The 72,089-nt window shown below is 41.6% G+C and overlaps 1 protein-coding gene across 2 annotated transcripts; it reads right to left on the reverse strand.

Moving 5' to 3' along the window:
* Window positions 1-1,499: 1,499 nt before the first annotated feature.
* Window positions 1,500-41,617, reverse strand: TES (testin LIM domain protein). 2 transcript variants are annotated; one of them, XM_062208812.1, is made up of 7 exons: window positions 41,446-41,617; window positions 18,298-18,383; window positions 9,528-9,780; window positions 8,361-8,696; window positions 7,389-7,604; window positions 6,833-6,991; window positions 1,619-2,892 (listed from the first exon to the last, which is right to left on the reverse strand). In XM_062208812.1, the coding sequence occupies exons 1-7, from the start codon at window positions 41,470-41,472 to the stop codon at window positions 2,704-2,706; spliced, it is 1,266 nt and encodes a 421-aa protein (XP_062064796.1). In that variant the 5' UTR covers window positions 41,473-41,617; the 3' UTR covers window positions 1,619-2,703. The 2 variants fall into 2 exon arrangements, with proteins under 2 accessions (XP_062064721.1, XP_062064796.1); XM_062208737.1 differs by lacking the exon at window positions 41,446-41,617 and adding an exon at window positions 20,453-20,551 and having other exon boundaries at window positions 1,500-6,991.
* Window positions 41,618-72,089: the final 30,472 nt, after the last annotated feature.

Consider the following 72,089-nt stretch of genomic DNA (forward strand, 5'->3'; position numbering starts at 1 on the left):
CCCAGAAATATTGGGCTAGGCTGGAGGACCTATAGAGTAGCTGACTCCACAGCCAGAGTTCTGTTCATTCCCACACAGCCAGGTCTGGGAAGGTAAGTTGTTCAATTTTGTAGACAGAATGCTGTAGAAAATGGGTCTGTTGCCATTTAAGATAAAGGCAAAAAAAAAAAGCAAGTATGTGATGGTTATAATGATTTATATTTGTAAGATTAGCACTTAAATGGTACACCTGGGGGCTGGCGTTTGGCATAGTGGCTAAGAACCACTGGGATGCCCACAGCCTGTTCTGGAGTGCCCAGCTTTCAGTCCCTGCTCTGCTCCGGCTTCCAGCTTCATGCTAATTCACATCCTGGGAGGCAACAAGTAATGGCTGAAGTACTTGGGTCCCTGCCACCCACCTGGGAGACCAGGATTGAGTTCCCAGCTCCTGATGTCAGCCTGACCTAATATTAACTTTGGCATGCATTTGGGGAGAGAACCAGCACATGGAAGAATTGTGTGTCTGTGTGCCTTTTAAACTAACAAGACAAAGTTTAAAAAAAAAAAATGTATGCACAATTAGATTACTTCTTTAAATAAGAAGACACATGTTCATGCTCCCAAAGATACCTTTCCACGGTTGGGGAAGGCACAGTGCAGAGGGAATCAATGTATGTATGCACACATGTGTGAGCGGATGAAACAGAGAAAAGGACTCTTGGCCAAGCAAACATGAGCTGTAAACACAAAACAAAAGCCAAAGCCCAAAGATCAAATTATTCTGGGTATGCATCAGAGAAAATGGCTATTCTCACTATGACAGAAATACTTCAGACTGAGTGCAAGGAAACCCTCATGGGATGCTAATATTAGTCAGAACAAATCTGCTATTGCCCATTTGCTTACTTTCTCACAATAGGTTGGCATGAGAAAATTAGGGCACTAGAACTGAAACTTGAATACTGGAGCTGGAGTTGTGTGTAGCTGGTGAAGTCCCCACCTGTGATGTTGGCATCCCATATAGCTGCCAGTTCATGTCCCGGCTGCTCCATTTCTGATCCAGCTCCCTGCTGATGGCCTGGGAGAAGCAGCAGAGAATGGTCTAAGTACTAGGCTCTTGCCACCCATGTGGGAGACAGGGATGATGCTCCTGGCTTCAGCCCAGCTCAGCCCCTGCTGCTGCGGTCGTCTAGGGAATCAGTGGATCAAAGATATTTCTCTTCCTTTCTCACTGCCTTTCAAATAAATTAATAAGTCTTTAAAAAAGTATCAGAGTATGACTTTTAATAAATACTAGTTGTATTAAAAGAGAATGGAAACAAATAAATGACTAAAACTTAAATAGGTTCACCTGAAAAAACAAAAGTTTCCCAAACTTCAATTAAAATGACACTTCTCACCACCCCACCCCCCCCAAATCCTGCATGAACTGGAAACAACTTAAAAGCTTATTATTATTTTATTTTAAAGTGTAAAGGTTCATAAAACATATCCCTTCTCTGTAATGAAGAAAGGTTTTTGTCTTGTCAGAAGCAGCCTTTTATCTGGGTAGTTTTTATCCTGGAAGACACCGCCCCCTGCTGAAACATGTGTTTAACTGCAGAGAACTTTTCACTTAAAAGGAGAAGAAAAAGACGAAAAATCATTAAAGTGAAAGAGGCTTTATTTTTAATAATAACATACATATCATTCATTCCTTTTAATTTTTATAGTGCACAGCTATATATGGAAGTATACAGAGAAAAGTAAACATTAGAAAATACCCAAGAATGGAAATATATAGGCAAAGAAGACATTTTATAGATTCATGAACAGGCTTAGAAGTATTACAAGAGAGTATCCATTTTATCTAGTGATAAAAATAAAAACTATGCAAAAAAAATCTATTCAAACCATGGCAGGCAAGTGCAATCAGTACAAGTTATAGTTTCCTGGGTATAAAAACTATACATGTTCTTTGGATTGAAAACAATATAAAATGAATGGCTTTTTATATCCAGGCCAAAATTCATCTAAAGAAGTAAAAAGTGTGGATACTGTTATGCCACATGTGATAAAATATTTAAGGCCACATATATATGGAGGTCATCAACGTACAAAGAGAATATTGAGAGGTAGGGTAAATAAAAAAATAGAGAAATGCAATAAAGAAAGTGCCACTTCTGCCTAAATCAGTAAATATCAAATGCGTAGACATTAAAATAGCAGCTCTATATACTACACGGCATTTCTACTTTCTTTGTCATTACAAAGTTCAATGAATACCATTCGGCAGAAAATGTAGAGTCTTGGCGTTAGGGCAAATTTAATTTCCTTTTCCTTTTATACATGAGGGGGAAAAGAGTATAGAACTAGGAACACTCACCTTTCCATCCAGAACACTAACTTTTAAGTATTTTACATATTCTGTGTTTGGAACAAGGGGGATACAGATATGGAGATCAATTAAACCCAGCTTCCAACTCACATTTCAGATTTGGAAAGCTAAGGAAAGACAAAAGTCTTTACCATTTCTAAAATCAAATGCTTCAAGCAGGTTTCAAAATTGAGCGGAAAAAAAAAATTGATAAGGAAAAACAGCAAAGAATGATATTGAACAAAATCTCCTGGTTTCCTTTACTGTTTCTTTTCCTTTTATTTTTTTTTTTTTCAAATTGCACTTTACAGTAGAAATGCATACCAACTTGGACAGATCATGGCTCAATACTGCTTGGTGCTCTTATTTTAAGACATCATCTTCTTGCACTCCACTGAACAGAAAACCATGCCCTCTACTGGCATGAACTTCTGCCCAATGAGACACTTGCTGCAACAGGAACACAGAAAGCACTGTGTGGAGGCATGCCAGCTGAAATCGTTGTAGGTTACCCGCTGCACTTCTGGGTCGATGGCATTGTGGCATCCCTGACACACCTGTTAAGTCATAATGGGAGTCAGAAGAGAAGGAGAGAGATCAGACTGTGATAGCAGCGTTCTCAGGACAAAAGGAACACGCTTCACAAATGATACATTAAAACCGAGAGTGACAACCTCAAAACTACATAACTGAGAGTGACCTTTTAATCTTTTCAGCCAATAACTGTTAATGCTGAACACAGTGAGAAATAATAGATGAAGGCCACACAGGTGATTTGATACATGCAAAACAGCCCCACCAAGCTACGTGTTTGGTTCTAGCATGTTCCAATAGATTTCATATTAGTAACTATAAAGAAGCTTATAAAATGATATTTTCTCATTCATTCAAATCTTTGAAGCAGTAATTTTACAAGTCTTACCTACGGCACATTATTAACACCACTGATTTCTAGACAGTAAATTAAAATCATGTTCAAAGTAATTAAGGATTCAATTAAAAATACTGATGGTGTTTGAGAATAATGAGTTTGCACTAAATAATGAGTTTGCCAATGAGTTGTTAATTGTCTTTTGTCATAAGATCAGTCATAATTTACATATAATATTATAGAACATTAACACTTACAATACCTGTGCCATTATATATTCAATATTTATGCAGACATATAACCTCATACATATACACATATGCATCCACAAACACACATCCACAAGTAATTTTCTTCTTAACCGCAATGGATAATAAATAAAGGAATAAAACTACCCAGTTGAAACCTCCAAAAACACTAGCAAGGCTATATGAGTTCTTGTGTATACATGGTCTGAGTGAATGTGATGATCTCCAGTGTTTATTTAGAATATTTTATAACAAGCGAATAAGCCAACAAGACTGTCCAGTATGAAGTGATAGTGCTCATCTTCAACACTCTTGGTCTCTCAATGTGGCTGTCAGAAACCACTGAGAGATGATGGGCGGGAATGAGTGGAAATGAGGCTTCCATACTTGAAAAGAGTTCAAAACGAAGCAGCTGCTCACAGCATCAGCAGGTGAAGGTGGGGAAGTGCATGGAGCCTTCCACACATATCCACTGCAGACTTGCCATATGCTTTCTCTATCTTTAGAACTACACTGCTTCTATTTACAAATGAAACCAGTCTTCCCTGATGAATAGGGGAGATGCTTTCTTTAAATGATCAATAAACTATTCCTGAATGCAACAAAAACAAGAATTATCAGCACAAGCACATTTCTACTTGGTGGGTGTACCATGCAAGCACATGTTTTTCACATGTATCTATTTCTAAAGCTTTCTTTATAGTTCACTTAGCACACTATCTTGTCATTTTCTATATTTCACATTCGTTCATTTTCCAGTATTTTTAACTTGCTTGTATAAATCAGAAGCATTTCACAGTCAATGCTTTATTCCTTTTCTTTTGTAGCCCTTGTAATACTATATATGAACCTTTTTACCATTATTTTCATTTTCAATTTACAAAAAAAAAGAACTCTGCTCAGTGACACACGGGATTAAGGAAATTATTTAGGTAGAAAAATACTAATGAACACGAAATGGTATCAGAGAATTTAGGGTTTGTGGTTCCATAGTAGTTTGACTGCCATTCATCCCAAAGTCCTACATATCATCCCAAGGGAAATCTACTGATCCTGAATGTTTCAAAAATCTCCAAGCTGCTCGGGCTGCTCCAAGGGTAGGGGCAAAGCAGAATCCATGAGGAGACAATGCTTGCTTCATCACTTGCTGCTTTAGCACTGGAATTCCTGTGTTCTTGAAACTGTATTTCAGAGTCCTTATTTCTTTCAATCTTACTTGCTTCTCTTATTTGTACGCAAGATGTGAAGTAGCTAACGATACTGTTGTAAGGAGCTCTGTGGCAGATGCTTCTGCCCAGCTGGGAGACCCAAATTGAGTTTCGTGCTCCCAGATTAGGCCCCCAGCCTGGCCCAGGGCCATTATGAGTATTTGGGGAATGAACCTGTGGAGGAGTGCTCTCTCTATGCTGCTCAAATAAAAAGATGAAAATAAAGACACACTATAACACTCTTTGTAGAGAAACTGTTGCAATAATATTCATAGCATCAGTTAAATAATGTGTCAGGTCACATGGGAATCTAACATTTTGTCCTCAGGTAAAAGGAAGGTTCACAATGATTCCAAACAAAAAATATTAGGAACTTTCTCAGTCACTCAAGATACTGAAGACATGGAAATGAAAGACAAGCTCTAACCTCCAGTTGCTTCCAGTCTAGTGGAGGAAAGAAGACAGATGAGTGATATTAACTGTCTGATACACACAGCCTAGCCAGGGAGTGGCGGCTGGGACTCAGGTGGAAATCAAGAGTGTTCTGGAAACAGTTAAGGCCAAATTGAGTCTGGAGGAATGTGTAGGCATAGTTGAGTCAAACAAGAATTGGTGGATGTATCAGTAAAACAATAGGTGGATACATTGGTCAAGCCAGTAAGAGTGAGCAAGAGACAAAGAGCAGTGTATAAACTACAAAATGCAGGTAACGTGATGCAGAAATGCATGATGGAGTTGGATAACTAGTATGGAAGGAGCAAGATGTATCAGAGGACTAATGACCACATTCTGAATTTCAGAAACAGCAGTTTCCATCACCATGGCAGGTGGCTTTTGAGCAAGACGACACTGGAAGTGAGGGGACCAAATTCTAAGCCACTGCAATATGAAAATGACAAAAACCAACAGCCAGTTATAGCTATGAGGATCTGAGACATACTGGTGAGGCAGTTCACAGAAAATGAAAGACTGGATGCCAACATTGTGTTATAGCAGGTGAAGCTGCTGCCTACAACACTGCCATCCCATATGAGTCCCAGTTCAAGTCTTAGCTGCTCCACTTCCAATCTAGCTCCTGGCTCATGTGCCTGGGAAAGCAGTGGAAGATCGCCCAAATGCTTGGGCCCTCGCCACTCATGTGTGAGACCCAAGTGGAACTCCAGGTACCTAGCTTCTGCTTGGCCCAGCCCTGGCCATTGCAGCCATTTAGGGAGAGAACAAGCAGATGGAAGATCTTTCTTTTTCTATGTGTTTCTCTCTCAATCTAACTAGGCCTTTCAAATAAAATAAAATAAAACTTAAAATAAATAATTGTATGTAGGACAACAGATAATGGCAGAAAATTGGCATTGACAATAAGTTTGTTACCTTATTTTCATGGTACCACACTTCTTGCACTATGTAAATATGTAATTGTATTCCTTAGCCAGGAGTCACTCCTACTTGATGGCCCACGGAGACTTTAACTAGCACGTTTTCCAGCATAAGAAGAAGTAACAGTCAATTCTGATACTCCTGGGCTTATAAACCATACCTTATATGGTCAACTTTACACTCTTTATCTATATTACCTATCTCTGAGCCATCACACAACAGTAGTTGTGTAAGCAGGGTAGAGACAGGAAAAAATTATACTCTCACATTAAGTACTTCAACGTGAGGCCCCGCATACAAATCTAAACATGCAGGCCAAATTCTGTCATACTAAATCAATTCAATGAGGGTTTAAGAATTAGGGACTGAACAAATTCCAAGTAGCAAAACAAAAGTCCCAGTGGGTGGTCTAGTACCATGAACACACACCACACACATTCAAACAGAGCTAAGGAATATAAACAGTCCCTGGACACCTTGATCTAAATGAAATCTGGTCTGCACCCATGAGAAGACATCAATCTCATTCCCATCAAGGATTATTTTTGTTAACTGAGGATTTTATTGCCCTGTGGCATTTATCATCTACACTGTAAACACATAACAGAACTCTTGAGTTAGCAGACAGTCTATGTATTGTTTATGAATTGCCTGGATTTTAGCATCCTAAGGTAGGAATCACACACCCTTCTTAAGGGTGTTCTCTGTTTGCTGTTTGTTAAGAGGCTTAGAGAGAGGCACAAATTCGAGTCTCAAAGCAGGCTGAGGTCAAGGAACCCCCCCGAATGCTTCTCACCACAGCGTGGTTCTTCACGTAGCAGGGCTTGCACACAGGCTTGTCATTGACCATCACGTATATTTCGCCAGCCAGGATGTTGTCACAGTCAAAGCAGCAGAAGTGTTTCAGATGCCAATTCTGGTTTTCTGCCTGGGTATACTCATTGCTGAATATCAGCTGGGGGAAGCAGGAAAAGAAGATGAACTAGGCATTTTCCTTCTTGCTTTGGATGACAAAGCTAGGTTCTTTACACAAGCGAGCCTTTAGCTGAACAAGGAAATCTACATCCTGTCTTGGGCCTTGAAGCTTCAACATGCTAATCTAAAGCTTGCGTGTTAAATTAATTGAAACTAAATTTAACATTAAATCCAAATCAGTAGTTTCTGGGCCCAGTTTTCCTTAGTCAATACAATTGACAGACACTAAAAAATGAATGAAATACATAGTTTTTTTCATTAAACTTCTTTGGATATAAATAAAGCAACTCATGCTTGGGTTAGTTGCTATTGCTTTTTGGGGAAAGGCCCATATGGAGGTCGGAGGAGCCAGCATGCGAGTGGCCCCGAGAACATACCTCATCACAGCCGGCACATCGGGGTTTCTCGCTGTCACAGTAGTGTCTGCCGCAGAACAGCTTCCCGTTCTTCCAGAAATAAATCATGTCGACCAGCAGTTCAGAGCAGGTGCTGCAGACAAAACACGCTGGGTGCCACAGTTTATCGTAGCCGGCCCTCTCAGCATAGATGGCGGGGTCGCCCTCCTTCATGCTCAGCTTGCAGCAATAGCAGAACTGCGAGGGAAGGCATCCAAGAGAGTCACCTAACAAGCCTAACACCCACTTCTCTCACCCTGGACTATGACAGCAGTGTTTCCTGAATTAGTCATTGACGTAGACGCTACTCATCATAATTTTCATCTTGATGTTACATACAGGCTCTCAAAATTCATGACGTTAGAGCTTGCTGGTACTTTTCTCAGGACCCAGCCTGACTGGCAGATTGCTAGCTGGGTCTTGATATTACAGTAAGCTTAGTTCTTTGCTCATCTGTGTCACAACTGTTTTCTACTTTCATCCTACTAAAAAAGGATTTACATTTCCCTCTCTAGGAGACCTAAAAAAAAAATGCTTGACAATACAGCCATGAAAATTTAATTCTGAATTTTGGGAATGAACTCACAAGCAAAACTGAATTAACCTAAGCGCACATTATTCTTATGTATGGGAAGTGATGAGCAATTAACACCAGAATTGTGTTTAGAAACAAATTCTAGACTCATATGTTGTATTCAAGCAGGATGCCAATGCCAACTACTGTGTATGCATCAAACTCACAACTATCCTTGGCAAAAGATACTCAGAAAATCTGGCTTCAGACAGAAGTGTCATACACGATGGCTTTCTCATGACTTAGGACAAAAGTCTAACTCAGGGTTAATGAACTTATTTCTCTTAGTCCTTCTGGAAACAGAAAAAGAGCCCTCCCATCCAAAAAGTTCAAAGACAGGGAAAGAAGCTGTAAAACATCAAACCAACCACGCCACTTACATACTGAGTTCCTTTGTACTCGGCAGATTTGTTCTCCATGGGCCCCATGGCTGCCGGGGTGCTTCTGTCCCCCGCGGGGATGTAGAGTTTGTCGGGGCTGGGACTACCCATCTCATAGGGAAGTTTCACATCTCCTACGCCCAGCGCCTCACTCTTGTATTTCTTCACAAACTGCTCCATCTCCTTCACCTCTTTGGGAGATAACTCATGGCACTTGGAAGGGTCCTGGTCATGTGCGGGGAGCTGCTTTGCCAGCTGCTTCTTTCGGTACTGTGCCCCTTCCGAGCCTGCCACTGGCTGTTTCTCCTTGGGCAGCATCTGCATGTACTGTCTGGCCTGAACCACAAGGAGACCAAGGTCAGCTGGGGAAGGCTCTGGCCATCAGACAGGACATCACTGTATCGCACACATCAGAAGCTACTTAGGGAAGAAGAGGCTTTACTCCATCTAATGGGCAGTACAAAGATCTCAGGGGAGAACATTCAAAAATGGTTATGCTAAGTGGATTTAGTTGGGTAAAAAAGAACACAATTCTCTCCATGACATTAATTTTTTTTCCAGCCTGTAAAATGATTTAGGTTACTACTATTCACTTGAGCTAAATGAACACAGGTGCCACTGAAAATAGAACACAAAGCAAACACAGTAACCACAGCCTGTGGACCAGCAGCATGTTCATCATATGACCAAAGTACCAAAAGACTCACTCCGATGATTTAACTAACCTTAAAAGACTTTTCCGTGTTTTCATCTAATAGCAGGATGAGCCTGACACAAAGCTGCATGCTTTTTGGCTCACACAGTAAAAGAAATATAGTGTGAGATGCTTTTCACAATTTTAATCAAGGGCAGAAACTCTCTTCTTTGGCTATCCATTACCATTTTAAAAGAATCTTCTCTAGTCTAAGATAGCATTACCAGATTGATGTTTTAAAAATCTTATTTTCATCTCATTATTAATAATGTTAGACTATTTCATAAAGAAGGCAAATAAATGTAAATAGTTGGAAAATTCTAGGCAGTATCTAGTCTAACTTTCAAAAGACTACAAAGGCATTCGATGCCAAAGTAATGAGAACCCCAAAGAGATAATACATGGAAAGAACTGCCCAAAATAAATAGTCCAGGAACTTCAATTGACAGACACCCCTTCTCCCTGTTATTTACCAATGCCTGGTTCTGGACAGGAGGAGCCCATTCATAGGTGACTGTGTTGATGGAGACATTCTTCTTGGCAGCAACTGGATTGGTCAGTATCATAACATTGCGTTTATACATGGGAATTCCATCCGTCTTTAGCTTTGCGATCAGAGTGGTATACTTGGTGTCTTCAAAAAGTCGCCCCACTTTTCTGTCCTCTTCATTGCTTAAGAGGACGTCATGTTCTTCTTGGCCACACTTGCAGTTACGACATATTTTTCTATCATTTTGGATAAGCAGGATAATTAGGATAATTATTAATTGTAACTCATCAATAATAATCATGTATGTTCATAAGTTTACAGGTCATAAAACACCTTTAAATGTATTCTATATAATGGAATGCAAAAGTAAGTCTTTTTTTCAGAGGGTGGGATGAGTATGCACCATATTTAAATGAGGAGACACAGAAACAGGGCTTGCTTTCTAAGTATTTGAAAAGTTAGGTCATGATTTAAAAGTGCATGCCCAATGGGGCAGGCCTGCAGGTAACCCCAAAAGGTACTCACTCTAAATAAATAAATGAATAGGGACCGTCACTGTAGCATAGAAGGTTAAGCCTCTGCCTGCAGTGCCAGCACCCCTATGGGCACCAGTTAGAGTCCTGGCTGCTGCACTTCTGACCTAGCTCCCTGCTAGTGTGCCTGGAAAGACAATGAAAGATGGCCCAAATCCTTGGGCCTCTGCACCCACATGAGAGATCCAGAGGAAGCTCCTGGCTCCTGGCTTCAGCCTGGCCTAGCCCCAGTCATTGCAGCCATTTGGGGAGTGAACCAGCAGATGAATCTTTCTCTCTCTCTCTCTCTCTCTCTCTCTCTCTCTCTCTCGTATGTATCTCTGTCTTTCAAATAAATACATAAGTCTTTGAAAAAAATCCAAATAAATAAATGATTAAATCCAACAAAAATCATCACAGCAAGAGGTTTCATATTTTATTTCACGTTAGCATTTCACTGCCTTTCTCCAAGTTGTTTTTTTAAGTGACAGACAAGGAGACTGATAAACTTTCCCATCAGAGATGCTCACCCCAGAAGTGGTTTTATTCCCTTGCCCATTTCTTTTCCTGTCCCTTTCCCCTGTTCTTTTCCTCTCCATTCCTTCCCTCTTCTCACACTGCCTTTCTCCTTTCCTCTTTCTCTTTCCTTCCTTGACTTCTCCACTTACTGCCCACCTACCATGTGCTCCATTGCGTATAGAGAGTGAAACGGTGTCTCGCCCCTAAGGACATCGAGTCCTTCTCCCCTCTGTCCAGCACCAGACATTGCAGAGTCCAACACTTGCTCATGCAGCATGCGTGAGTGCCCTCGTACCAAGCAATGGACTTGATACTAGCACGCAGGGATGGAAAAAATGGGTCCAGGTCTAAGCTTCTAGAACTTACTATTTGGTGGGGCGTCAGATGGAAAGTACAGGGTACCTTGAGAGGCTATAATTTTTGGTTGAAACTGGTGAGGAAAGGACTCCATGAGGTGATGTTTAGGTTGAGAGCTGAAGGATGTGTGAGACACAGGTGTGCAGAGTATGGGGGACGGGGGCCAAAAAAGACAAGAAAAGCGTCCCAGCCTCTGGGCAGGAAGAGGAGGACCTGCAGTGGCCCTGAGTTAGGAGAGATTGTTCCCTTAAAGCTCACAACCACAGAAGAGTGGCAGGACTCTAGTGAGGAGAGCACACGCGGCAGTGACAAGGCTGGAGAGGCAAGCAGGCCTGAGACCACGCAGGGACCGAACGGAAATGTAAAGAAACTCGATCTTCATTCTAAGAGCACCCAGGAGGCACTGAAGACTCTTCGGTAACGGAGTAACACGGTCAGAACTATAACAAAATATTGCAACACCCGCCACATGGAGAAGGGGCTAGGAGTAGAACAGAGGTACAAGTAGGGAAATCATTAATATGCTAACTATGCACCCAGTATACAGTGGTGTGGTCCCAAGTAACAGGTCCGATGGCCGCTTCACAAGTAGAACTTACACCATGGATGTTGCTTCTGTGGTCCAGGCTAAGATGTGTTCTGGCTGGGACTAAAGTATTTGACAGCAGAGATGAAAGGAAAAGAGCACATTTGAGATCTGCTTGAATGTTCAACTGACTGAACTTTGTGATGGATTTGATGTACGCATGGTCTATCAAAAAAGAAATCTGGGTTTTTAGTACTAGTGAATTGGGAGAAGGAATGTTAATTTTTTAAAGAAACAGATTTGGGGTATGAGACAAGAAAAGGATTCAGGTAATAACAGGATATGTGAGGGCTCTTTGAAAAGTTCACAGAAAATGCACAGTATGAAGAAACTATGCATGAATCTCAATTCTTTTGTACCAAAATAAACTTTACTTTTAATTTCACTTTTCCACAAACTTTTTGAAGCTCTGATCATATGGTTCCACTCTTATGTAAATAAGAGAGGTGTCTGTGTGGGGAGAGAGGTGGGGATGGTAAGAGAATACATTTGTGGACACTTCCAAAAGATAATGGAAAATTGAATTAAAAGGAGTTCAAGTGCAAAAAAGCTTGATATCCATGCGTAGTTTTATCATAATACACATTTCTCACAAACCTTCTTAAGAAGCCTCATATGAGTCTAGGTGAATTGTAACTAAAAATGTCCTACTATGCTTGAATATCATTTTTTTTTTTCCAAGTAGGGAAAGTCTATGGCTGATTCATTAAAATTTTAAAATCATGGCTATAGCATAAGCCTCATCTGCCTCCTCCCTCCAAGATGGAGAGCTGTGGGGACCCGCCTTGGTAAGGAGGCTCAGGAAGACTGGCACGGTGCTTTTGGTTGAGCTGTCACCACTGAAGCCGGGGGAGACTACTTTCCTTCCAGACCCCTAACCCCATGGATGCATTTCCTCAAGGATAAGGGCCAGCTACAATTCACCACACCAGATGGAAACCCCTATAAAACCAGGACTAAGCATCGAGAGCTGTCCATTGTGGAAAAGTGCACTATTTACCAATCACCTAGTTAAAAAAAAAAAAAACAATTGGAATAGTAGTCAGCAATAAAAAATAGAATTTAATTCTATCATTTGCAGAAAAATGGTTGGAACTGGAGGACTTCATGTTGAGGGAAATAGGCCAGACACAGACAGACAAATAGTGTATGTTCTCTCTTATATGTGGGGTTAAATTAAAAAAAAAAAAAAAAATCAAAAACGGAAATGTCTGTGTGTATCAGTCTTGCTGCAGTGTTTGGTCAAATTTTGCTTTAAATATTTGCAAACAAATGTTCAGAACCATATACTCCTATAGTTTTGATGATTTTGTTGGACTATTTTTAAACATTTTTTATGAGTGAAGTAGAACATCTTTTCCTTTGATTACTATATATAGCCCTTGCCTATTTCCTTGCTGAACTAAGGTCTTTGCTGAACTCTTTAGTTAGTGCAGCAAAAAGCCTTTGACAATAAGGTAAATTAAAAATAAGCCATCTCAAGAAAAAATAAAATGTTCAAAAAAATAAATATTTTTTTCTGGGGTTTCAGGTTGTAATGTCATACATTTGATTCCTCATATTTAAATTGGAAAATGTTATTCTTAGAAATCCTTTAATGAATGCTTAGAGTTGTTTGGAAGCTATTTCACAAATTTATTAAAAAGAAAACCTTGTTGAGAAATTGGGGAAGAAAAGAATGTTATCTTGGTATCCAAAAGTAGACATGAGAATAAGTGGAATATTGCCATATATATTTTTTTTGACAGGTAGAATTAGACAGTGAGAGAGATAGAGACAGAGAGAAAAGTCTTCCTTCCGTTGCTTCACCCCCCAAGTGGCCGCTACAGCTGGCGCACTGTGCTGATCTGAAGCCTGGAGCCAGGTGCTTCCTTCCGGTCTCCCATGTGGGTGCAGGGCCCAAGCACTTGGGCCATCCTCCACTGCCTTCCCGGGCCACAGCAAAGAGCTGGACTGGAAGAGGAGCAACAGGGACAGAATCCGGCGCCCCAACCGGGACTAGAACCCGGAGTGCCGGCCCCACAGACGGAGGATTAGCCTAGTGAGCCACAGTACCAGCCGCTATATATATTCTTTCAGCATGAAATAGCCCAGATTCCATTCTCCTAAGAAAAGGAAAGATCCTAAAAACGAATTTTACAGTACTTAAAACAGAAGTAGGGGGCCAGCATTGTGGTGTGGCAGGCTAAGTGGATGTTTAACACCAGCATCCCATATTAGAGAGCCAGTTTCAGCCCCAGTTGCTCTACTTCTGATCCAGCTCTCTGCTAATGTGCCTGGGAAGGCAGCAGAAAGTAGCCCAAGTGGTTGGGCCTCTGCCACCCATGCGGAAGACCAGGATGAAATTCTAAGCTCCTGGTTTTGGCCTGATCCAGCCCTAGATGTTGTGGGCCTTTGAAGAATGAACTAGTGGAAAACCTATCTCTCTGTCTCTCTCTCTCTCTCTCTCTCTCTCTCTCTCTCTCTCTCTCTTGCTCTTTCAAATAAATAAATACATAAATCTTACAGAAAAAAAAAACCTCTGCATTAGTGAGCAAGGTTTGTGTGTTACCTTTGATTCCTAACCAACTTGTGATGAAATATGTAGGCTATACTGGTTTCTGTTTACTACATTTATTAGAGCTACAACTGTTTGACTGCAGTTTTTCGGGAGTATATAAATCAGCTCCCAAACTTGGCACAGTTGCTACATCTCAAAATTTGCAAATTGTCCTAGACAGCAGTTCTCCCCAGAGTCTTCACAGGATACTAATAAAAGTTGCTGATCTAGAGGGAGGGGGATGAGAATGAAGTTAGTTCAAACAGTTGCTTTTATGAGTTTTTAAAAAGATACAAAGATGGAAGCCCTCTGGTGTCTGGGGATGATGGTTATTTGTGCTAAAATGTTATTTGTATAATAAATTTAGTGCCTAACACATATATAAACAAAACACTGAAGCATGACAAACCAAAGCTCTACACTCAACCTTGACATTACAACTTCAAGGTTCTTGAGGCTTGGGACAGAAGGAGGAGAGGGAGAGAGAGAAACTGTGGCCTTAGAAAAATCCAGAGATTTACATTTGAAAGCAGTTGAGGAATTAGCCTTCATCTTCCCCAAAGAGAAATGTTTTTATATAACTATTCATAAAAATTATCATTTTTCCAAGGCGAGTAGCAGGAACTGGAGTTCTCTGACATGTTGCCAGCATTTGTAGTGATTTAAAGGCATGGCCATGGCACTGCTACAAACCATAATTTAAAAGGGCTGGAGGTTGCCCTTTTATAACAGGGATATACATATATGGACTTGAGTGTGGGTCTCTGTTGTAGAATTCAACGCAACTATTAATCCATTTATGGTGGGGAATTCTTAGTTTTCAGCCAGCTCTAAACCAATCAAGAACTTTGAGGAGAGATATGCTATAATTAAGCAACACAATTTCTATAAAAATCCAACTGCTTTATTAGAAGGATTTAATGAAGTGAAGGCAAAACGATACCTCTGTCATTTATGTTATAAGTGATCTATGGATATTACCATGCATTGAATATGAGCTGGGTTATAAACTTCTAGAAATCTTGGGTTTGTGGCACATCTCTATTTCACAAATACTAGCGTGCTATCTCTAAATATTGCTTGACAGTGCATCGAGGAGATAAGATTTTATCTCGGAGGCATCAGCTTCCTTCCTCTAGTCTTACAATCACTGGCATACGCAGGAAGGGGAGAGCTGACAGTTAAAGAACTCCACTGAACTCGAGGACAACAACAACAATCACCACTTAGACGGTGTGGTGCAGTTACAAGTTCGTTAGTTGTGAGAATGGAAAACATGCTTTCTACTTTCTAATCTGCCAGGCAGAATGCTGGGTGATTAGGAAAGTGCCACCAAGCTTTGAATTCAGCTTCAGCTCCTGCCATTCATAAGCCATGACTCTGGGAATTATTTAACTCTGCCCAGTCTTTGACCTCTCATATACAAAATGGGTTGAGTGTTGGGAGGATTAAGTGTATCGGGTACATAAAGTTCTGGGATAAGTAGAATTGTAAGATGGCCCTTAAGATCCTCTCCCTCGTGTTTCTCCCATGACTGCACTGTACAGGCCAAATGGGAAATGATCAGCTTGCCTAATCTAATCATCTGAGTCCCTTAAAAAGCAATGTATTTTCTCTGGCTGGCAGAGAAAGAGGAAGTCAGAGAGACCTGAGGTGCACCACTGTTGGTTGTGAAGATGGAGGTGGCTGTTCAGTGAAGGGATGCGAGTGGTTTCTAGAAGCTGAGAGTAGTCCCCAGTGGACGGCCAGCAAGGAAACAGGAAAGGCTAAATGAGCACACGGGGAGAAGGCAGCCGTCCACAAGCTAGGACGAGAGGCCTCCCCAGAACCCTGCCGTGCTAGCACCTGATCTTACGGTTCCCTGCCTGCAGAATTGTGGGAAAATCAATCTCTGTTTAAGCCCAGGTCTGTGGTGTTTTGTGAGGACAGATGAGCAGACCAGTGTGAGGAGTAGGGAAGACTTCTCTCTGAGGTCAGGCCTGAGCTGGGAGTTCTTGTTTCCTGGGAGTGCGGGGCAGGGAATACACACAACAAGGCCCAGGACGTCAGGAATAGCACGTGTGGCAAGCAGAGAGTGCACAGGACGCTGTGAAGGGAAGCGAGAGAGGCTGGAAAAGCAAGCTGAGCCCAGATGCTGGGGTGTAACGGGAGAGACCAGCAGCTCTGTGTAAACGATTAAACCCTCTGGGGAGGCACTGAGGATCCTTAGGTTATCAGGGAGCATATCATAGCAGCCATGTTCGAGAGCCCATCCTTGTGGTTATGTGGAAAGAGACTGGAATAGAGATGGAGAATAATCTAATTCTGATTTCAGCAAGTGCCTGTGAAACTCAAAGGCTCTTGGAAGTCAGTGTACCAAGAAGCCCAAGAAGGAGGCTGAGTGGGACCCCAGGCCCTCCTCTGGCACCATTCTGTGGCCCTATACTAGACATGGATAATCTTCCTTACACTCGGGACAATGCGCTAGAATATTTCACTTAAAGACCATACCGAAAAATGCCTGCCTCTGGAGGTCAAAGGCCCTTGCCTCTGGTCTTCTATCAGTTATGGTGAAAAGTCAGGGAATTACTGTGTTCCAAGGGACAAAGGGATCTGGACTCAGGCCAAGAGGAGGAGGGCTCCACTAAAAACACACCCTCTGCACAGACTGTACCAACCCCAGCCAGAGTGCAGGCTGTATCCAGAGGCCTCGTCTCTTAGGCTCCTAGATTATCAGGCTACAGCCAGTTGATGCAAGGAATCTGTTTAACAAAACTAAAAAAAGTAATTTTCATAACATGGAGATCTGCTCTAATCCATTTTCATCTGAAAATTATCAGATTAGAGTGATGTATATTAGAAAAACAATATATGCCACACAAAAATAACTATAAACTAGCTCTCTGCTTTAGAGGAAAGGTGAAACATCTTAGGAATGAGCTTTAAAAATCAACTTATTAGCAGTTTTTGGAGTTGCACAGCTGAGTTTAAAAGATCAGTTGAAAAGCGTAAGGTAAACACTATGGCCAGCAGAGGGCACTGCAGCCCTCTGCAGAGGGAGTGTGAGGTTCAAGAGCACTCGGCTCATATTAGGAGTTCAGAGACTGTACTCCATAAAAACCATTTTGCGTTTAATGACTTTTATCTTTTTAGGACATGACAGGCGATTTGCCTAAGTAGCTGGAATGACCCTTGAAAAAGTAGCACAAGAAACATCTATATATGTCTTGCAATTAAAAAATTCCAAGAAAACGGGAAAATTTTAGCTCCCTAAAAATAAAGAACTTATCATTATTTCTGTTGCCTTCATTATTTAAAACAATTGTCTCTATCTCTGAAGTCAAATTGAATAGCTAGCTTTTAGAAGAGCCAAATACAGCAGTGTGCATTGGTTTACATTCTCCTTTAACTTCCGCTGTGCACAGCTGCACGGCTGGTGCCTCCACTTGTTCCCATTTCTTGTGGAAACCTGTAGGACACTGTCACAGGGCAGCTCTCATCCCAACATTGGATCACCACCACCTTTTTTTTTAAATCTTAAAAATAATACACTGATTCTAACACTGGGCAGACTTCTGAATAACCATTAAGGTCTTCAGAACTATTGATTAAGAACAAATACTGGTTTTCAGATTTGTGTGGTACATATATTACTTTAGAAAACATACAAACGTGACCTGTACAAAATTCACTTTTTTGACCTACTAATAGCTGTTTTGCATATACATATACTTCATTCAAGCCAAAAAGAAACATTTCTTCTTAAAACAAAAATCTAAGGCTTCTAAGTTTTTCAGTAGTAAATTTACAGCTGAAAATTTTAAAGAAACCTAAATTCAGCTTCGTTTCCTGACAACTTGGATTTGAGTGTTCCATTTAGCACTAAAACTTACTATTTATTGCAAACACAGGGCCAAGATGTGAGAAGTTATCAACGGCTGAGCATGATAACTAATACACTGTCCAGAGGAGCCCCTCGGTACCTTATCTGCCACTCAGAAAAGACACCTGCAGTATTCTAGACTCACAGGAAATCTCGAAGACGGCAAGTAAACCCAAAAACTCTAAACACAGTTATTATGGTCCATTCATGCCACCTTAATGATATAAAGATACTCCAGTTTTCCTTTTTTATTCATTTCTTAGAGAAGAAAATGACAGACCTGTGTATTGAAACCACACCTGAGCAACTGTGAGGGGCCCTTGCTAGGCAGCACTGCAGAGTACACATAACTAATGCTGTTAGTTTTCAGAACATTACCTCCAGAAGTGCAGTTCAAATCCTTCACATTTGTCTTTGCATTTTAAACAGGGTGCTCCAAATCCTTGCTCGTGACCTAAGCCCATCTGTTAAAGAAAAAATAACATGGATCTATTATTATGTTTCTTAAAAATCTAAAAAATTCAATAAATTGCATTTTTAATTCCACCTGCCACTCCTGTTGATATAACTTTCAAACAAATCTTTCATGAGGATCACACTGTTTAATCCATGAAGACACCCAAGTATGTAAGTGGCAGCTCCAAGTTCATAACATACTTTATATTGTTCTTGCTTCATATTATGACAAGCAAAGCATCAAGAGTACAAATGAACATACAGAAGACTGAAAACACTGTAAGTCAAAAAAAGTCATGAATTTCTGGCCACTACATGTCCTGGACACAATGGACAAAGAAGTACTCAAGCATGGGGCCATAGCTATGGCATAGCCAGTTAACGCCCTGGCCTGAGGCGCCGGCAGCCCATATGGCCACCGGTTCTAGTCCCAGCTGCTCCTCTTCTGATCTGGCTCTCTGCTGTGGCCTGGGAAAGCAGTAGAGGATGGCTAAAGTGCTTGGGCCCCTGCACCCACATTGGAGACCCGGAAAAAGCTCCTGGCTCCTGATCAGCGCAGCCGTTGTGGCCATCTGGGGAGTGAACCAGCGGATGGAAGACCCTCTCTGTCTCTACCTTTCTCTGTAACTCTGTCTTTCAAATAAATAAAAATAAAATCTTAAAAAAAAAAAAAAAGTACCCAGGCAAAGCTTAGAAAGCAAGTCTGGGCCTTGGTAACTTTCTGAGCCATGTCCTAACAAGCGGGGGGGAGCGGTCAGATGCAGGGAACTGATAAGACGGCCATGTACTTCACCCAACAGCTTAGACTGTAGTGAAAAAGTACAGCTGCCTTGGCATCCGGACATCAGCAAATCACCAGTGACCAGGTTATACCACATCTTAAATATCACATGGGGGACAGACAAATTAGTTATCCGCCAGCACCTGTAGTGGAATTCAAGCTGGACGAACAGCTCCTTTTCAACAGTCCCTACAGTAACTTTTCCAAGTCATGTTTGTCACTACGCTGGAGAGAACCTCCACTTTGACTATGACCCTATCGGAATAAGATCAAAGTCAGCGAACTCTAAAGGCTTCCATAGCCCTGGCAACTCATGACTAGAGCCTAGGGAGATTACTGACGCCATGAACAGGAGTGTCAAATTGTTAAGTCAGCAACAGGAGTCACTGTGTACTTACACCCCAGGTGGGATCTGTCCCTAATGTGTCATCTAAAGCCAAGTGATGCTATGACTGGTACTGAAACAGTATTTTTATACTTTGCGTTTCTGTGTGGGCACAGACTGATGAGGTCTTTGCTAATTATATACTGAATCGATCTTCTGTATATAAAGAGAATTGGAAATGAAAAAAAAAAAAAACAACCTGGTGTTAAAATGGAAATGGCATAGAAAATTAATTAATTTGAAAAAAAAATTATGTAGGATCTCTGTCTTTAATGTGCTGTACATTGCTATTTAATGCTATAATTAGTAATCCAATGGTAGTTTTTTCACTTGATGTTGCTATATGGGCAAAATGTTGAAATCTTTACCTAATATATACTAAACTGATCTTCTGTATACAAAGAGAATTGAAAATGAATCTTTACATGAATGGAAGGGGAAAGGGAGCGGGAAAGGGGAGGGTTGCGGGCGGGAGGGAAGCTATGGGAGGGGGGAAGCCATTGTAACCCATAAGCTATACTTTGGAAATTTATATTCATTAAATAAAAGTTTAATAAAAAAAAAAAAAACACATTGTGTGCTGTGGCACAGCAGACTAAGCTTCTGCCTGCGGCGCCAGCATCCCATATGGATGCTGGTTTGTGTCCCACCTGCTCCTCTTCTGATCCAGCTCTCTGCTATGGCCTGGGAAAGCAGTGGAAGATGGCCCCAGCGCTTGGCCCTCTGAACCCAGGTAGGAAACCTGGAAAAAGCTCCTGACTCCTGCTTTGGATCAGCTCAGCTACAGCCATTGAGGCCATTTGGAGAGTGAATCAGTGGATGGAAGACCTTTCTCTCTGTCTCCCTCTGTCTGTAACTCTCTCAAATAAATAAAATTAAATATTAAAAAACAAACAAACACAACAAAACACCTTGTAACCTGTTCCTTAAAGAGCAGTCCGGCAGGCCCTAGGGTTGAAGCGAAGCCCTTCTCTTTTCTGAAGGGGCCACATTCTCTGATGTAACCCAGGGCAGGTCCACACTAGGTGTCCCCAGCTGTGGAGGAGAACCCACGGTATTTTCAAGTCAGCCCATCTCAGGCATAGTCTCCGAAGTATAAAAATCAACACAGCATTAACTCATTAAGCATCATTACTTTTACAATGACCAATTTTCAAAGGAGCTGAAATTCTCTAAATTATATGCTTAACATCAACACTAAACTTTTTTTTTTCTTTCCAGAGATCAAATTGTTTCCTTGTCACTGAGGGTCACAGTACAAAAATAAAATGAATTAAAACACAAACAGGAATTGCTTATTTGAGTTTTCTAGTCTTCGGTAAAGATCATCATTAAGAGTCCTATCTGTTCAGCGAATCTACAAGAAGGTATTCGCTTGCAATGGCTTCTACCTTTCCATTCCAGGGGGTTAATGGTCCTGAATCCACCTGCTGTATGCACTGGTTCTACACTATAGTCTACATAAGTCCTGCTCAGCTTTGACCCCACATGACAAATCAGATAGGGTTATTAAGGCTGAGTCATATCACTAAGCTTTAATCAGTGGCTTTTAAACCATCTCACATGTGATTCTCAGCAATACGTATGTTTATCTCATGACACAGAACTTGCATACACACATACATAAACTATATGTGTGTATACAATCCTAAGATTGACTACTGGCTTTGATAGTACGTCTACCTAAGTGTGCTTCCAACTATCTTTTAAATGGCCATCTAAGCAAATTCTTGCTTTTGAATCTGGATCACCTTGTCTGGGCAATGCTGGGCGTAAAAAGGCTGCAGACACACTGACACAACACCACCTCATTCTCTGTTTCTGAGTGCGACCCGAAAGTTCAGCCAACATAACCAGAACCTCATTAATCAGCAGAGTTTTTCCAGCCATTCCTCCGCGGTTCTCACCACTGACTTACAAGTCAACCCTGCAAAGGAGCAAGTTCTTTCCTATTCTTATTGATCTTCTTGAAACAGTTAACAGAGTGATCAGAACTGGTGACTTTCAGGAATATCTGCTCTCTTAAAGTACCCCACACAGTCTGGGCAGGATGAGCCACTGCTTTGTGTAAGTGGCATTAAGGGATCAGGAAACTCAAATCCAGGGAACAGAGATGCTCTGCTCCTGCTTGCAAGTCAATGGCAAACTAGACCCAAACTCTGCTGTGTGTGGCTGCTGCTCCACCATCCTGCACAGTGGCAACGGCCTCCCAAAGAGAAGCACCAGCTCGCCTCTGCCCAAGGGAAAGGATGAAACATCCACAAAGCCTCTGACAACATCTCTATGGCAGATGACTTCATGAAGGGGAGATCTGAATCGGGGAGGTTGGGAAGGCTTTCTTGGACAAGGGCTGCTTGAATTGATATTGAAAGAACAAGCAGCTTCCAACTCGGCCAAGAAGAAAGGGAAACGCATTCAAGGCAGAAAGCACAGCACATGCAAAGGCCAGAGGCACAAGAGCAAGAGGGAAGAGCCACAGTCATCTTGGAGCACTTGGGGGGGCCACAGGGCCAGCCTCGTAGCAGGCAGTTTGATTTCGTTCCTCTTCCGTAGGAAGAAAGAAGACCTCCTGAAGTGTTCGATATCATGTCTTGGGCCACCAGGTTCAACAGAGGAGAAGACAGCCCCACAGATTAGATGAACCGGTAGGGAGGAAACGCTAGAAGCTGCATGTGTGAAGAGGAGAGCGCTGGGAGCACGCTCTGCCAGGCAAGCCGCGGGAAAAAGTCCCACTGTGGCTCTGCAGGCTGCCCTGGAGTGCCCAGAAAGCACTGCTTCGGGTTCAACCCTCAAGTCCTGCCATCCTCCATACGGGCTTCACTTGCATACAAGCTCTCTCCAGCAGGGTCTGGGTCTTCCTGGAGAGAAGGCTCCCTGCCCCCCTTTCCAAACATGTACACGTTCATTTGCCCACATGCTGGGACATACGCAGTGAGGGGACTTTGAAACTCCACAGACAGAGCACAAGGATAACAGAAAAAGAGAGGGGGAGAGAGAGAGAGAGAGAAAGGGAGAGGGAGAGAGGGAGGGAGAGAGGGAGAGAGGAGAGGGAGAAAGGGAGAGGGGGAGAGAGGAGAGGGAGAAAGGGAGAGGGGGAGAGAGGAGAGGGAGAGGGGGAGAGAGGAGAGGGAGAGGGGGAGAGAGGAGAGGGAGAGGAATGAGGGCAAGGGCACGGCAACATGCCACACTCTCCGACTACAGTTCCCCAGAAGCAGTCGTAATTCAGAACAAGCACGCAGACTAAACACAAACCCGAAGGCACCTACTTTTCAAAACCACCATGAGCAGCCAAAGCATTTAGAGAGAATTTCAGACAATGAACTTGCTTTCCCAGGGGGATTTCAATAAGAGAAACTGTTTTATAGCCACTCAACTTAAACCTTACTGACAGCCAGCACTGAGGGTCTCTAAAGGATGCCACATGATTGGGCAGGGACTTCCATACTCTCACCTTCTGACCAACCTCTGTTAGGACAGAAAAGCAAATAGCACTCAAACAAGCGAGTCCCTGTTAGTGGATGTGCCTGGTTCCAGACTGAATTAGACTCTGGAATGCAGTTACCAAATCCAATTTATATCTGAGATTGCACGGTAGCAGACACACTTCTGTAAGTGTGAGGCCAGTTTCTCTGCTTCTGTTTCCATCCCTGCTGAGCCATCTAGTCATCGGCTAGTCCCCCCTTCCTATGTCAAACACAGCTCAGATGGAGGAAAACATTCTGATGCTACTAGGTAGGAAGAGGAGTTTCAGGGCCAGGACTGCCCCAGGCAGTGTCACAAGGCCTATCCCCAGACCCTTCGGGGCAGGGTCCCAGGAGCTGGGGCTCCCCAACTCTTTATAGTTCCAGTCAGGGTGCCAGAACGGCACTTGTCCCAGGAGCTCTGCCAATTCCTCTCTCTCTTTCACTGTGTTCAGGACTCCCTCATGTCCAGGATCCAGAACTCCTCACAAGACCTCGGCCATTCTCTACTTTCAGCACAGAGCACGCGCTCTGCTTTGGCCCCTCTTCTTTCCTCCGGAGTCACACTATCGCGCTTGGACATCCATGTCTTGTCGGCCACTTTCCATCTGGGTGTCTGGGCTCGTGCATTCTTGGTGAGGAATGAGAAGGAGCGTGTTCTTCTGTGGTATCCAGGGTTCTCGCAGGGACAGGTGGAGAAGAAAGGGAGCCCGGAAAGTGGTAGCAACTCCCCAGTGAAAGCAAATGGCAAATTGTTTAGAAAGGGAAATCCAGACCCTAGGACTAGAACACACACAGGATGCATGTGCTTGTATGTAACGCTGCTGTGATGAGAAATGGCTCATCTAGGAATGGAGATGAGCAAAAATCACACACTTAGAGCTCCAGGAGAACTAACAAAACAGAGAACTGTGAGAAGGTAGACGGGTCACAAAGGAGAGTCAGAGACACTGTGATCTGGTCCCAGAATGCCACCATGAGTCCAGTGACTTCGGAAGTCAGAATTCTCTGGGCTCCAGCTAGATAATGCAGGAAGTGAACTAGTTCAACCCCCAAGATAATTTCTAATTCTAAAACTGTGATTGCAAATCAGGTGTCAGATTCATTTTATCTTAGTTTAGCTATTATTTCATATAGTCATGTGCTCAAAGTTTAATTAATATAGAAATAGAAAATATTTATTGGAAAAGCCTATAAGTTAGAATCATTTGGAATTCATTTGGAGAAAGAATATATAAAGTATGCACAGGAAACAAAAGACAAGTAGTGAGAGATGAACCTTAGTTCTGTGCAAGTAATTATTTCAACTGCAAATGTGATCTGGTATTCCCTCAAGAGTCAACACTTGGTGCCTAAAAACACATGTTTCTTATAAGCTCACAAGTCCCAAAGCTGTCTCCTCCATGTAATTTTAGTAACACATTCTGGCCAGCATCAATACAAGGATATGACAGATTAATTTTTCTTCTTCAGCGTCCAAGAAAACAGGTCCTTTGGATTGACTATATTCGGAGAAATTACAGTCAGGCTTTGAGAATACCTATCAAGGTTCCCCAGAAAATTAAGAATGATTCTATAGTAGTTGGGGCTGGCGCCGTGGCTCACTTGGTTAATCCTCCGCCTGCGGCACTGGTATCCCATATGGGCACCAGGTTCTAGACTCGGCTGCCCTTCTTCCAGTCCAGCTCTCTGCTGTGGCCCAGGAGGGCAGTGGAGGATGGCCCAAGTGCTTGGGCTCCTGCACCCGCATGGGAGACCAGGAGGAGATCCTGGCTTCAGATCGGCGTAGCTCCAGCTGTAGTGGCCATTTGAGGGGTGTACCAACAGAAGGAAGACCTTTCTCTATGTCTCTCTCTCTCTCTCACTGTCTAACTCTGTCAAGTAAATAAAAAAGAAAGAAAAAATGAGTATAATATTTGTACCACAACACCAGCAACAGACAAATAGGACTTTTAAAATGTCCTAGCTACAGGCTCCAGAAACTGAATTTATATTCCTATAACCTGTGCCTCCAAACACCCCTATTTTGCCCCTTTTGCTTATCTGAGAGTAAGAAATGGGAATGGAATCAATTTCTCCATATTCATCATTTCAAGCAACCAGATAGGCTGGCAACATTTCAGGTGACCCTCTGACCCAGAAAAGGGTATTGCATGTCAGATACTTTAACAGAAAAGGAAAAAAGAATATGGAACATCTGGTTTTTCAAACACGATCTGAGTTGAGTTTGAGACAATTTGGGTCTGGAAGATATTATGCAGTATTCAGGGTGAGATCATCTGATTCAAGCAGTTTTTATAACCAAATTTCCCTCTGGAGCAAGGAATCATATGTGGTTACTAAACAAGCAAGGGTAGTTAAGACGTCTTTAATCATTTTGGAATGAAGTTGACCAAGGTAGATTACACGAAATATATGAAGATAATTCAAAGTCTGTGGTAAAATGGAACTGAAAGGTACATTTATTTTGGTTCATTTTTAAAATTCATGCTTTTTGCAGGGTCTTCAAAAAGATCATGGAAAATATATATATTTTCTATGAAAAATTATGTATGGGCTCTGAATTTTTGTACCCAAATAAGTTAAACTTATTTTTTAATTCCACTTTTTCCAATTTTTTTTAATTGGGGGGAGGGCAAGCAGGAAGGGAAGGAGGTTGGGTGAGAGAGAGATCTCCTATCTCCTTGTTCACTCACATACTGTTCACAACAGCCAGTTAGGCCAGGCTGAAACTAGGAGCTGGAAACTCATCAGAAGGGTGGCAGAGATCCAACTCCTTGAGCCATCCTCTGCTGCCACCCGGGGTGCACGTAAGCGAGAAGCTGGAATCAGCAGTGGAGCCAGCCAGGATTCAAACCCAAGCACTCTAATGTGGGATGTAGCCTCCAAAGCAGTATTTTAAATGCTATACCATTCGCAACCTCCATGAACTTTGTAAAGTACCTTTGCCAATTCTCCCTCTCTGGGCTTCTGTGTGTGTGCGTGTGTGTGTGTTCATGTGTACATTTATCTATCACTCACACATGCATGTATATTCTTAAAACCCCTTTGAAAAGTATTTTAGGTCTTGCTGACACAGGTGAACATCTTGGACAAGGGAACTATGTTTCTAAAAAAAACTCCTCTCAGCACATAATTCTCTTAGAAACCCCACCCATCAACATCTTTTGATTAATCTGTAACAAAAGATTCTAAATTGTTTGAAATTTGTAGTTTGTGTCATTTCCCAATCTTTTGCACTACCCAAAGGGGGAAGGGGGTTGCAAGAGGATAGTTTACACAGAAAACCAAACTTAAGTGTGGAGAGAAGCACTCTTCAACTTTTATAGCTTGCCAATTTTCTTAGAAAAGAATATAAATAATTTATTATGGTTAAGAGCTATAATTAATCATTCCTAACAAACTGTTAAATTTCTTTTTCTTCATTCATAATAATAAAAACTTCCATCGCTCACTGGAATACATGAGAGGAAGATGAAGATAGAGTATCACCCCCTGACCTGGTGACCCATGCAGGGCCCAGAGGCCCCCTGATCCTGCTTGTTATGCTCCAAGCCCTGCTGTCTCTGTTCTGAAAACACCACCCATCCCCTTATTCCAGTGATTACATTCAAACTCTCATCATGTCAGTAGGAGGGGACCACAGTCTCCTAACTTAGGTAAGAACACAAAAAATGACATCGTATTATTGTCCCTCAAATTATTTTAGTAAAACTAAAGTTGATCATGAATTCCCCTTGTTAGATGCTTTTAATGAGCTCAGTGAATTCCATTTTCCCAGCATGGCAGAGAAGGTACTTAGAATCTTGCCGTCAACTCTCCCCCCCTGCCACTCTCTACTGTTAGCACAGTCTTCAATCTGCCTGGGTCTCTGGGCCCCTCTCCAGCTGCCCAACCCTACCCTCCACTGGGCCAACAGACCTAATTCTAAGGGCAGTTATTCTGATGCCTTTCTTGACCTCTCCCCAAAGAAGTTCTGGATTCCCAAGGGTCTAGCTACACAGTCTACTATTGAGTCCTTCTTTACTACACTGTGATTGTTTGCATATCAATGGAACCCCATTGCATTGTATGTGAGATGTATAGCAATGCTGGAAAGTTTGATTTATTTAAATTACTTTAATTCTCAAAAGATCTTTAACAGCATCGTTACCCCCAAGGAACTTCACTGCTTTTCATTAAGACTCTGACAGGGGCTGTGTGAGGAGCTGCAGCCGATGTGGACTGAGCGCTTATGTTTCCAAGGATGGTTCTAAGTGTCCTGTGTGTATTGTCTCATTGTATTCTCCTAACAACCCTGTCAGATATTCTCCTAACAACCCCATCAGAGTCTGCTGTTTCCACACAGAGGAAGAAACTGGAGCATGGAGTTGTTACCTTGCCCCAGGTCAAATGAAGTCCAAGATGTCTGTTCTTAACCACCAGTATCTAAACATAGGACATGACCTGGAAAGACCCTGAGTTAAATATTGTTTGCTAAATCATCCTGAATAAACAGAATTATCAATATAAGACCAAGGAATGCCAGCTCCAGAACAGAATCATCAATTAAGGTCTTCGGTTGTCAGGGCTACCAGCCAAAAGAAGCAAACAGGGACACAACTCTTCACTGCAGATTCTAGAATTCATTTCTGCAGCCCTACAAGCATCTCTATTCTGAAATCCACCATGAGCAGTTTATTATGTAAATAATCACATACAGACTATTCTGTCAGGAAAGAAAAGGAAACTGGTGGTCCATTGGCCTAAATATTTTATAACAGACGATATTCTGGAGGCACATTCTGGGTCAATCTTGCTGCAACGTTATCAACCTGAAGTAGATAACACCTACCCAATCTGCCCCTGCCTTTCTTAAGTCAGTACCAGAAAGTTAGTGACAGAGAGGCCACCACTGAGGCCCTTTGTCTACAAGGATCTGAGATTTAATCAGGTTGCCCCAGATCACCTAAGATATCTATTAATGGCAACAGGTGAAGAAGAGCAGACGCAGATCCTGTTGATTTTCTAGAAGACAATGATGAATTTTAGTCTTGTTAGGACATCTTGAAATTATATATAATTATACTTAAAAAAATGAGTACTGTGGGTTGGGATGGGGGGGTAGTAAAAATACCTTAGCCATCATTTGTTAAGATGCCATATTACCTGCTAGCCCCATATATCCATCATCTCATGTAAGCCTCAACAGCTCATGGAGAAGGTATTATCCCTATTTCACAAACAAGGAAACAAACTTAGAGATTAAGTAATCTGCCTTATTACCCAGCAAGCAAGTGCAGAGCTGAGATTTCTTTTTCTTTTTTTTTTTTAAGATCTATTTACACCAAAACTGATGAGCTGAAAATAACAGAACATCTATCTCATAGTTCCTATAGGTCAGGCAGGGATCTGGAATGGCTTATCAGGAAGGGCTGGCTCAGGACCTCTAAATTTGCAACTTAGGATGTGAAGGCTGCAGTCATCGCCAGGCCCAACTAAAGGGAGACTTATTTGAAGCTCTCCTAAGGGCCTCTCTACATGGGCGCCTTATGATATGGTGGCCAGTTTTCTCCACAGAAGTGAGTGATCCCAGAGAGTCTGAGTACCCAAGTACAAGCAACAGTGCTTAACCTTGGAAGTGACACCAACACTTCTCTCATATTTCATTGTTCGGCAGCAACTGACCAAGTCCAGCCTGCACAGAAGGGGAGGGAACTAACCAGGGGTTTGAATATTACTAGGAGGGAAGATGCCTGGGGACCACCCTAGGGCTGCCTACTACCTCCTCTTTTCTGTTGCTTTTAAATTCAAAGATTTGTGAGTAGTCAGACACATTACCAATGGAGGGAGGTATACCAGGTGCTTATCTATCACGTTGCTTATATTTTCCACTTCAAATACGTAAATGTTTCTTTACCCAAACAGGCATCTTAAAACACAATTTTGTTTGTTATGTGTAAACCCTCTCATTTCTCTCCATTTTTTAGTTGTTCACTTGGTAAGGACCAGGAAACTGTCTTCCAGAATACAGGGTAGATTATGCTTTTAGATGCTACGTCTCATCCTCTTTCTCAACATATACACACTTACACACACTTGTATACACACATAATATACACACGTACGTAATAACATGTATTCATGTTATAGAATAGCCACAAACCAGACCACAAAATATCATATAAAATACCAGGCCTGATTAGCAAGATATTGCCAGAAACACACTGAAAATTTTCAGAATCTCTGATGCACTGTAGTCCTTCCTAAAGAACACAGAAAAAAAAAATGGAAAAAGATTTACATAAACTTGATTCTATCATTTAAGTCCATCTGGAGCTGAATTAAGTAAAAGAAAAACACATACAAGTATACAGCACTGCTTTGTGATATCAGGATACAAATGACTTGACTCATATTAGGTAGCATTTGTAGGTGCAGCTCCTAACTTTACTGGACTACTTATCTATTCAAAATCTAACACATCCTCACAATACGATTAGGGATAAAATATCAAGGTTTTCTTTTTTTTGAATGTCTGCAACTACTTTTGGGAAGCAAATGGCCAAATGAAGTACATTCTGTTTACTCAATTGATGCTGGTTCCTTATATACATTTCTCAAACTATGATAAAATTATATTTACATGATTACATAAAGGAAGTCACTTGAAATGTTCACCAGGAGAATATCTATTCTATGAACTACACTCATAAAAGGCCTCCTCTGAAATCTGTTACGCTGGGGGAAAAAAAGGAGGTTATAAAGATGCCACAATTAATAGGCTATAATTGTGACTGAAACTGCTTCTTAATTAGGGCCGATTCCAGGAAGGTTTCTGCAATGGCATGTGCGTGCACAGAGCCCTCACAGCCTCCCATTTATTAGCTCCAAAAGGAATTCTTAAACTCTGACTCCAAAGGTAGCTGTAGCAGTTCCTTAAAGGAATTTGCATTGTGGCAAACATTCCTAATTTGGTCCTGTGTCACTTACCTCCACAGCTGGGTCTAATGAGTGGATTCCACAGACAGCTGCACAGGGAGAGGACTTTATTAAGACTCCGTACCCTAAAACTTAAACACTGCCATCACTCTTGCCAAGCCTTGGGGCTACACTATAATTTCTTCCAGAGTAACCCCCTTATAACACATTGACGAGAGCACGGGAGGGTGGCTGCACAAGGAAATGATTTACTGCCACTACTTCCCTCCTACTTGGAGCACAAGCAGGAAAAGAGGCTAAGGGCAGGTGTGTTTTCTCACTGGAGAGAAGGGAATGCCTTGTGGCACTGGCTGAGACAGCTAGTAGGGGAGCCTGACCATGAGGAGCAGGAGCCTTTGAAACAATCTGGAGAGTACAGCTCAAAGGAAAAGAAGGCATACAAAACAGAAAACACTATGCAAACAGACAGTCCTCTCTTCCTCCACTGCCAGGACTGGCTTTTAGAGGCACTGAGAACAAGAGCACAGACTTACAGCAGGCATGGAAATTAGGGAAGGAGGGCAGAGATGCAGAAGCCTGCTGACAGCTCCTTAAACTTGCTTACTTATTGTGTGCCTAGGTTCAACACACCTTCCCTTACCCTGGGAAAACTGAACGATGTTTGTAGAGTGTGCTACATAAAACCTAAGAGCCCTAACTCATTTCTGAGCCATCCTTGACTGATGATCTATTAGGGGAGTTTGCACCCCTTCTTGTTTTAGATTTAGACGACAGCATGAGGATGTCCCCACTAGAGAAGGCACACAGCTGTCATTATAGAGTTGTCCAAGTGGTTCAGGGGAAGGAAACAAATTTAAAAGCATACAAACAACAACTATTTACAAGCAGGATTACATGTGGATTTAATTTTCTTTTATCTGATGAAACCACAAGCAGAAAAATCAAAATTAGATTCTTCTAGATGAGCAAAAAGGACCCACTTGCCAGTCATCAGCGGTATTCGAGAAGCTACGGTACACTGATTCTGGAATTTTTTTCACATGTAGAGGGGGCCATGAGAGTAATTCAGAGTGAGCACAGCCTTCTCCTTGCACAGCTTTCACTGTGGGAGGCTAAGGAGACCGACACCCAGCTCGGGGCAGCTGCAACTCGCTGCCTACCAAACCACCCTTAAACACAGTGGTGGACAACAAAACCATTTATTCTGTAGTTACTGATGGTGATATTCTGCTCACGCTTCTGTAGTTTGGTATCTGGCCTGTGTTCTCCAAATGCTTCCCTATTGGTACTAAGGTCTAGCGAACTAAATAAAATAAATAAAACTGATAGATAGCATTACTATTTTTTTTTTTTTTTGACAGGCAGAGTTAGACAGTGAGAGAGAGAGACAGAGAGAAAGGTCTTCCTTCCGTTGGTTCACCCCCCAAATGGCCACTACGGCCAGCGCGCTGCACCGATCCAAAGCCAAGAGCCAGGTGCAGAATCCGGCGCCCCAACCGGGATTAGAACCCAGGGTGCCGGTGCCGCAGGTGGAGGATCAGCCAAGTGAACCGTGGCACCTGCCAATAGCATTACTATTAACAACGATGGAGTAATTGCTACGTCAGGCATTGTTCTAGGTATTTACCCATCTCATTTCATCTAACCTGACTAATCCAATCAAGAGGTATTGTCCATGTTCCACAGATTAGCTGCCTGCAGCCAAGAAGGCTAAGAAACTTGTCCAAATGACTGGGCAAATACCAAAGCTGCCTTTCAAACCTCCATCTGGAAACGTCACGATCTGCCTTTAAACTCCCTGTTCCACCAGAGTGGGCAACAGTGGTCATCTGGCTTAACTGCATTGTCCTCTGCAATGCATTAAGTGCATTGACTCCACGAGAAAAGTGCCTCTGAATAACATCTCTATTCTTTTATCTGTGACATCTTTTTAAAAATGTGGAGTTAAGCCACCCAGATGTGTGTTGCCCTCTCTGTTCCTTTAAATTCTGCCTATTTCTCTCAGGATAACTTTATCCCATTACTAATGGCTGGGCACAACACACATCATCATTTAAATATCTGTGTAATCTATTTTCAATTTGTTGCAGTATGCAAAAGGTCAGATTTGGTAAGTCCCCTTCAAACTCTAGGGGACTTGCCATTTTCCACAACAGTAAGTTCCTACATCTCTTCATGCAACATGGAGGTCACATGGCCTGGTTGGAATGAATCTGGAGAGGGCTGGATCTCAAAGCTAACAATTCAGTCACTAGACTGAAAAGTACACCCTCTGAAAATCAAGAACAGGATTCTTCTGCAAGATCAATTGTCCTTCATAGTTTCTCCGAAGTGCCAAACAGTCCCTTGCTTTGAAATACCAGTAGTCTGTGGTGCTGTACAGAATACCATCTCAGAACAGACCCTTGATACATGAAAAATCTTCACAAAAGTATCTTCAGGTGCCCACATTATCCCACCAGAACACATGCGTCGATGAAGTAATGGCCCAGTTCACTATTCCCATGTATTACTACTGATAGCCACAATTTGCCATAACCTCATAACTGCTAGTCTCCTTGACTTTGGGCTGAGACATGTGGCTGCCCTGTCAAAATAAAAGGCTGACAGGGTGTATGCTCCACTTTCATGCTTCAGGTACCCAGGGATTTGAGGAGGATGAAAGATTAGGCACCAGTGTGGACCAGTGTGGTCCCAACCTATGCTCCGAGCCCAGCCCAGCCTGCACCAGCCAGACTCCATGGTGAAATTTCTTCCTCTATCTTAGCAGATGACACAATGGATAAAATAATAATCAAAGCAAGGATGGAGAAGTAGATGCTCAGCAGCGCACTAGACAGCCGTACTAACTCAGTGACATGCTTCTTCAATCCAAACCTGCACACTGGGAAAATGACAAATCACAGCCGCTCATCTACTTTGGCTTTGCCGTTAGAAAAGTCAAAACTGAAGATGTAATTGGTGTGAATGCTGGCACGGGTTTACTGCCTTTTCACAGTCACATACCTTTGGTTCATGCTATTTATTCTTCATGGAAGGCCTTTTTTGCCTTGTGAAATCTTACTCGATGGGAGTTATTTCCTCAATAAAATACTCTCAGCCCATCCCTTTAATTACTTTTGATTCTCACACTCTGAAATAGTTACCTGTATTCCTACTATGGCAGTGCTATTCAAAACAGGTGGCAGCCTGCAGACTGCTAGTCACCAGTCCGTGATGACATACATAAAGAAACTGAGAGTAAGCAACCAGAACTGTTAAGCACTTAGCAAATGAATTTTATGTCTGCAACATTCAATAATTTTAATTGGATCTGTATTTATCTTGTCATAGGAATTAATTTTATTGTTTTTAAAAATAGCTGCCCAATTTTTTTTGCATGACAGATTTTTCTAAAAAAATATGGGAAGCTTGGTGTGTTTAATTGGGACAAAAATACTAATATGAGATGTTAATAGGGGAAATGGGTAAGGGGTATATGGGAACTCCTTACATTACCATCTCACAATTTCTGTTTTGTAAATTTAAATCTATATGTACTTACTTCATTCAGTCCAGCATTGTTGTTCATTTACATATCTGTCTTGCCTGCAAGTTTTCTTTCTTTCTCTCCCTTTTCTTCTTTTTTTTGACTAACCAAAGCTGACATCACAGTGTTTTGGAGGATACAGGTTCAATAGGTGATGTGATACTAGTAAAAATGAAGTTTAGATTCTGTATTGTACTTTTTAGATTCTTTGCGAATAACCAAGGGTGACTTTTGTGCAACCCTCAGTTATTTTTATCATAGGCCAGTATGCCATAAAGGAAGAAGCCAGGTACTTTATTTCTGATTTTGTGACTCATCCTATCAAGGCCATCATGGTGTTAACATGAAATCATAAAAAAACGCCAATCCACCTACCATCTGCATGATTGCTTTGCAATGAAACGCGACTTTATCATCAGTTAAAGCCAAGGGCAAGTTCACTGCGGCTAAAGACCTATTGACAGACTCAGTCCCTGATATGCATGCTCAGCTTTCTGTCCTCTCTTTTTTTCATGCTAGTTTCACTGTGCCATGGGCATGGGCAGTTTTCATGGTGGTCAGGATGTCACTATCATAAACAAAGGCCAAGTCATTCACGGTTTGCGAGTGAGTCAGCACTTGAGATTGAACATATTTACACAGGAGTAGCCTTCCAGCAGTGCAGCAGATGAGAGCTCAGTGATTCCCACCAGATACGCCTGCTCAAATCCAGGCAGCCCCCCAGTCTTTGCAGACCACCCATCAGAGGAACTGCAGTTCTAAACTGCACTCTTGTCCTTTTGGGACTATGACCAAAGGAAAAGCAGTGAAACTTAGAAAATGTGTCACAGGTACCCTTATCTTTCTAATTCCCAATTGTTTGAGCAGGAAGGTTAGATAGGGTACTCAGGAAAAAAATGATGAAACTACAATAAATTTGTATGTGGGATAGTCAAAGACTGTAGTTGGGTAGTTGAAAGGCATAATTTCTGAATTTAATCATCTAACAGTACTTGGGACAAACTTTAGTACTTGGGTATTTACACAAAGAACCCTGGTGAAGTTATTAATTATCAAATTATTTTTCTTTAAAATCTTTAAAATCTTTGAGGTTTTGAAACCTGTTTTTAATTTGGTTAGTCCTCAGTTTCTCTGTTTTCCTCTCCTTGAAAAAGTTGATTTCACAATTCATAATTATAGAAATTTCCCAAACATCAACACCTTGTAAAAAGCAAAATAATTTCCTGTATGATCTGCATATTAATGATCTAATACACAGATTTTTAAAAATCATGACTTCAGTTACCATGGTAGTAGTTACCAAACAAATGCTGGCAATGATTGCAAACAGGAAATCCAAGAATGACTCCTGTATGCGGCATCTCTAGTAAGGGAAAACACTTGGTTTGTGTACTTTATAGGTGTAGGTAATTATAAGTCATATCCGTTTATGATTTTTTGCACATTTCTAACACATAAAAGCTGTCTTCTCATTTCTTTTCTATTTGCCATTATTTAAGATAAATGAAATAAGTATACCTAAATAAAAAGTTCGCACAACCAGGAGCCAAGCCCAGAAATCACCACCAAAGCTACCTACTGTCAGTGTTAGAAATCTAGTACACAGGTGACCTCAGAGCTCACGGCAGGCATAATGCCAGCATGCTTGCTTCCAAACATTTACTTTGTGATTCATTTTGTCTCACACACAATAATGTAATTTTTGTGACACAAGTGTAAGTGCTGGCATCCCATCTGGGCACCAGCTCGAGACCTGGCTGCTCCACTTCAGATCCAGCTCTCTGCTATGGCCTGGAAAAGCAGTAGAAGATGGACCAATTCCTTGGGCCCCTGCACCCGCATGGGAGACCTGGAAGAAGCTCCTGGCTCCTGGCTCTGGATCGACTAAGCTTCCGCCGTTGCAGCTATTTGGGGAGTGAACCTGCAGATGGAAGACCTGCCTCTGTAGCTCTGCCTTTCAAATAAATAAATTTTTTAAAGCCTCTTTTTTTTTTAATTTAAAAAACTTTACTTATTATTTGAAAGGCAGAGAGAAAAAGAAAGCTTCCATCATTTGGTTCACTCTCCAGATGCCCACAATGGCCTGGGGGCTGTTGTCAGGAGCAAGGTACTGAGTCCAGGTCTCCCACATAGGTGGCAGGGTTCCAGTACTTGAGCTGTCACCACTGGAATCCAGGCGTTCTGGTATGGGATGCAGTCATTCCAACTAGCGTCCCAACAGGAAGTGAAAGGCTAGCCCCAGATAGCCCTCTCATCAATTCCATTACACACTGATCTTCCGTGGTGTTTATTTCTTGCTCACAATGCTAGGCATCACTCTGGAACTGCATGACAACCTCAAGAGAAAGCTGATCATTTTGGTGCTTGCTACTGCTTCTCAACAACTTTTCTTATATAAAGGATGAGAAATTAAAATAAATAGTTCTCCTAGTAGTTAAGAGTTTAATTTTTTTAAGCTGCTGGCTTCTTGGCTAGCTGGTCTGCCATCCCATGGCACTTTTGAGTATTCTGTTCCTAGGGGGATGAAGTTTAATCTATCCAGGTACTGAGGCAGGCTTTCTATCAACTATGGAGTTCAGCAGCAGAACAAACTCTTCTGAAGCCTAGCCATGATTGTCACTCTCACAGTTCCATATGTCCCTGGAAGAACTTCCAAGACAGAGGTGCAAGGCTTGGTCACTATCACTCAGTACCATATTAAATACTTGGGAGGCAGCATCACCGCTGGCTCCCAAAATAAGTTGAGAAGTTGGAAGAATCCTAGAAGATAGAGTCCAGAATATTACTGAAGCTTACGCAACTTCTTCACTTGTAAAGTCTCCCAGAAATTCCTTTGCACAATACTTTCACTTTTTTTTTAAAAAAAGACTTCGTCACTTCCCAAAAAGGGTGGCAACTTACATCAAAAGGTATATATACAACATGGAAAACCTATAAATACTGAAAACCATTAGATTGGTACTTTATTAGACTATAAACCACTTCCTCAAATACAATTTGTTTAAACAAATGAAAATGAAATACACCTTACTTTTTCTTTTTTATAATGTGTTATTAATTCAATATACATTGACTTGAGCAAGACAGGCTAGCTGGGAAAAGAGGAGGGACTATGCAGATTATAGTTCATAGTAAGGTTCTCTAGTTTTAGATTAAGCTAACTGAATTTCAGCTTCTTAATCTGGAGAATGGGGCCAAGGTCTACTTGCTAAGATTGTTTTGAATAGCAAATGAAGTATGCAAATAGATATGAGGACATCTCTCAAGCTCACAGTCCAGATAAGAAGATAAAACAACAATGGACACTGAAATCTAAAGGTGATGAGTGATGAGTGCCCTAAGAAATAACATGCTTTCAGGGCCAGCGCTGTGGTAAAGTGGGTAAAGCCACCGCCTGAAGTGCCCACAACACATATGGACACCTGTTCAAGTCCTGGCTGCTCTACTTCTGACCTAGCTCTCTGCTATGGCCTGGGAAAGCAGTAGAAGATGCCCCAAGTGCTTGGGCCCCTGTGCCCGTGGGGGAAGACACAGAAGGAGCTCCTAGCTCCTTTGCAGTCATCTGGGGAGTGAACCAGAGGATGGAAGACCTCTCTTTCTCTCTGCCTCTGCCTCTCTGTAACTCTGCCTTTCAAATAAATAAATCAATCTTTTAAAAAAGAAAAAGAAAGAACATGCTTTGGATATTTAGGAAAAAAAATTTTCCACCCAGATGGGACAAGAAGAAAGATTTCCTAGAGGAGGTGCACGGTGCTAGAGTGGCCCTTGAAGAATGAGTAGGATTGAGTGTCATAGATGGAGTTTGTACACTGCACAAAGTCAGCTGGCCGGGTGATGGTACATGAGTAACAGTCAGCAGAGGTAAAAGTCTCCATTTCTACTGCATAAGATAGCACAGAAGAGCAAAATCAACAGAACACCTACCACAATTTCCTTCAAAGTAATATTCAGGGCAAGTAAGAGAAAGCATTTTCCTTAAACAATGTAAGGAACCACACCCCAGGTTAGAAGGGTAAGAGTCTAGCTGAGGACCACTGCACATTTTTCTCTATTTGTTCTGAAAGAGAAACGGCCTCTAACGCCAAGCCCTAGCTATGTCTTGTCCTTCCTTTACCCCCAGTCTTGCTTATGATGCACAGTAAAAATTGCTTCAATGATGCGTGCAGGCAAAAATAGCATTGAGCAGTAAATCCCACACTGACCATGGGCCCACCTAAGAGAAAGGCTCATTCTTATTTCTAATGGAAATGATTTTTGTGGTTCAGTACTTTTTCTAATTGCAACCACTTGGTTTCACTATGCTTTTTTGGCTGATGACAGAAGCTTTTAAAACAGATTTAGATACAGACACAGTAGAATTTTAATGACCTACAACCTTTAGAATGCATCTCATTTCTTAAAAGTAGAATTAAATAAGGAAATAAAGGAATACTAAGAAAAGTGTTCAAGACGTTAAGATGTATAAAAAGAGAGGGGCTAGAAAGGAGGCAAAGTGAATAAAGTAAAATCAAAGCCCTGAAGCAATTCTGGGCAGTGTAAGCGAAATTACTGGAGTTCTCCTTGTCTCTGGTATGCTTTTAAAGAAAAAGAAGTGATTCTCACGGGAGAGTACCACAGAAAGGAAAGAGGAAGACAGCTGGCCGAGGGCCATGACTTACCATTCACCACAAAATGAGACTCTGTTTCTGCCTCTCAAAGCCCATTGTTTTTCCCAAGCAGACAAGGACTCTCACAAAGTCAATTACAACAAGAAACTTAAGACTTAAGGAAGAGGACTTGGATGAGAAGCTCAGAAGACAGCACAAGGACATACGAGTCAAATGCTGTTCTAAAATATTATTAAAACAGAAACTCTGTAAAACCAAACTATCTCCCACATCCTAGCAACAGCTCACTCAAGTCAAACAAAACAAAATATAGCAAAATCTAATTATAAAATCCCCCTTATTTGTGACTGTGGGATTTAACTGGTAATAAATCCAAATTTGCGCAAAGGGTGTTGATCAAGTTTTCTAAATCTCCTTTTCTAAATCAAGAATCATAATAGAATCATCCACCCAGGCCACTGTGTCTTTATCACAGCTCTTTTAATTCTTTCTACACAAAATGTTAATGGAAAAAATAACTGTTCTTCTGCATGGAGAAAATTCCTTATGAAATCAACAATGCAAGGATTTTAGAAGGGAAAAAAATGCCACACACTGTAAAACAGAAATCAAGTTTAGTTTCATGTAAATGGTTGTGTCTTTGTTTCCTTCCTGTTCCAATTTCCAACCTGCTTTTTCTTTGTTTTTTCTGGGGGGGTGGTTTATTTATTTATTTGAAAGTCAGAGTTACAGAAAGAGACAGAGAGATTTTGCATCTGCTGATTCACCCCCCAAATGGCTGCAATGGCTGGAGCTGGGTCAGAGGGAAGCCAGGAGCTTCTTCTGGGTCTCCCACACTGGTGCAGGGACCCAAGCACTTGGGCCATCTTCCACTGCTTTCCTTCCCGAGAGCACTAGCAGGGAGCTGGAGCGGAAGCAGAGCAGCCAGGAAGCAGAGCGCCTGCACCCATATGGGATGCCAGCACTGCAGAAGGCAGATTCACCCTCGGAGCCACAATGGCAGCCCCAAACTGCTTTTCTTAAGTTTCTTCAAACTATTATTACTTTTCTTGTGTACTCCGATCGAAAAGAAAAGAGACCTGAAACCATCTAGGTGTCAAAGAAGAGTGAGAAAGTGCTGCTAGGAAACCAGAGATACTCTCGCATTGTTTCCATCTTTGGGTGTCTTAGAAAGCAATGTCCTAAGGAAATACACCTTTCTTTTGGACATTATAGCTATAACTGTGAAATACATTCCTGAGCTCTCCATACTCTTTTGTACTGGGAAAGTTTACCCTTTTGTACTGGGAGACTTCTTGCCCAACTCACAGAATGTCAAGTCTGTCAAGGTTCCTTCAAAGGCAGGAGGGACACAGAAGCCAATGGGCAAGTGTAGGGTCCTTTTGCTAACTTCCAATTTAATGGTTGGATCACCATCAGTGACAAGGTAGTGAAACAGGGATTTGTCAACGGCATGCAATTATCTGTAAAAGCTGTAAATTTAGGGAATCGGTTTTCTTGGCGGGGTGGGGGTAGAGGGAGAAAGATTCAGAGGTTGATTCTGGTCGGAAAGAACATTTTAAAGTAAAGAGGGGATGGAGGATAAAAATTAGACCATAAGTAAAGGGCACTGTTTATTATAACTCACACTGGGAACTTTAAGGAAACTATTTATAAATAAATGTCTGGATTTTTCCAAAATTCTTGACTTTGGACCTTTTCCCTCAAAATTATTACTCCTTGTCTCCAAGTTTGAAAAACTTTTAGATGCTCATTTTTTTTTCTTTTCGAATAGGCTTTATTTATTAAAGTAGCAAAATTGGGAAAAAAAAATACAAAGCTCTCACAGATTTCCTATCCCCAACATGCACAACCGCTCACACTATCAAAATCCCACATCAGAGTGGTAATTCATGACAATCTTTGATAAAGCACATTAACATATATTATCCCCAAAGCCCACACTTTATACTAGGATCCCCTCATGTGTTGTACATTCTACAGGTTTTGACAAACATATAGTGGAGTTTATCCACCATTATGGTATCATACAGAAGGGTGACATTGCCTTACAAATCCTCTGTGCTCCACCTATCTATGTCTTCCCCTCCCCTAAAGAATGCTGACTTTTACAAAGTAGTTTTTCAATCAATGCTTGAAAGCGAAGGTAATACCGTCTACATTCTATACAAGTATAACACCGCTGACCGACTTGAAAACAAAACGAGAGCGGTGTTCACCAACAGACAGCTAACTAAGCAGCAACCAAAAGTGCTTTCCTAGTGGCAGGCAAGAGTAACCAAAATATGATTATTGTTTAAAATAAAAAAAGAGAGAGAAACCCAGCAAGAGGAGAGGAGAATGCAATGTTGCTACTTTCCTAGGTTAGGTTTTCCTGTCTTGAATTCCCTTTGGAGCGCGGATTTTAGTCGTAAGGAACCAGGAAACTCCTCTCTGCAAGCTTTCACTGGCCAGAGGCTTCCTAACACTTCGCATTCGTGCACGTGTTCTGAAATAATCCCCCACCTGCGTGTAAGTGCTCAAGTCCGGACCTGTGACTTTACGAGATAATAAACCGGGGACCTTTCGCGGTCAGGAGGTGATGTTTTCTCCATTTCTTCTCTCTCTGCAAAAACTTCCTTCCCTAGCTGATAAGGGCACCGGGCTCGCCTAAAATTGACCGCAGAACGTTACACTCGACTGTGACATCAGCGTTCCTTCTGAGTCACAGTCTGGTCCCCACCCCTTCCTCCCAGGCGACGCGGGGGCTCCCCGGATTCGGGGAGCGGCCGCTGTGGGGCTGGGGGTCCCCGCGTCCAGAGCAGCCGGGCTGGGAAGCCGTGCGGGCGCCGAGGGCCGTCGGGCAGAAGGCTCGCTCTCTGAGGGAGGCAGCGCCCTCGCCCCCAGTCATCACTTCGGGAGTTATCGGCAGCGCGCGTGCGAGGGCAGAGCCTTCCATCAGCACTCACGCCAGGGCGCCGCGGGCGGCTGGCTGGACGCCGCGGCCGCGCCCCTGAACCCCAAGAACCAAGCTGAACTTCCTCAGACAGGAAGAACACGTGTCACGGGGTCGCCGATCTCCTTCTCCCCTTAGGGGGGCACGGGGGGCTGCACAAACATCTCCAAGAAAAGTTTCCAACACCTCCCGCCGCCGAGACGCGGGGGACCCCCAAGGGCAACGACCCGCGCCCCCCCCAATCCCCACGCTCCGCCGCCTCTGGCTCTCGGGAGAGCCCGGCCGCCCGGCACTTCGTCGTCGCCCCGGAACCCCGGGACGGGTACTCGGACCCCGGAGACCCGGAGACCCGGAGCCCGGCGGCCCGCGCGCCCCAACCTGTCCGGGCAGCCGGCGGGCGACACCGCCGCGCAGGTGAAGTGGCCCGCAGTCCGCCGCCGCGGCCCCATACCTTCTTCATCTTGGCGTCCAGGTCCATGTTTGTGGGTCAAGAGGGGGCGTCCTCCTCCTGTCCGGGATCTCACGTCCAGGCTCAGGTGGCCTCCGCTCCGCCCCCGGCACTGCGGGATCGGCCGGGACTCCGGCGCCGCCGCCGCCGCAGCCACTCGCCCGGCGCCGTCGAACTTCCGCCGCCCAGTCCGCCGCAGGCAGCCTGCGGCGTGGAACCGGGAACAAAGAGGCCCGAGGAGCCAATGGCAGGCGGGCAGCGCCGGGCCGCCGCCAATCAGCGAGCGCCGCACGCACCTTCGCGGCCCGAGCGCGGCGCAGGCAAGGTGAGGGGCGGGGCCGCGTCCGGGGCGGCGCCCTGCGGGGCGCCCGGTGACCCGGACCCGGTGTGCGTGCGTGCTCTGCAGGTCTGCGGAGCCGCCGGTGCACAAGTGGTGGCCAGCCTGCCGGTAGCCGGAAGCGGGAGCAGAGCCCCTTCCATTTTGACGGCTTGTACCTGTGTGTTTGCCCGTGGCCTTGGGAATCGGGTTACCGCACGCTGATTGCTTGGTTTATTTTCAAGGCAAAGATGAAAAAAAAACAAGCAAACAACCAACAAACCATGAGAACGTGTGAAGATCCTTAGGGTTTGCGGTTTGGGACTTCTTGTGGAAGTGTAGAGATACTCTTCTAGGAAAAAAGCGTTTCTCCAGAGTTCCAGACACTGGCGAGGACACGAACACGCCCATTGCGACTCAAGTTCGTTTTCTTGGTTTCTGAGCGTGAGCACCTGAGGCGCAGGGGGTGGCATTCCCCGCCCCTGCCCTGTGAGAGGGTGCGGGACGGCCCTCGTGTCTGGACGTGGATGGAGCAGTAGCTCTGGGTCACTCACGGAAGCCATGGCAATGAGTAACGGACAGGCTCCCGGGGCTTCTGCAGTCTGAGCACTTCCTCCTGCAGGGACCTGCCGCACGCCATAGCCTGTCGGGCCTCGCCAGCACTCCTGAGTCTTTATAAACAACTTCTCCAGGATGTTTTGGGGGACAGAAACACCGTATTTTGACTAAGAAAACGAGCAATTTTCTTCCGTTTGTATTAACAGAAAAAAGTGTCTTCCTAATCCATCACCTACTTTTAAAAAGTAAAAAACCAAAAACAAATCTCAAACAATGTGGATATTTGGCTCCAGATGTATCTTCACTTTACCCTGCAAAATTGGTTTTTAGTTAATTCTTTGAACCCTTTGCTTCCTTGGTTGTTAACACCGTTCAACGGAGTATTGATTTATAATGCGCCTGTGTTTCTTATCCTATTAAAAACCAAAAATGGAATCACTCAGTTGAAGTAAAACTTTCATATCTCATTTTCCTAAATCATTTTAAGAGGTTTGGGCCCTTGCAACGTTTGCCAGGTGTAAACTCTCATGAAGATGAAGCCTAGCTATATAACAAGACAATTTTTTCCCCCAGGGAGCTTAACAAATGGAAAATGTCCAGTAAAGCAGTTTAAATAAGGCATCAAACAAATGTTACATAGAATCGGTCCCTCATTCAGAGGGAGAGCAGAGGTGACACTCAGAAAACCATCTGGGAACATTTTACTTTTCCCCTCTTTTCTTCTTCCGGCTCTCTCAGCATCATTTGCTGTGTGGATATCATTGGCAAGGATGCAAGCTGAAATTAAGGAATTTCTATCTGGAACCCTTACTGTGCCAATGATAGAGAAAGAATTATAGAATTGAATGTATTAGTTATAGGAGATAAAACTGAGGCAGATAGGATAATTAGGTTGCAAGTTCTTGTTCAGTTATTCAAGTGTTTAGCTACAGAGGTACTGAGGAGGAAGAACTAGACCAGCATGGTGAATAGACATGGATGACGATATGGAAATGAATAGAAGGTAGCACTCGGGTTTCTTGCCCAATCACCTTTGTAGATGGTCCAGGAACAGGGAAAATACAGGATGAGGAGCAGGATTTATTTAGTTGTGCTTTGCTTTGAGAGTGGTAGTAGAGATAAAGGGTGTGGTTTTGAATGTATTGGGTTTGAGATTGGAATATTGAAGCCAAGTATCCAAATATAGATGTTAGAGAAGAAACCTGGAATGAAGCTTTAGGAGTCAACATACTATGTGGATAAATAATTCAGTTATGGATGGAGATAAAATCAGCCTGGGAGACAATCAAATAAAAGAGAAGAATATCGAAGACAGTAATTGGGCAAAGCTGAGCCAAAGAAGCCCAATAAGAAGAGGAAGGTCAAAGGTTAAAAAAAAGAAGGAAAAAAATAGAAGGCATGTTCCAACAAGCAAGGGAGGAAATTCAAATAGAAATTAGTCAACACTTTGGAAGTTGGGCTGAGTGAAGGGCTTTTCAGCTTAGAGCCAATAAGATCTGTGGCTCTGACCTGGGCATCCTTCGACTCCAGGGCAGGTCCATTTCCAGTGATCCAACTCTTGGCAGAGCTGCCAGGGCTCTTCACAAGCTGACTTCTGCTGAACCCACTGCAGCTGAGGGTATGGTCAAGTAGGGTCAGCAACATTGCAGGCAGAACTGTAAATTTCTTGTTAGAGATGCCCCCTGCCTTTACCTGGCCAGCTCTCCTCCCAGGCCAGCCAAGTAATGAAAGTCAACAGAGTGCCTTCCCCTAGGAGGTTCAACCTCCCTTAGGATATACCCCATGTGAAGAGATAGATAGGTCTGGGCCTCTTAACTTACAAGGCCTAAAGCCCCCCAGATTATTATCAAGCCCCTTCTATCAGGTTCTATTTGCCTCTCAATCAGAAAACTTAATTGTAGCTTAGACAGCACCTTTCTTAGCTCCTCTAATAATGACTCTGTCCTTTGTTCTAGACCCTGTCTAGAGTACTTGGGCCTCATTCCTTTGTAATCATAACCTCTACTCTACCACCAATGGCTCTACTCCCAACCTGTGTGTACTGATGGTCCTCTTCCCCACTTAATGCTGTTTAATTGTTCAAACCTGGTAAATGCCACTCTTAGGATCATTGGTTACTATCCTCACTCTGTCTTTTATGACCTTGTCTAAATATGATCAGAGTCGGCAACCTTGGAAGGCTTCCATAGCCTTGGCAACTCATGACGAGAGCCTAGGGTGGTTACTGGCGCCATAAACTAGAGTGTCAATTTGTTGGGTCAACAACAGGAGCCACTGTGTACTTGCTCCTCATGTGGGATCTCTGTCCTTAATGTGCTATTCATTGTGATTTAATGCTATAACTAGTACTCAAACAGTATGTTTCACTTTGTGTTTCTATGTGGGTGCAAACTGTTGAAATCTTTATACTAAATTGATCTTCTGTATATAAAGAGAATAGAAAATGAATCTTGATGCAAATGGAAGGGGAGAGGGAGCGGGAGAGGGGAGGGTTGCGGGTGGGAGGGAAGTTATGGGAGGGGGAAGCCATTGTAATCCATAAGGTGTACACTGGAAATTTATATTCATTAAATAAAAGTAAAAAAAAAAAAAGAAATTAGTCAACACTACTGAAATGCAGAGAAGAGACAATGCACACTGAATTTAACGAAAAGGAGGTCATCAGTGACTTTAGGAAGTGCATTTTTGGTAGAGTTATGGAGACCAATATTATTTTAAAATTCTCCCTTTGTCCCTACCATGCTTTCATCAGTGTTTGACTTGGCTCCTGCACAAAACTCATGGAAACATAAGGCAAGTAAATGGGTGATGTTTCAGTTGAGAGGGAATCAATATACTGGATAATACCAAGGAATGTTTGTAAGATCTTTATCCTTAGAAAAGTAAACAGAAATACCAGGTTTTACACACATGCACACATTCTTAAAAAGTTGTTTGCATGGGCCAAACAAAATGTTTGAAAGACCGAGCAACAGAGAAAGAGAGGTCTAAGCCAACTGAAGTTGAGCTCAAAACTTATGGGAGTTTTCAAAATGCCTCCAAAGAAATCTACCCATTTTAGATATTATTAAAAAAATATAAGCAAGGAAGAGCTTGGTGGATAACAGCAGGAAATTAATATTGAGAAACTGCTGAACATTTCAAAAAATTTACATCTCAAAAACCCCACTTGTATAAATTGCTATATATGTTTCTTATTTTACAAGGAATAGGATGAATAATACATGAGACAAGTTTTTAAAAAACAGGAAGATTTTAGCTAAAGCTCACAAGAAATATGGTAAGAATCAAAGTAATGATACAAAGTAAGATTGTACCAATGATATCAAAGTGGTAGAAAATATTGGACTTGATTGATTTTTGGAAGACAGAGAAAATAGGAATCTATTAAGATTCTATTTCTCTGTCTCTTAGGAACTAAGAGTGATCAATATATTGGATGTAATGCACAACTTCAGAAGGAAATAGAAGAAAAGTTAGGAAGTTTGAAAAAGATAAGAACTTAAAAAAAATTTTTTTTGACAGGCAGAGTTAGACAGTGAGAGAGAGACAGAGAGAAAGGTCTTCCTTCCATTGGTCCCCCACCTCCCCCACCCCCCACCCCCAACCCCATACCCCCACCCACCCCCCGCCAAATGGCTGCTACAGTCATCGTGCTGCGCCTATCCCAAGCCAGGAGCCAGGTGCTTCCTCCTGGTCTCCCATGTGGGTGCAGGGCCCAAGCACTTGGGCCATCCTCCACTGCCCTCCCTCCCAGGCCACAGCAGAGAACTGGACTGGAAAAGGAGCAACCGGGACAGAACCGGCGCCCCAGTAGGGACTAGAACCCAGAGTACTGGCGCCACAGGCAGAGGATTAGCCTAGTCAGCTGTGACACCAGCCAAGAACTTTAATTTTATATGCATTAATTTTACAAGGTGAATTAGATCTGAGTCTGGTGATCAGAATAAACATCAGAGCTGAAGATATAAATGATTTCATAGACACAGGCACATATACACACATATATAAACATATGTACATATAAACAGAGTAAACATACTCTCATCATCAGAGAAATAATTATTATACACTTTTCTATGTTAGATGAGGTAAAATTCCAAGATTAAAGATGAGTACCCCTGACTCCTCAATTATTAACGTGATCCCAAGAGGTCTCTTTAGAGATGTTAATCATTTATTAACACCTGTCATAGGAACTTCTGTGTGAGTCTGATATGGCTATTATTACTCATTAGCAGCTTGTATAAGTTTACAGGTTGTTTGGGTGACTGGCATTGTGACTCAGTGAATTACACCACAGTTTAGGGTATCTGTATTCCACATCAGAGTGCCAAGGTTCAAGTCCTGCCCCCACTTCGAGTCTAGCTTCTGCCTGATGCATACACTGGGAGGCAGCAGATGAGAATCCAGTATCTGGGTCCCTGCCATGTATGTCAAAGACCTGGCTAGAGTTCCTGGCTCCTGGCCCTAGTCTGCCCCAGTTCTGGCTGTTGCAGGCATTTGGGGAATAAATTAGCATATGAAAAAACTCTCTCTCTATGTTGCTCAATCTTTCAGACAGCTAAAAACAAACAAACTTTTAAAAGGAAGATTGCAGATTGCAGGTTGTTCTATAGGGATTTTTTGTTTTTTTAAAGAAAGTGGGAACATAGGGGTAGGGCATTTGGCACAGTGGCTGGAAGGACTATATCGCATTTTAGAGTGCCTGTGTTCTGATCTCAGCTCTGCTCCTGATTCCAGCTTCCTGCTGACGAGCACCCTGCTTGGTAAACGAACTAGCAGATGGGAAGTTCTCTCTCTCTCTCTCTCCATCCCAGATAAATGAATGAATGAATGAATGAATAGGGGCTTGCACAGCAGGTTAACGCCCTGGCCTGAATTGCCAGCATCCCATAAGGGCACCGGTTCTAGTCCTGGCTGCTCCTCTTCTGATCCAGCTCTCTGCTATGGCCTGGGAAAGCAGTGGAAGATGGCCCAAGTCCTTGGGCCCCTGCACCCACATGGGAGACCTGGAAGAAGTTCCTGGCTCCTGGCTTTGGATCAAAATGGAGTAAGACAGGGCAAAAAAGACAATGGAAACTGGAAGTCTAGAAGAATGCCATCCAACATAACTGCCACTAACTGCTTGCAATAATTCAAATTTTAATTAATTAAATTAATTAAAATTTAAAATTTGGTTTCTCAGTCACAGTAGCCTCACTGCAAATGCTCAGTAGCCATGGAGAAGAATATTGACAGGAAATCCCAATATCATTGCTGTATTTGTTAACACTTTTTTAAAAATGGGAACATAGAGCTTTCTTGAGTTAGACAAAATTTTCTGAAGTCTGGAAAATTAATATCATGTTGAAAAAATTTAGAACAAACATTGCATGAAATTTAGTGAATCACCAAAGTCAAACTCCAAAGTTATCCAAAGAAGAAAGGAGAAAAAGGAATGTACTAGCATCTATACAGATAATGAAAGAACATCCAAAACATGGGTTCACAAAACAGAGCAAAGCCATAAGCTATTGTCTTTAAGCAAGAAAATATATTAAAATGTTAATATATGTAAATTATCACCCAGATCAGAAGTAGAAAAACTCAGACAGGAAGTGACAGAACTCAGGAAAGAATTGGAAATGAAGAAAACAATACTACATAAATGAAGACTAAAATGAATGAAAAAAAAAGAGCAAAGCACTGATAATGCCTAAGAGAACAGAAGGTAAAATGAAAAGAAGAAATGTAGTAAAATAAAAACAAAATAGTGTAGAGAAAATGAAACATTGAAAATAGACAAAAAAAGATCAAATATATGGAGATAGGAGTCCCTAAAGAGCAAATACCAAACTGCACGAATAAATTCTTTTTTTTTTTGACAGGCAGAGTTAGACAGTGAGAGAGACAGACAGAAAGGTCTTCCTTCCATTGGTTCACCCCCCGCAAGTGGCTGCTACAGCTGGCGCGCTGTGCCGATCCAAAGCCAGGAGCCAGGTGCTTCCCCTGGTCTCCCATGCAGGTGCAGAGCCCAAGCACTTGGGCCATCCTCCACTGCCTTCCTGGGCCACAGCAGAGAGCTGGACTGGAAGAGGAGCAACTGGGACAGAACCGGTGCCCCAACCGGGACTAGAACTCGGGGTGCCAGTGCTGCAGGCAGAGGATTAGCCTAGTGAGCCGTGACACCGGCCACGAATAAATTCTAAAACCTACAATTCAAGAAAAACATTCTGAATTTAGAAATTAATGACTTAAAACGGGATATTAAGAGATCATATTGAATACTTGAGAATATCAAGTCAGAGTAACCAACACCAAGACATATTCTAGTAAAATTACTGAAATTTGAAGACTAAGAGAAAAATAAACTTTTGGTACCAAGATTTTATTTATTTATTATTTTATTTTGGAAAGCAGAGAAACAGAGAGAGACACACATGGAGAAGTATCTTCCATTCATTGGTTCACTCCCAAATTCCCACAATAATCAAAGCTGGGTTAGGCCAAAGCCAGGAATCTGGAACTTTATCTAGGTCTTCCATGTGAGTGACAGGGATCCAGGTACATGGGCCATCAGAGGCCTCCCAGGATGTGCATTAGCAGGAAGCTGGATCAGAAGCTTGGCGCCAAGGACTCACAGGCACTCTGATGCAACATACAGGCATCCCAAGTTGTGACTTACTGGTAGCGTCAAACATCAGCCCCAGCGAACCTGAGATTTTAAACAAAGCATATGACTTATAAAAGAATCATAAATATATTATCATCAGACTTAATCTCTAGCAATTCTCCAGATCAGAAGGAAATGGAGTAACATTCAAGAAATTTACTGTGAACCAAGGATTTTATATAAAGTGGTGTTCAAGTATAAAGGGCACAAACGTATCAACATTCAACAACTTGGGAAATATTGTCCCCGTGAGTCCTTTCTGAGGAATCCAGAAAATGAGGTTCAGGAAACCAAAATTACTGCAGAGCATTTACATAAGGAAGTGAACATTAAATTATGGGCTCCTATACAATCAAGACTTAATGCAAAACAAGAGGAAGAGGGTGTAATGTATATTAATGATAAAATTTGATAATGTAGATACAAAAAGACTTCAAAAACCTTGTGAAAAATGGCATTAAAAGGATTATTTTGGTGCTAAACATTTTTGAAAACCAGGCATACTTTTTTATAACAATTTTTCCATGAACTTTTTGATTATCCTTAGTAGGCATGCATTCCAAAACTTTTTGCACCAAAATAAACTTAATTTTTTATGAACTTTCTGGTATTCCAGCACATAAGTTAGGAGACAAGCATATAAAGTTTTCAGCTTATTTTCCAGTATTGAGATGGTGATAGCATTAGCATTATGAATCTATTGTTATGCATGTAATATCAAGTAAAACAGGAATAATCAAGGAATATTTAATTTTATCATTTACTCTGGCCTTTAGAACTAGGAATCTGTATGTAGATGAAAGGAGAAGAGGTTACACTGAACTACTAAAATTAAAAATGGTTTTGAATTTGAGTATCACCTTTCATCTATCTGTCTATCTGAATTGGCTCTACCCACAGAAAAGATCTTTAATAATGATACTAAGTACAATAGATTGAAACTCATCAAATACCTTTAAACTCATGAATTCACAATGTATCTAAATGTATATATATAAAGATTTATTTATTTATTTGAAAGGCAGAGTTACAGAGAGGCAAGGGAAAGAGAGAGAGAGAGCGTCTTCCATCCATTGGTTCACTCCCCAAATCGTTGAAATGGCCAGAGCTGAGCCTATCTGAAGCCAGGAGCCAGGAGCTGCTTTTGGGTCTCTTGTGGGTGCAAGGACCCAAGGATTTGGGCCATCTTCCACTGCTTTCCCAGGCCATAGCAGAGAGCTGGATCAGAAGTGAAGCATCGAGGACTCGAACAGGTACCAAATGGGATACTGGCACTGCAGGCAGTGGCTCTACCCTCTTTGCCACAGGCTCAGATCCCACAATGTATATATTTTCAAACAACAGTCCATTCCATTGTTTGAGCAGGATGAATTTTGCTGAAAGTTGACAGAGAAAGGGGTTTCTTTTTTTTTTTGTTTTCTTTTTTAAAGATTTATTTATTTGAAAAACAGAGTTAGAGAGAGGACACACATACACACACATCATCCATCTTCTGATTCACTACCCACATGGTTGCAATAGCCAAGGATGTGCTAGGTTGGAATCAGGAGCACGGAATTCCATCTGGGTCTCCCAAGTAGGTGGCAGGGGCCCAGACACTTGGACCACATTCTACTTCCCCAGGCATGATAGCATGAAGCTAAAGTGTCCAAATGGGACTCAAACCAGCCCTCATATGGGATGCCAGCCTGGAAGGCAGTAGCTTAACCCACTGAGCCAGAATGCCAGCCCCTATTTCACACAATAATCTAAAATAATAATAATAATAATAATAAAAACTGACCATCCCAGAGAATGATAATGATAAGGAACTAATTATCTGAAGAACTAATCATGAGAAAGTCAAGAATTTATCCTGACTTTACAGTATGAATTATACCTCTGGATAATGAAATATTACAGAAAATGTGCTCCTTTATAGAAGTGTTTCAACTAATAGATAAACGATAGAATTAATCGTTTCACAACATTTAAGGAGTTAAATAGCAGTATTAATGACTGCTACCATTATGAAAAGAGAGACAGGCAGATGTTATGTGCCAAACACTTTCCATAGGGCCATCCAAGGTCTAAACCTGAATCCCATCCAGTTCCAGTTGGCAGAAATATTATGGACAGAAAAACGGATTGCATTGCAATAAGAATAAAAAATCCATAAAGTCCAGACTGGGGGAAACTCAGATCAAATGGTCTAGGTTCTTCAATGGAAAAAAAAATGTAAGGAAAGGAAAATGATGAAGGTCAAACCTATAGACTAACAGACTTCAAAGCTCATTAATTATTTTTCAATGGGCAAGGCTATAACTAAACCATAGTATCCAGGATATACTTTAAAATATTATTTATTTTATTTAATTGAAAGACTGAAAGACAGACAACAGTGAGAAAACTTTCCATTGGTCAACAACAGCTGGAACTGGGCCAGGCCTCATCACAACCCTGGAACTCAATCTAGGACTTCCACATGGGTGACTGGGACACAATTACTTGAGCTATTACTTGCCCTCCCAGGATATGCATTAGCTAGAAACTGTGATCAGGATTGGAGCTAGCACTGCAACCCATGTACTTCAACATGGGATGCAGACATCCCAAGTAGCAACTTTTTTTTTTTTTTTTAAGATTTTGTTTATTTATTTGAGAGGTAGAGTTAGAAAGAAAGAAAGGTCTTCCACCCAGAGGTTCACTCTCCAAATGGATTAAAAAACAAAACAAAACAAAAAAAAGAGCTGAGCCCATCTGAAACCAGGAACCAGGAGCTTCTTCCAAATCTCCCATGCGGGTACAGGTGCCCAAGCACTTGGACCATCTTCTACTGCTTTCCCAGGCCATAGCAGAGAGGTGGATTGGAAGTGGAGCAGCCGGGTTTCAAACTGTGCCCACAGACACAGTGCCGGCCTCCTATGTGGCATCTTAACAGTTTCACCACTTTCCCCAGGGTTTCACATTTGAATGATGAAACTCTAAAAGAAGTATGCAATATCATTAGTATAAAAATCCATTCCTAGTGGAGACAAGAGGGATTTATGATTAAGATGGAGCACATAGACAAGATTTCTTGGGTAGATGCCAACCTTCCCAGAATAGGAAAACTAGTGGGAAGGCTGTTCTAACCAAAAATTGTAATAATTTCCAATTATGTCCATTGTTTGGCTTTCCAGTAGACATACGTGTCCCCTTTTCTTATACATAAATTTTCAAAATGCCCTCCCAGAACCCGGTCAAAATCCATCTCTCTTAGGCATAAACACAAATGCACTTGTCTGTTTTCAAGTCAAATAGAACGGCTTTGGCTTGGCCTAGCCCTGGTCTTTGTCATCATCTGGGGAATTGAACCAGCAGACAGAAGATCTCTCTTTCTCTGTAACTCCAATTGTCACATAAATAAATAAATCTTTGAGAAAAAGAAAAAAAAAAACTGTCTTATGGAAATGACTGGATATAAGAAACAAGCTCACTGGAAAGTCCCGGAAGTACCAATACCTTTTAATTTAGCGGTATATTCCATGGTTCATCTCACATCTCATATATTATCATAGCCTTTGAGAATAAGCGGAGCGACACTTGCAATATTCTGCAACTATCAAGTTCTAGGTACTTATTCTATATACTATATCACTGCATATAACAGTCTTGGCAAACTTCTGCCACTATATAACAATTGCTTCCTTTCCTGGCTTCCAGTAGCATTTTCCATACTTTCCCTTAGTGTCCCACTGACAGCCTCCTTGAAGCCCTTTCTTTCTGGCTAACTCTTCCTAGGAACCATTTGGACTTCAAAGAGTATCCTCAAGATCCTTTAAGTTACTTCTCTTCAAGGCCAATTTACATAGTTTAGGTTTATTTTTAGAAGCATCCTACTTCGGGTTACAGGTGGGAGGGAAATTATGGGAGGGGGGAAGCCATTGTAACCCATAAGCTGTACTTTGGAAATTTATATTCATTAAATAAAAGTTTAATAAAAAAAAAAAAAAGAAGAAGCATCCTACTTCTGGTACCCAAAAACTATTGTGGTATTTATTGCTTTGCGATAAATCACCCTGAAGTTAGTGACATGAAGTGGCTATTTTAGTAGCCATAGGCATTGTGTGGGCCAGGAATTAGGAGAATCTTGTTCTGCTACGTATGAGGCTTTAGCTGGAAATCTTAGGAGCAGAGGATGATTCAGTCATTTGGCTGGGGATCAGATTATCCAAGATTTCTTTTTATATCTAATTGATTCAGGCTATTGACTAGGACTACCAACAAGAATCCATACATAGGGCCTCTCCCGGGTTTCTCTTCTGGGCCCAATTGAACTTCGACACAGTATACTAACTGGGTCCCAAGAGTGCATATCCCAGAGTGTAAAGTAGAAGTATGTGGCATTTTTCTTAACTAGACTGGTGTGCAGTGAAGGGTTAACTCTACTGGGTTCTTCACACTTTGAACACACCAAATGAAGGGGAAGCTCTTGACTGGCTTACAGAAAATAACTTCCGACCCCCCTGGGCTGATTCCAGGTTAGTGTGTTCTGATACGAGTGTTCTGGAGGAGTCAGAGCTACTTTGAGGAATCATGGGAAACAAAACCTGACTGAAACCTCTGATTCCTTATGATAAAACCACTCCAAGCCAACACGCTATGTTTAACAGAGGACAGATTTTTCAGTCTTTGTAATTCATAAGACATTTGGGTTTTTTTGTTTGTTTGTTTTTGTTTTTTACCTTCTGCCTCCTTGGATTTCAGGCCACAGGCAGAAAGGTCTTGTTTTTAACAAAACCATTGATTCATCCTAATGGATTCTCTCTGCTGAGCCAGTTCAGATCCAAGCTTGTCTCTGTCTTATAACTCATTGAAGGCTGAAGTCAGCCAACACCCTCCAGAACCCTTTTGTTGTGAAATCCTCGTAAGTAATAGCTTTGGTGTACTTAGCCTGTGTCCTAATAGAAAACTGGAAAGATGTTTAACTAACACCCTTGATATCAATTTCAAAGGATTTTGATCACATTATGCCCTCTCACCTCCAATAGAATATTTTAAGGTCTTTAGTTTGCACTCATTTTCCCCCTGGTTTTAGGTATACTTTGAATGTTTTGTTGCTATCTAGTTGCATATGACAGAGACACAATTCAACTAGTTTAAACCAGTTAGAGTTTTATTGGCTTCATGTAACAGTGAGAGAAGGGTGGCTAGAACTGCCCTGAGGATTATTAAAGAGAGAGTTGAACACCATTAGAACAGTTTCCCCCCCACCTCCACTTGTGGCACTATATATTTTCTCTCAGCTCAGCTTCTCTGTGTCATGAGAGAAATGTCACGGGCCCATACCGGGTCACATCTTCCATAACCAGACAAATGAGCCTTCTTTACAAATTCAAGTCTGAAAAAACATGGGACTAGTTTGTGATTGGCTGAATTTTCTCTTGTTAAAATACAGAGCCACATGATGCTACAATGCACTTTTTCTTTATAATCTTAAGGCATAATTTACAAAATGTTGGCAGAAAATACTCATTTTCTACTCTAGGAACAAAATAGTTTTTGTACTTTGATTAAGAAAACTCCGTACTATTGCATCAAAACAGTAAGATTTATTTTTAACCTAAATCCAAAGCACAGAACAATACCTTTTGAATTGCTGGATGGGAATTTAGAAATGATTTAGAAAGAAAAGATATATACAGCCTTTCTCATAAGTGAACGTTAAATATTAACATTGATGCTAACTATGTGCTCACTGATTTCCTGGGCAAACAAAAAAATGTGTTGTAAAATATAGGATTGTTAAATAAAAGTATGAGACATTTTGGCATTGGAGTTTATTGAAGCAATTATTTGAGAGTCTTGGGATGGAGAATTTGAGAGGTAGAGTTATGGACAGAGAAAGGGAGAGACAGAGAGATCTTCCATCTGCTGGTTAACTCTCCAAATGTCTACAGTGGCTAGAATTGGACCTATCTGAAGCCAGGGGCCAAGAACTTTTTGTGGGTCTCCCACTTGGGTTCAGGAGCCTAAGCACTTGGGCCATCTTCCACTGCTTTCCCAAGGCCATTAGCAGAGAGCTGGATTAGAAGTGGAACAGCCAGAACTTGAACTGGCACCAATATGGAATGCCAGCACTGTAGGCAGAAGCTTAACCTACTATGCTACTGTGTCAGTCTTTCACATCAGATTTTTCCTTGTAGGAGTGAGTGCTGAGTGGGATTTGTGGAAATACTGTTGGTGACAGCATACTCCCTAGATAGAATGGTATCTTTTAGGAATAAACAGTAAGGGCTTTTGAAAGTTTTTCTCAGAAATCAAAATAGCCATGGAAACATACTATGGATAAAGAACTATGAGCACTATGTACATTTAACAAAAGTCCCGAGTCTTACATTCTTTTGGCTATCAAAGCAACTAGTTTTAAGAACAACATAATTACGTTTTTTCTTTTTTGTTTCTGGTCGGGTGCTACCACAATGTTTTAGTACAGACAGAGTGAAGTTGACTTGAACATGAGACAGAAGTAACACATGTTATTTATATGACTTGAAACTCATAAACATTTTAATTCTATATTAATTATAACCTAAAAACTTACCTTAATGAGTTGTGACTAATTAATAGTAAAATAGTGATTCTACCAAATAATTGAACACTCTTCTATTAAATTATCATTTAGCAAATTTTCTTAAAAATTTAGATAAGTTCTTATTTTTAAAACTGCCTTTCCTTGGGTATGTTACTTCCAGAAAGCTCAAAATGTTATGGTGAATGGAAATGTTGTATTTTTAAGATTGCCTCTTAACCATAATATAAATATGAGTCTCTGGTAAGCCTCAGTGTGAACAAAAGGTACTAATTTATTTTTCATAAGTTCAATCAGCCCTTAAAAGGGCTGGTGCCAGCCTATTGGTGACTATTTTAGTATAGCACTGGGTAAGGAGGGAAATCCATTGCAGTCTGAAAAAGACATAGATTTTGTTCGCTCACAACTTAGGCTTTTAATTCCTGGATAAAAACCTAGCCTGGAATGCATTCTGAAAGACATAATGTTTGCTTCTACTATAAGAGGACACAGTAACTTCTAGAAGCCTGTCATTTAAACAAATAGATTAGTCAAAATAATAATGTGAAATAAGGCCAATGTGTTCTTTCTGGATTTGTGAAAAGTAAGTTATGCAAGAAATTTTCCATCATATTTCATCTGTTTTTGATGGATCAAAGAAACTGTATCAGTGTCCATATATATATGAGAAGTTTTATGAGTATCAAAGGTGGATGAATTAATTGGTTTATTAGATTCTGGTTAAGATTTCTCTCTGTAACCTTAACAATAAAGACCTATGCACATGGTTCTGGTTTGGGTAACTAAAAATAAATTGTTAATTTTATATTTAGCCCATAGCAGGCTAAGAATTCCATTCAAATGAATTCAACTCAATTCAATTCATTTCCCACTGGGAGTTTATTCCCCTTCTAGTCAATATGGCACATAGCCCAAAGATGTAAGATGATCTTACTTCTCTCAAGTTCAAGTGAATGGGTAAGTAGCAGTAAATAGTTAAATACCAACTCAGTTATTCAACTGATGCAAGGCATGTAACAGTAAGTGCTACAAACTTTAAAAATAAGACATACAAACATATTTATAACAATTCTATTTATAATACCAAAGTATTGGAAACAGCCAAAATGCTCATTATCAATGGAGAATAAAAGTTTTCATATTCAAATTGGAATTCAACATTTGAAAGAAATTAACTCTAGCTACATGCATTGATATAGAGGAATCTTACACATAATGCTGCATGGGCAAGACGGTAACCCTGTTCAGGAAAAGATACAGTTAGAGTCCCTCCTTATACTCTATACCAATGTCAGCACAAAGATTGAAATGAAATCATTTAAGTACTAGAAGAAAACCTAGAAGAACTTCTGAGATTAGGAACGCCCTTTCTAACTTTGATTCAAAGAGCTGAAGTTATTTTAAAATTGACAAAATGGACTATGCTGAGGAAATATTTGTGGCCAAATCATCATTAGCAAAGTTAAAAGACAAATGAGAATTATAGAGGGAAATAATTGTCCCAAATCAATAGGCTAGGAATTGATTGTTTTTAAGTATCAAGAATTCAGAAGGGGCCGGTGCTGTGGCACAGTGGGTTAACGCCCTGGCCTGAATAAGCAGCATCCCATATGGGCGCCGGTTCAAGACCCGGCTGCTGCACTTCTAATCCAGCTCTCTGTTATGGCCTGGGAAAGCAGTAGAGGATGGCCCAAGTCCTTGGGCCCCTGCACCAGCATGGGAGGCCCGGAAGAGTCTCCTGGCTCCTGGCTTCGGATCAGCGCAGCTCCGTCCGTTGCGGCCAGTTGGGAGGTGAACCATCAGATGGAAGACCTCTCTCTTTGCCTCTCCTCTCTTTGTGTAACTCTGACTTTCAAATAAATAAATAAATCTTTAAAAAAAGAATTCAGAAGAAAATGTTCAAGGGATATGAAAAGATGCTTCACAGAAGAGACAGACAAATCATTTTTAAAATAAGAAAAAGGGGCCAGTGCTGTGGCGTAGCAAGTAAAGCGGCCGCCTGCAGTGCCGGCATCCCATTTGGGTGCCAGTTTGAGTCCTGGCTGCTGCACTTCCTATCTAGCTCTCTGCCATGGCCTGGGAAAGCAGTAGAAGATACTTCAAGTTGTTGGGCCCCTGCACCTGCGTGGGAGACCTAGAAGAAGCTCCTGGCTCTTGGCTTCAGATATGGCCACTTAGGGAGTGAACCAGCAGGTGGAAGCTCACTCTCCTTCTCTCACCCTCCTTGTCTCTCCCTCTCTCTCTCTCTCTCTCTGCCTCTCTGTAATTCTGCCTTTCAATAAATAAATAAATAAATAAATAAATAAATAAATCTTAAGAAAAAAAAAACCAAGGAAAAAACACAAACTCTTTCCTAACATATGATGTATTCTAGGGAATGTTCAATGTGCACTTGAGAAGAATATATGTTCTCTCTAGGGTGAGTGTTTTATATTTTTATTTATTTTTGCAGCTCTGGTCATTTCTCTTTCTGTATTGTAGATTGGTTAATTTCAATTTACTTATCTTTAAATGGTTTTATTCTTTCTTCTGTCTACTCAAATCTACTGTTCACCTCCTCTAGTAAATTTTTTATTTGAGTCACTGTACTTATCTACTAAGAATTTTTATTTTGTATAATTCCTATGCTATCTCCTTATTGATGTTCTCAACTTGGTGAGACATTATTTCTGTACTTCCTGATACTTTTTCAGTATGGTATGCCTTAGTTATTTTACATATTTAAAAATAGATTATTTCAGGTGGTTGATAATAAATTGAACATCTGGGCTTCCTCAGTACAATTTTTATTCACTGTTTTTTCTCCTGTGTATGGGTCATTCTTCCTTATTTCTTTATATGTCTCATAACTTTTGGTTGAAAATGGAATAACTTAAATACCATCTTGTAGTTAATCTAGAAATCTGATCTTTCTCCAAGGGTTATTTATTGCTAGTATTTATTGTTTCTGTTTGTTTTGTGACTTTTCAGAACTAATTCTGTAAAATCTGTATTCTTTACCATGTGTGAACATTGAAATCTGTATTTTTTTTTATCTTGGAATTCAACTAATAATTGGAAAGAAATTTCCTTAGGTTCCTGAAACTAATAAGTATCCTAGATTTTGTTGAGGAGGTCACCGCACAACTAGGTAGTTTTCCAACCTTGCTATGGTTTTCAATTTCTGAGCCTTAGGGTTGGTGGGCAGTGAACATTTAGGGCCTTCTAGAAGTTCCCTGAACATATAAACTGCCTTATGCAGGTATTGGTCTTCTAGCTTCCCAAGAATATGGTAGAGCCTTTCAGTCAGCTGTTGGCATCTTCTTCCCAAGTTTTCCCTTTTCAGCATTTTGGTTAGCCTGTTGTTTGCCACAACTGTTGTCCATCATTATAGGCAGTCAGCATGTTTAACAACTGTCTTTGATTGTCTTCAACAAATGCCACAAGGAAAAAGACTATTCATAGTGAGTGGGCCCTGAGTTATGTAAAATAAAGACAGTTTTATGAACAGATCTTCTAGGGAGCCATCATACAAGTTTCATAGTAATTCTCTGGGAACAGGGCTGTGACGGAGTCCAACCCCATTTTCCTGCCAATGGTTGTCAACTGCAGATTGTCACTGATTTCCAAGAACACTATGGAATTGGGGAGGATGGGAATGTGGTAAGTTAAAATGCCATTGTTCATATTAAGAACCAACAATGTTTAATATTTGATTTACTTGAAAGGCATAATTACAGAGAGAGTAAGAGATAGAGAGAGAGAGAGAGAAAGAATCTCTATCCTCCAGTGGTTCACTCCCTAAAGGACTGCAATGGCTGGGACAGGGCCAGGCTGAAGCCAGGAGCCAGGAGTTTCTCCAGAGTTTCCCACATGGGTGTAGGGCCCAAGCCCTTGGGCCATTCTCTGCTGCTTTCCCAGGAGCATTAGTAGGTACCTGGATAGGGAGTGGTGTAGCTGAGTCTTGAATGAGTGCTCATATGGGATGCTGGCCCCAAGATCCAACAACTTTTCTTCAATAAATTCTCCTTGGACTGATATATGTGTCTAATTTCCAGCCTTCTAAATAAGTTGGTTCTGATAATTCTTGTCAGCATTCTCATTGTTTTTTACAGAGAAATGAATTTTCAAAGGTCCTTACTTTTCCATTTTTATTAATATCAACTTATAGGCTTCCTTAATAATGTAAAGAGAGAGAAAAAAAGAATTATAGCAAGCAGTGAGGCCACAGAAAATATCAGTAAAAACAGTGTCAGGAAATTCATTGATCAGATAAGGCTACATTTGTACAAAGATGTAATAAACCTACAGAGAGAGTTGGATAATAACAAAATCGTCGAGGAGGGCATCATTCACAGTACATTTATTTAATTGTATTTTAGAAGCACATCGTTTGCTGAATCTTCATTTTGTATTTTGGGACAGAGTATGGGATTGAAAGAAGGAAAGTAGCATTTATCAACTCCCAAAATGTTCTGTACTATTCTGGGAAATTTCTATATAAATAATTTTGCAGTGAGAATTATAATAACTTCCAGAAGTGAATACTTTTCGGGATAGCTCTCATTGCTTTTGTCATAGAATAAAGCCTTATGTTTGACAGTCAAGGTCCTTGAAATATTTGAAAAACCAAACCAAAAAAATCCATCCATGTTATAAAAACTGGTAGAAATATTTCCACAATATAGCTATTAGATATAATGAGATAGATTTTGTTTATAGTTCAACACAATATAATAGGTATAGCTTTAGGAGCACCTGGTTTTTTTTTTTTTTTATTTGTTTTTTTGACAGGCAGAGTGGATAGTGAGAGAGAGACAGAGAGAAAGGGCTTCCTTTTTGCCGTTGGTTCACCCTCCAATGGCCGCTGTGGCCGGCGCATCTCGCTGATCCGAAGCCAGGAGCCAGGTGCTTCTCCTGGTCTCCCATGTGGGTGCAGGGCCCAAGGACTTGGGCCATCCTCCACTGCACTCCCGGACCACAGCAGAGAGCTGGCCTGGAAGAGGGGCAACCAGAATAGAATCCGGCACCTCAACCGGGACTAGAACCCGGTGTGCCGGCACCGCAAGGTGGAGGATTAGCCTGTTAAGCTACGGCGCCGGCCAGGAGCACCTGGTTTTTAATATGACTGATATAAAACACACACATTCCTTAATAAACAACTAATTTAGATAGGTATATTAGTGTCTTTTTTTGTTTGTTTTTTTGTTTGTTTTTTTACTGCTGATATAACAGATTGCCACAAGTTTAATGCCTTAAGAAATGCAAATGTATTATGCTATGGTTCAATTGGTCAGAACTTCTACAAGGCATTCACTGGCCTAAAAATCAAGCTGTCAGCAGGGCACATCCCTTTCTAGAGGGTCTTGGAAAAACAGATGTCCCAGGAAGTGGGAATTGGGAACAAAGCCAGGCTTGAATCTAAGAACTCTCATCTGTTACGTGGGTGTCCAAAGCAGTGCTTTAACGGCTGCATCAACATTCCACCTCCAGCCTGTAGGTTTGACTTCCAGCTTATAGGAAATATATGGAATAGAAAATCCATGTAGAAGATACCACAAGGAAATGAACACACAAATCAAGGATGTGTTTCATGATATCCAGGATGTATATCATGAATGGAATGGGATTTGCTTTAAATTAAAGAAGACATAGCAATCAAAAATGATGCATGATTTTTGAGACAAGTGGCAATATTTAGACATGGACTGGAAAATAGATAACATTCAAAGTTTTCTAAACTTGTTAGGTGTGATGGGAGAATGCTCTTATTTTCTTGAAATGTTTGCTAAAAGGTTGAAGTATCATAACGTTTATAATTTCTTTTATAATGGTTCAGGACAAAGCATATACAGAAAAAACAAATATGGCAAAGTGTTAATGAGGTGGAGGGTACACAGTGTGTTCTTTATGCTTTTTGTATTAGTAAACATTCTCATGTTAGTACCACTTGAAGGGCTTGCTGGACGCTAAGAGCATTAGGCAGCCTGTAAACTACTAGTATTGTGAGGCGTGTGGCCTTCTTGCTCAAGGCACCTCCCTGCTGGAAAATCCACCAGAAGCAGAGCTAAGGCTTTTGTTGAGGGCCCCGCCAGATGTTGCAGAAGTTGTTGGAGACCAACCCAAATGCCCATCAACAGTAGACTGGATAAAGAAATTATGGGACATGTACTCCATAGAATACTATACAGCAGTAAGAAACAACGAAACCCAGTCATTTGCAACAAGATGGAGCAATCTGGAAAACATCATGCTGAGTGAATTAAGCCAGTCCCAAAGAGAAAAATATCATTTGTTTTCCCTGATCGGTGACAACTGAGCGCCAAAGGGGAAACCTGTTAAGTGAAATGGACACTATAAGCAACAATGAACTGATCAGCTCCTGTCCTGACTTTAGATGTACAATGTAATACTTTATCCTTTTTAGTATTTGTTGTTGTTGTTGTGGTTCTAGTACTATTGGTTGAACTCAGTAATTAACACACAATTATTCTTAGGTGTTTACATTTTAACTGAAAAGTGATCCCTGTTAAATCTAAGAGTGGAAAAAGAGAGGGAGGAGACGAACAATTTGGAACATGCTCAATCGGACTGGCCGCAAATGGTGGAGTTAGAAATGTGCCAGGGGATTCCAACACAATCCCATCAAGATGGCATGTACCAATGCCATCGCACTAGTCCAAGTGATCAATTTCAGCTCACAATTGATAGTTCTGATAGGTCTAAGAGTCAAAGAGATCACACAAACAAGACAAGTATCTGCTAATACTAACTGATAGAATCAAAAAGGGAGAGAAAGATCCAACATGGGAAGTGGGATACACAGCAGACTCATAGGATGGCAGATGTCCTAAACAACACTCTGGCCTCAGAATCAGCCCTCAAGGCATTCAGATCTGGCTGAAGAGCCCATGAGAGTATAGCAGGCATGGAAAGCCAAGATATCATGGAAAAAAAAAAAAGACCTAAATGAATGATCTCTGTGAGTGAGATCCCAGTGGAAAGAACGGGGCCATCAAAGAAGGAAGTACCCTTCTCCGAAGGGAGGAGAGAACTTCCACTTTGACTATGACCCTATCGGAATAAGACCAAAGTCAGCGAACTCTAAAGGCTTCCATAGCCCTGGCAACTCATGACTAGAGCCTAGGGAGATTACTGACGCCATGAACAGGAGTGTCAAATTGTTAAATCAGCAACAGGAGTCACTGTGTACTTACACCCCATGTGGGATCTGTCCCTAATGTGTCGTCTAAAGCAAAGTGATGCTATAACTAGTACTGAAACAGTATTTTTATACTTTGTGTTTCTGTGTGGGCACAAACTGATGAGGTCTTTACTAATTATATACTGAATTGATCTTCTGTATATAAAGAGAATTGGAAATGAAAAAAAAAAACAACCTGGTGTTAAAATGGAAATGGCATAGAAAATTAATTAATTTGAAAAAAAAAATTATGTAGGATCTCTTTAATGTGCTGTACATTGCTATTTAATGCTATAATTACTAATCCAATGGTAGTTTTTTCACTTTGTGTTGCTATATGGGCAAAATGTTGAAATCTTTACCTAATATATACTAAACTGATCTTCTGTATACAAAGAGAATTGAAAATGAATCTTTACATGAATGGAAGGGGAAAGGGAGCGGGAAGGGGGAGGATTGCGGGCGGGAGGGAAGTTATGGGAGGGGGGAAGCCATTGTAACCCATGGGCTATACTTTGGAAATTTATATTCATTAAATAAAAGTTAAAAAAAAAAAAAAAAAAAGAAAGAAATGTGCCAGGGGATTCCAACACAATCCCATCAAGATGGCATGTACCAATGCCATCGCACTAGTCCAAGTGATCAATTTCAGCTCACAATTGATAGTTCTGATAGGTCTAAGAGTCAAAGAGATCACACAAACAAGACAAGTATCTGCTAATACTAACTGATAGAATCAAAAAGGGAGAGAAAGATCCAACATGGGAAGTGGGATACACAGCAGACTCATAGGATGACAGATGTCCTAAACAACACTCCGGCCTCAGAATCAGCCCTCAAGGCATTCAGATCTGGCTGAAGAGCCCATGAGAGTATAGCAGGCATGGAAAGCCAAGATATCATGGAAAAAAAAAAAAAGACCTAAATGAATGATCTCTGTGAGTGAGATCCCAGTGGAAAGAACGGGGCCATCAAAGAAGGAGGTACCCTTCTCCGAAGGGAGGAGAGAACTTCCACTTTGACTATGACCCTATCGGAATAAGATAGAAGTCAGCGAACTCTAAAGGCTTCCATAGCCCTGGCAACTCATGACTAGAGCCTAGGGAGATTACTGACGCCATGAACAGGAGTGTCAAATTGTTAAATCAGCAACAGGAGTCACTGTGTACTTACACCCCATGTGGGATCTGTCCCTAATGTGTCGTCTAAAGCAAAGTGATGCTATAACTAGTACTGAAACAGTATTTTTATACTTTGCGTTTCTGTGTGGGCACAAACTGATGAGGTCTTTACTAATTATATACTGAAGTGATCTTCTGTATATAAAGGGAATTGGAAATGAAAAAAAAAACAACCTGGTGTTAAAATGGAAATGGCATAGAAAATTAATTAATTTGAAAAAAAAATTATGTAGGATCTCTGTCTTTAATGTGCTGTACATTGCTATTTAATGCTATAATTAGTAATCCAATGGTAGTTTTTTCACTTTGTGTTGCTATATGGGCAAAATGTTGAAATCTTTACCTAATATATACTAAACTGATCTTCTATATACAAAGAGAATTGAAAATGAATCTTTACATGAATGGAAGGGGAAAGGGAGCGGGAAGGGGGAGGATTGCGGGCGGGAGGGAAGTTATGGGAGGGGGGAAGCCATTGTAACCCATGGGCTATACTTTGGAAATTTCTATTCATTAAATAAAAGTTAAAAAAAAAAAAAAAAAAAAAAAAGAAGTTGTTGGAGACCCCTGGTGGCAACATAAAGGAAAATCAGCTCACTGAAAACGAGTCTGGAACATGAAAAATAGCATGCATGCATAAATAGAAGTCTGAGTCTCCATTTACTTCTCTGGCCTCTCCATGTCATCCTTCTTTGTCTGTTAATCCTTCGATCTTCTTCCATGCCCTTCTTCTCATTTATGTGTTTCCCCTGAATGATCCTTTCCACTCACCAAACCATACTTATACCACAGTTTTCCCTTTGGCTCCAATATTATATTTATAGTCCATTGATAGATTTCTCCATTTAGATAACTCTTAAATTCAATATATCAGAAAGAAAACCTAGTGCCCACACTTGCTAATCCTGTATTTCTTGTTTCATGAGTTATTATCACAATACAGCAAAGCTAGGGGCCTCATACTTCAATAAAACTTCAAGGCAAAAGGATTCACACACCCTTATTATGGGACAGGTACAGGAATAGATGCTGGAATAAGGAAAAGAGAGACTGGGTAGGAATTCGGCTTAGTGGTTAATATGCCTGTGTCTCACATCAGAGTACCTAGATTTTGTTACCTGTTCTGGCTCCTGATGCCAGCTTCCTGCTAATGTAGACCATGTGAGGCAGCAGTAGTTGCTCAAATAGTTGGCTTCTTTTCACCCATAAAGTAATCTGGATTGAGTTCCTGGCTCCTGGTTCAACCTTACCCAGTCCTGGCTTTGATGGCCAGATGAGATGGCATGCTCTGTCTGTGTGTCTGTCTCTGTCTCTGTCTCTCTGCCTCTAAGTGAAAATAGGCCCTTGAGTGTGATAGAGAATGCATATCATGTTTTGGGAGCGCTAAGGAAGGAGACCTAATCCAGACTGAGGTGGGAAGATTCAAGCTGAAGTGTTTATAGAGCAAATTACTAAATGCTGTTACTATAGACAGTGAGGATTTGTCTGTGTTGTGGAATGAATTGTGTTCCTCCCCAAATTCATGTATTGAGTTCCTTTCAGTAACCCAGAATATGATTGTATTTGGAGATGATCTCTAAAGCCATAATTAAGTTCAAATCAAGTCTTTAGAGTGTGTCCTACTTTCATATGATATATGTCCCTACAAGAGGAGGACATCTGGGGACGTGAACAGGGGGAAGATGATGCGAAGACACCAGAAGCTGGCTATCTACAAGCCAATGGGGGATGCTTTGGAAGAAACTGGCGCTGCTGACACTTTGATCTTGGACTTCCAGTTTCCAAAATTGTGAGAAAATAAATATATGATATGGGATGGTATCTCACAGTGGTTTTAATCTGCGTTTCTCCGATGGTTAGTGATATTGAGTACCTTTCTGTGTACCTGTTAACTGTCCTTGTGTCTTCTTTGGAGAAATTTCTGTTCAGGTCCTTTGTCTCGTACTTGGGTTATTTGTTTTGCTGATATTAAGTCTATCAACAAATACTTACGAGAAAGCTGTTCTTAAATTAGAGCAGTTTTTCAGAATCCTTTGAGGAACGTTTTCAGGATATACCTGTGCTAGTCCCACCTCAGGCATGCAGAATCTGGGAGTAGGAGGCAGAGGAGATGGAAGGATGTAGGTATAAGCTTGGCGAAAAGGCTTCTAATATGACTTTGATATCCATTACTAATTAATAAGGGCAGAACTTGTTATTCTTTTCATCCCAGATTCCTCCTGACTTGAGTCAAATAATTAAGTAAGTTAGGTAGGGGGAGAGATATTTTGGAGCACGGATTTTACCCGTAGCCCCTCACATCTTCTTTAGCTGTTGGTATTGGTAAGGTTAGTCTCCAATGAGAATTTTGTGCTACGTATTCTTAGTTTAAAAAGTGATTCCAGACAGAAGACAAGACCACTACCTTGACACCACAAGGCAGGGATTTGTTTATTAGCTTGCCCACTTATTAGGTCTGAATGCTTAAGCAAAATAGTCCCCTGAGATTAAGTTTCCTAACCTAGAAAATGGGAATAATAATGTCTCTTTGAAAAGATGGCATTTGGGGCACAAATATTATTACTTTTTATCAGCAGAGTGCAAATTACCATTCTGACCTTTAATGCATGTGTTTTCCTTTATTTTTTGTTCTTTAAAAATATTTTATTTTTATTTATTGGAAAGATAGAATGGCAGAAAAAGAGAAACAGATCTTCCATTTGCTGTTTTTTGCTCTGAATGGCTGAAATGGCCAGGGCTGGCCCAAGCTGAAGTCAGGACCCTGGAATTCCATGTGGGTCTTCCGTGTGGATGGCAGGGGCTAAAGCACTTGGGCCATCAGCTGTTGCCTTCCCAGGCTCATTAACCTGAAGTTGGACCAGAAGTGGAGCAGCCAGGACTGGAACCAGAGCTCGGATCAGCGATGCTGCTGTTGCATGCAGCCTCCTAGCTCACTGAGCCACAATGCCAAGCCCAGGTTTTGCTTTAAAGGCATAAACCCAGTAGCTGCTCGTAAAAGAAAAGAGGGGTGAAACTGCTAGTAACAGACTTCCAGAGTCAGCTGTCCTCACAACTGAAATTAGTGTCGCTGACTTACCGCCTTTCACTCAGGTCAAGGATACAGCTACAGTGGCATTTGGCAATGGCCTTCTTCCTATTGCACCTGACAGTTTTCTGTTAATATTAGCCAGCTGATGGCTTTTCATCACTAGGTGTTGTTAAATTTTGCAAAAAAAAAAAAAACAAAAACACAAAAAAAAAAACAAAAAAAAACAAATCTGTATTTGAGAAGCAGAGAGAGAACTGGCCTGTGCCAGTTCACTAGTTCTCTACCCACTTACCGAACATAGCCAGGGCTGAAGGTGAGAGCTGGGAACTCAATCCACTTCTCCCACATGGGTGGCAGGAATTCAGTTAGTTGAGCCATCACTATTGCCTCCTACAGTCCACATTAGCCCGAAGGTGGAGTCAGCAAAAGAAGCTGGGAATGAAAGTGCTAACCTAATTGGCCACTTCCTAAAAATTTTTGTTCTGGGCCAGCGCTGTGGCTCAATAGGCTAGTCCTCCACCTGCAGTGCCGGCACACCAGGTTCTAGTCCCCGTTGGGGCGCCGGATTCTGTTCTGGTTGCCCCTCTTCCAGGCCAGCTCTCTGCTGTGGCCAGGGAGTGCAGTGGAGGATGGCCCAAGTCCTTGGGCCCTGCACCCCATGGGAGACCAGGAGAAGCACTTGGCTCCTGCCATCGGATCAGCGTGGTGTGCGGGCCACAGTGTACTGGTCGCGGTGGCCATTGGAGGGTGAACCAACGGCAAAAGGAAAATCTTTCTCTCTGTCTCTCTCTCTCTCATTGTCCACTCGGCCTGTCAAAAAAAAAAAAAAAATAGAAAAAGAAATTTTTGTTCTCTGTCTTTATAAGGGAACTTTGTACTCCAAACTGAAACTGAAACTGCTTAAGCTTATTTGCTCTAAACATGAAGAAATGGCAGGGATTACAGGGAATATCACAGTGCTCGAGGACCAGAACTGTTGTTGGGCCTCATCAAGTTCTGGGATCAAGAGCTGGGAAGCCACAGGAGCTGAGAAACAGCACAAAGCTCCCATCTTCTACAGGTGTGGGGGCTTTGCAACCAGGGCTCCTGTTTAACATAGGGAAGAGGAGACAATGACAGACAGCGAAGAGGATCCACAACAAGCAGGGAGCACGTGTGAGGCCTCTGCCTTGTGGTTGTTGAGCTATAAACATTAGTATACTTTGAAATCCTATTTTAGAATTTAGTTTGAATTTTTTATTTTTAAATTAATATGAGACATTATTTAAGTACTGGAAAATAGTAAAATGTAAACAATGTATCTCATATTCTTATCATCTTAATACAGTGGCTCTTGGAGTTTTTCCTTATACCTTTTTCCTCAACAAATACAAACAACTGAATTTCGTTAGGGATTGGAGTCTGGGTATCCATAGGGGTTTCTTGCTTTTGGAACTCTAACTCTTTGACTTCCTTCCCTGTGGCATTCAGGGAAAGTGCTAGACTTTTAAGCTCCTAATTTCTGTCTGAGGCTGTCTCAATTTGCTAGTGAGGCAAACCGTTCATGCTTGGATGCAGCGGTATGAATTCTTATGGAGGGTAAAGGGAAGAATTTCACAGGTACCAATGTGGAAAGGGTGTCTACTTACCCGGACAACTACCCCAGGATTCCAGGAGTGATGGGCCCTACCAGAGTGGCCCCAGGGCAGCTGGCATGGAATTTCTCAGGGCCTTAGCGAAATGTTCAGGAAAACAGTACTGTGATCAGCTATTGAGGAAACATGGCATAGACTTTAGATAGACATATTGTTGTCAAAAATCAGAGAGACATGCTCAGACATAAAGGGTAAATTCAGGAGCTGGAGCTGTGGCATAGTGGGTAAAGCCACTGCCTGCGGTGCCAGCATCCCATTTGGACACTGGTTCAAGTCCTGGCTGCTCCACTTCCAATTCAGCTCTCTGCTGTGGCCTGGGAAAGCAGTCGAAGACAGCTCAAGTCCTTTGGCCCCTGCACCCAGATGGGAGACCTGGAAGAAACTCCTGGCTCCTGGCTTCAGATCTGTACAGCTCCGTCTGTTGCAGTCACCTGGGGAGTGAACCAATGGATGGAAGATTTCTCTCTCTGTCTCTCTGACTCTCTGTAACTCTGCCTTTCAAATTAACAAATAATTTTTTTTAAAAAGGGGGTAAATCCAATAGGTCCAGTATATGACAGAAATTCTTCAAAAATAGAAGAGACCTGGCAAGAAGAAAATTATCCAAATCATAAGAGAAGAAAACCTCTCAAGTTAGAAGGAGAAAGACAAAGAAATTAAGAAAAAGAGCACATTGGATTCAAAACAGGGTGTATGAAAAAAAGTGACCCACATCTACACATATTCCACAAGATTCAGGATTCCTAGGAAACAAGGAAAATTTTGGTGTCAATAATTTCCTTAAAATGTAGCTCTATAACATGTGGGAAATTCAAGTCACTGGAGATTCGTAAATTCAATAATAGATAGGCACAAAATCAAGGGATGTTTTGCAAATCTTTGCATCTCCTTGTGTACAATGAGATTATGTATGCTTGCTTCTCTTTGACATACTTGAGGAATTCTCCGATCCCAGGGTGAGCCTCTGGCCATGCAGTCCAGGGGATGGGAGGAGAGTGGGTCTAACAGGGAAGTTACTGGGCTGGTTTTTCTCACCTGGCTGGGGTCACCCAAAAGACTGATCAAGGTCCTCCGGCATTTTGCTAACCTTGAAACTCAAGTAGGGTCGATAAGTGATGGGCTTTGCTCAACAACGTTGTGAGGTGACGGTCACTCGGGGCTAAAGATTGTGCTGAGATATGCTACAGCCTGTCTTCATGTTTTAGAAATCAGGCCACTGAAAATCACCCACACGTACTTGGGGAATTTAGAAAGTCTTGGGCAGATCATTCATGTGCTCAGAAAAGACCTTCATTTTCGGCTAATCTCTCCTTTAACTGTAAGCAGGAATTGAGGTCCAAGTCAGAGCTGTAAACAGACTGGCAAAGTCAGTGGAGGGAGTGCCTCACCCAGGAGCCAGTCCACATAAACTGGAAAAGGAAATCACCATTGAAACACCAGCTGAACACAGCTTGAAGGTCAGCAAAAACAATACCAAAATGAAAAGGCAGTCTTTATAGTTACATGAAATTTTAAGGGGCCCCAAGGAGCCAAAACATTTTTGAAAAAATACAACAAAACTGGGGAACTCACACTTTCCAATTTTAAAACTTACTGCAAAACTAGAGTAATCAAAACATTGTGATGTTGGCACAAGAGCAGGCATATAAACATTGAAATAGAATTGAGAGTTCAGAAATAAGCCCACATATCTGAGGTCAGCTGACTTTCAGTAAGAGTGCTAAGATTTATGTTTCAACATGTAGTGTTCAGAATCTGGATATCCACATGAAGAAGAATGATTTTAAGTCCACTGTCTCGCACCATAAACAAACACTACTCAAAAAAGGCTCAGTTATTTAAATGTTAGAGCTAAAATCATAAACTCTTAGAGGAAAACATATGTCTGTGGATTTATGTCTTTGGATTCAGCAATAGATTCTTAAATATGACACTAACAGCACAAGCAATGAAAGAGAAAATAAATTGGAATATGTAAACATGAAAAGCATTTATGTATCAGAAGAACATAATGGGGATTGGGCATTTAGGATACCCTTTAAGACACAACTTGGGAAGCCCACATCCGTATCAGAGTATCTAGTTCAAGTCCTGGCTTTGTCTCTGATCCAGCTAATGTGCACCCTGGGAAGCAACAGATGATGGCTCAGGTACTTGGGCCCCTGCCACCCATTGGGAGACCTGGATGGAGATCCTGGCTCCTGGCTTCAGCCCTGCCCAGCCCTGGCTGTTGAAGGCATTTGGAGAAGTGAGCCAGGGAATGGAGATATTGCCCTTTTTCTCTCTCCCTCCCTCCTTCCCTCCCTCCCTCCTTCCTTCCCTCCCTCCCTCCCTCGTGTGTGTCTGTCTTTCAAATACAATTAAAATAAATATAACTTTTAAAAGAAAACTATAGCTTAAAAGACGGGAGAAAATATTCGCAAATTTGATGAGATATATTTGATGAGATTTGTATCCAGAATATATGAAGAACTGGCAACTCCACACAAAAACAACACAATTTAAAAATGGGCAAAGGATTTTAATATGCATTACTCCAAGAATGATAAAGTGACCAATGAACACATGAAAAGAAACCAATAACAATAGTAATGAGGGAATTGTAAATCAAAGCCTCAGTGAGGTACTACATCATACCGCCAGGGTCGCTAGCAAGCAGATATAACTCTCTATCTATCTATCTATCTATCTATCTATCTATCTATCTATCTATGGCATGCCACCAGGAAATAACAATCAGTGGTGAGGATGTGGAGGAATGGGGACCCTCTCATGGTACTGGAGGGAATGGAAAAGGGCTCAGCTACTGTGGAAAACTGCTCAACAGTTCCTCAAAAAGTTGAATGTAAAATTACTGAATGGTCCAGCGTTACACTTCTTGGTTTACCTTCTCCTACAAAATGGAAATCAAGGGAGCATGCATTTAGCTTAGTGCTAAAGTTGCCTGCATCTCACATCTGAGCGCGTGGGTTCAAGTCCTGGCTTCACCTCCTGATTGCAGCTTCCTGCTAATCCAGGATTCTGGGGCTACAGAACTTGTGGTGGCACAAGTTTCTGGGTCCCTGGAGACCTTGGAGACTTGGATTGAGTTCCCTGTTCCTTGCTTTAGCCTTGGCCACTGCAGGTATTTGGGGAGTGAACCAGCAAATGGGAGCTCTTTCTCTCTGTCCCTCAAAAACAAAAAAACAAAAAATCAAACCAGGAAAGCAGGTACTCAAGTACACATATGTGCACACATGTTCATAGCAGCTTTATTCATGCTATCCGAAAATTGGAAATAGCCCCAATATCTGCCAGTGGATAAATCGATGAAAAAAATGGAGGTATAAACCTACAAAGGAGTATTATTCATTGATAAAAATGGAAGAAGTACCGACAGGTGCTACAATGTGAAAAAGTTATGCTAAGTGCCAGAAGCCAGACAACCAAAGTCACATATTATATGTTCTATTTTTGTGAAATACGCAGAATGGATGATCCACAGAGACACAATGGAGATTTTTAGGGGCTGAGAAAGGGAGAAATGGGAAGAAATTGTT

Source organism: Lepus europaeus, chromosome 1, assembly GCF_033115175.1.
Source record: "Lepus europaeus isolate LE1 chromosome 1, mLepTim1.pri, whole genome shotgun sequence".
NCBI classification, from domain to species: Eukaryota; Metazoa; Chordata; class Mammalia; order Lagomorpha; family Leporidae; genus Lepus; species Lepus europaeus.

Bases quoted from the DNA above. Each gene is read 5' to 3' on its own strand.
- TES (XM_062208812.1), bottom strand. From the start codon at position 41,472: ATGGACCTGGACGCCAAGATGAAGAAG. The intron at 18,384-41,445 runs GTATGGGGCCGC...TTTCTTTAACAG, and splicing joins TGGACGCCAAGATGAAGAAG to ATGGGCTTAGGTCACGAGCA. The intron at 8,697-9,527 runs GTAAATAACAGG...CTTGTGGTTCAG, and splicing joins CTGTCCAGAACCAGGCATTG to GCCAGACAGTACATGCAGAT.